The sequence below is a fragment of the Salvia hispanica genome, chromosome 6, assembly GCF_029641045.1.
Source record: "Salvia hispanica isolate PSC_SH4W2 chromosome 6, Shi_PSC_v1, whole genome shotgun sequence".
Taxonomy (NCBI): domain Eukaryota; kingdom Viridiplantae; phylum Streptophyta; class Magnoliopsida; order Lamiales; family Lamiaceae; genus Salvia; species Salvia hispanica.
In genome coordinates, this window is record NC_142697.1 from 9,975,810 (window position 1) to 10,041,042 (window position 65,233).

The 65,233-nt window shown below is 37.3% G+C and overlaps 2 protein-coding genes and 4 long non-coding RNA genes across 8 annotated transcripts; 2 read left to right on the plus strand and 4 right to left on the minus strand.

The window, feature by feature from the left end:
* Positions 1 to 16,918: 16,918 nt before the first annotated feature.
* LOC148923191 (uncharacterized) lies at positions 16,919 to 18,693 on the minus strand. The gene is made up of 3 exons (XR_016132615.1): positions 17,440 to 18,693; positions 17,262 to 17,329; positions 16,919 to 17,185 (listed from the first exon to the last, which is right to left on the minus strand). It is a non-coding gene; the product is annotated as an uncharacterized LOC148923191 (long non-coding RNA).
* Positions 18,694 to 27,012: 8,319 nt separating this feature from the next.
* On the minus strand, positions 27,013 to 28,787 carry LOC148923192 (uncharacterized). The gene is made up of 3 exons (XR_016132619.1): positions 27,534 to 28,787; positions 27,356 to 27,423; positions 27,013 to 27,279 (listed from the first exon to the last, which is right to left on the minus strand). It is a non-coding gene; the product is annotated as an uncharacterized LOC148923192 (long non-coding RNA).
* A 1,341-nt stretch (positions 28,788 to 30,128) lies between these two features.
* On the minus strand, positions 30,129 to 30,869 carry LOC148923193 (uncharacterized). Its single transcript, XR_016132480.1, has 2 exons — positions 30,807 to 30,869; positions 30,129 to 30,349 (listed from the first exon to the last, which is right to left on the minus strand). It is a non-coding gene; the product is annotated as an uncharacterized LOC148923193 (long non-coding RNA).
* A 454-nt stretch (positions 30,870 to 31,323) lies between these two features.
* On the plus strand, positions 31,324 to 33,223 carry LOC125192673 (uncharacterized). The gene is made up of 2 exons (XR_007171447.2): positions 31,324 to 32,817; positions 32,927 to 33,223. It is a non-coding gene; the product is annotated as an uncharacterized LOC125192673 (long non-coding RNA).
* A 6,290-nt stretch (positions 33,224 to 39,513) lies between these two features.
* LOC125204680 (nuclear transcription factor Y subunit A-2-like) lies at positions 39,514 to 44,113 on the plus strand. Of its 2 annotated transcripts, none has more exons than XM_089060312.1 (6): positions 39,514 to 39,653; positions 40,191 to 40,426; positions 42,917 to 42,993; positions 43,067 to 43,147; positions 43,225 to 43,341; positions 43,598 to 44,113. In XM_089060312.1, exons 2-6 carry the CDS (start codon positions 40,198 to 40,200, stop codon positions 43,775 to 43,777), a joined length of 684 nt encoding a protein of 227 aa, XP_088916438.1. In that variant the 5' UTR covers positions 39,514 to 39,653; positions 40,191 to 40,197; the 3' UTR covers positions 43,778 to 44,113. The 2 variants fall into 2 exon arrangements, with proteins under 2 accessions (XP_088916438.1, XP_088916439.1); XM_089060313.1 differs by having other exon boundaries at positions 39,535 to 39,653; positions 40,186 to 40,426.
* Positions 44,114 to 45,939: 1,826 nt separating this feature from the next.
* Positions 45,940 to 49,023, minus strand: LOC125207302 (TatD related DNase). 2 transcript variants are annotated; one of them, XM_048106583.2, is made up of 12 exons: positions 48,931 to 49,023; positions 48,759 to 48,779; positions 48,567 to 48,667; positions 48,179 to 48,236; positions 48,057 to 48,100; positions 47,861 to 47,941; positions 47,614 to 47,684; positions 47,321 to 47,431; positions 47,062 to 47,144; positions 46,762 to 46,978; positions 46,425 to 46,508; positions 45,940 to 46,299 (listed from the first exon to the last, which is right to left on the minus strand). In XM_048106583.2, the coding sequence occupies exons 3-12, from the start codon at positions 48,660 to 48,662 to the stop codon at positions 46,230 to 46,232; spliced, it is 915 nt and encodes a 304-aa protein (XP_047962540.1). In that variant the 5' UTR covers positions 48,663 to 48,667; positions 48,759 to 48,779; positions 48,931 to 49,023; the 3' UTR covers positions 45,940 to 46,229. The 2 variants fall into 2 exon arrangements, with proteins under 2 accessions (XP_047962540.1, XP_047962539.1); XM_048106582.2 differs by having other exon boundaries at positions 48,870 to 48,998.
* Between the last annotated feature and the right edge of the window lie 16,210 nt (positions 49,024 to 65,233).

A 65,233-nucleotide genomic window follows, 5' to 3' on the forward strand; every position in this document is an offset into this window, starting at 1 on the left:
GCTTTAGTGTGACTAGTTACGCCATATGATTCTCTATTTGGACTAATTAATCATATTCACACTGGCGCAGAAAAACTTATACGACCAGCAAATGAATTAACAACAAAAGTGCTGATTTCTTCGTTTGATACAATCGTACATCCTCACTTTGGTTAGAGCACTCCCAATGGAGTTCCCTAAAAACTCCCTTATTTCTCCCTAACTCCTGCCACATCAGCGCCACATCAGCACCAAAATTTATCCCCAGTTTTTAGCCAAGTGCTACATTGGTTTCTCCCTTATTTCTCCCTTATTTCTCCCTAACTCAACATTTCATTTTTACATCATTATTTTTTATATTATTTAATTTTCCCTACAAATGTATTTAATAAATAGACTAATAATGAACAATTCATCGTTGTATTAATCATTGGAAAATATAATACAACGAGAAAAAAAAAACTACAAATAAAAAACGCAAATAAACAAAGATTTAAAAAAAAAAAATCTAAGACGGAGGGGCCGGAGGGGCGTCGGGATCGAGCCCCAGCGTACTCTGCAGGTGTTGGATGCATTTCCAGAGGGCCGCCTTTTCTTCAGGGGTCCCGCCGCCGGTGAAGTACAGCGTGTACATCTGGGTCAGATTGGCGACATTGCTCGAATAAGTGGCTTTTTCTAAGTCGATGACGGATTCCGACGCGACTTCCGACGTTGCGCCCTTCCCCTTCCGCCTCCCCTTCGCCTTCTTCACTCCCTCCGGGCGCTCGTGCGGACCATCCCCACTCAAGTCGATGTGGGCCGCGCTCCCCTCGCTCTCCGAAACGCTAAGTCGCGAGCGCACCGATTTCCCGTGCAGCGCGTCGTGCATTCCCGTCCGGAATTTGGGGAGATCCTTCAGCTTATCGTAGATGTTCCAATACTTGAAGCCCTTCGTCGACAAGTACTGGCTACTATACATCCGGATGGCCTCATCTCGGACCATGTGCTCGTTCTGGCCACTCGTCATGTGAGTCATCAAGTTAGAATAAATACCGTTGAAGTGCCCGCAGTCCCTCATGAGGCGCTCCCAATGCCGACGGATCGCCTCGCTGCCATGGTCCTTCATTGAGGCAGTCTTGTGGCTCCTGTACTTCGCGGCAATCCGCTCCCAGAATATGATCTCAGTCTGGTAGTTGCTGCGCTCCGCGTCCTGTGACGTGTCCGCCCAGCAGTCGGCTATCAGCTCGGACTCTTGCAGAGTGTAAGTAGTCCTTACCCGCTTCGGCCTCTCATCGGAACCCGTATCAGTCGCAGCCGACGACGCCGGCGCCTTCCCCCTCCCGCTCCTAGAAGGCGGCTCGGTGGGCGTTTCTTCCACCTCGAAGTCCTCCGCGCTCAGTGTCGCGGCCTGAGATTCTTGGTCGCCTGGGGTTGATCCGGGGGTGTCGAACTGGGGCCGATACACATCGTCGGCTGGAAAGGGCATTCTGCCGGCAGAGTTGAAGTACGGAGAAAGTCTCCGCGCCGGAGGAGTCTGCAAAGGAGACGGACCCCCGTATGGAAGTTGGCCGGGAGGAGAACCCATCGCCAACAACGACTGCATCCACTGCTCGTTTGCTTCATCCGTGTTGGGAATTTGTGAACTCGACTCTTTCCCCTTACCCTTATCCTTACCCGATCGGGAACTTTTCTTCCAAAAGCTCATAATTTTGATGAAAATTGAAGATTGGGAGAAGAGATTGAAAATGGAGAGAATGAAGATTGTGGGTGATGAATGGAGGAAGTGGAGGAAATATTTATAGGGGTGGAATGTAAAATAGCCGTTGGGTTCAAAAAAAAAAAAAAAAAATTTTAATTATCGCCGATTATCGCCGAGCGTCGCCACAGTGGCCGGCGATCGCTCGGCGATAATCCGGCGTTAGAACGCCACTCGGCGAAGCAACGGCAACATTATCGCCGAATTATCGCCGACTTCGCCACAATGGCCGGCGATAATTCGGCGATAACCGGCGATTTATCGCCGAGAATTCGCCACCTCCATTGGGAATGCTCTTAGATTAATTTAAAAATAAGATCAGTGAGCGAATCAATAAAATTATTAGTTTACTGTATAACTGATTGGCCAATTGAACCACTGATTCACCTGTAATATTGCAATAAATATACTCTCCTCGTCTCAGAATAGAAATAGATTATTTATGAGTTATACAAATTTTAATGCATAATTGGTAAAGTAAGAGAATATAAAAAAAATAGGAATACTTGAAATTGTATAGTGGATGATGGAGCTCATGAATGATAAAGTAAAAGCAAATCAGAGAAAAGTTTCCATATGTGGATATGGACTATTACTAGGGCTGATAATTTTTTATCCGACATGATAATATCCATTGTCTATTATAGTTCTTGTTTAGTCTTGATAGCATGGTGGTACCCGACTTGTGGGACTTCCAGTTTATTTATTCTTGTTCTACCTTTGGATCCTAGTCATTTTTTGGCTTGGATCGTGTTTTGGAACGATATGTCTTGATTTTTTCATGGGTAGGGGGTTTTCCTAAACCCCCGCCCACACCGAATGTTTTTTATTAAAACAAAAAAATGATAATCTGACACGATTCCCCATGAAAATATGAGTTCGGGTCAAGTTTTATTGGGTCCGTGTCCATATTAGGTTGACCCATTAAGAATACGATAATTTCGGGTTGAGTTCAGGTTGGATGCGAATAACCCATTAAAAAAATAGTACTCCTATTTCCATTATTTTTTTTTTGTTTTTTTAAGAAAATAATGTTTTACTTTAGTTATTTAATTTCTTGCAAATAAAGTTTAAATTGTGTAATATCAGGTTTTAATCATATAATATCAGGTTTGGGTTAGGCCTTATTGGGTTGAGTCGTTATCAGGTTGATCTAATAACGACTCAATCTGCACGATTTACCAAACTAACTATATCTATGTGACGGACGAAAAAAGAAGTAATATGACTTGTTTCTATGAGACAGAGAGTATTTTATAAAATACATAATAACATATAATTAATACTAATAATATCATAAATCACAATCTTCAAAGATTAAGGTGAATCATATGTAATTGAAGCAATTTGAGGAATCCATAAAATGAATGTACCATAAGGAAATGTAAGTAATAAAAAAAATTAGAAAATTAAAAAATTTCCATAATTATTTTATTATTTTAGCTTGTAAATATGATAGATAAATTAAAAATTGTACGCCCTCCGTCTCAGCCTAAGTGAGACGTTTTCCTTTTTGGTATGTCCCAACCTACGTGAGACATTTCCTTTTTTGCCAACAAGCAACTCACTCATCTCTCCTACTTTTTCCTCTTATCTCTCCTACTTTTTCCTCTCTCTTAGTTTATTCTTTTTTTCTCTTTCTTACTTTTTCTTCTCTTTTACTTTATTTTCACTTTTTCTTTCTTACTTTATCATCTCTTTTTACTTTTTTTCTTTTTTTCTCTCTCTTATTTTACTCTCTCTCTTGCTTTATTATTAATAATTTAATTCACTAAGCATCACTACCTAAATTCATGTGCCAAAATATAAACGTCTCGAACAGGCCAGGATGGAGGGAGTAGGTTACTAAAACATAATTGGACGAAATTGCATGTGTTTACCACGTAAAAAGAAATTAAATTGCCGCATACTATTGGAAAATGAGTTTTGACTTCAGCTAGCATACAAAATTTTTGATGTTAAATGGATATTTTGATACAAGAAAGTATGAATTAATGAATTGTGTACGCAGTATGCATAATAAAAAGTGCATCACTCTGTACCTTTGTGGCGTCATTCATTCACCTTGTATCAGTTCCACCCCTTCTCCGGTTTTCTACTATGTTAGCATCGACGAAAAATTATAATCTATCCGACCTTATTAAGTTGAGTCCTACTATACTCCTTTCGTCCATAAAAAATAGAGCATATTTGATATTTTTAGTTGCCCACAAAAATAAAGCACATTTAAAAAGAAAAGTTTTCAACAACTTCTCTCTTACTTTTTCCTTTTCTCCTACTAATAATATGGACCCCGTATTCCACTAACGCTACTTTTCACTTATTATTTTTTTTCTTCTCTCTTACTAATAATATGGACCTCACATTCCACTAACACTACTACTCTCTTATTACTTTTTTCTCTTCTCTCTTGCTAATAATATGGACCTCATATTCCACTAACACTACTACTCTCTTATTACTTTTTTCTCTTCTCTCTTGCTAATAATATGGACCTCACATTCCACTAACACTACTACTCTCTTATTACTTTTTTCTCTTCTCTCTTAATAATAATATGGACCTCACATTCCATTAACACTACTTCCCTCTTACTTTACAAATTCCACATTAAAATCCGTGTCATTCATAATATGTTCTATTTTTCGTGGATGGAGGAAGTATTATTTTTTGGGACGTCCCTAGCAAAGTTGAGTCATTTTTTTTAACAAAAGACAAAACATTTTATCACTTTTTCACTTAATCATATAATTTACTGTCTTTTATTTGTCCTACTTTTTTCCTCTCTCGTATTTTATTTATCATCATTGAAATCATTTAACACAATTTCTTAATCTCCATGTCCAAAAGAATCAACCCAACCTAGTAGGGACGGCGGGAATATCATTTGTCCACATTTTTGGCAAGAAATGTTCGCTTTGCAACTGAAGCATTAAAAGTTACAATTCATTATGTGTGTAAAGTTAAATGGTTTATATTCCACATTTATATTGGCTGTGAAATTGATAAAAATGGTTCATATTCTAAAATTTGAAGTCGTTGCAGTTAAATGGTTTATATTCCATATTTACAATGTTAATGTGAAACTGAAACTAATAGAGATGGTTCATATTCTTAAATTGAAGCCATTTTACATCGACATTTGTGGAGTGCAATAAAATGGTACTGTAGTGTATGCCGTTAACCACAATTTCCTATAAATATGACACAATCACTTTGAGAAAGCACTGAAGGTTCCAAGTTCTATTTGGTGTAGTTGTTGTGTGAAGAAGTCATTGAAAGGTTCCAAGTTCCATTTGCAAACACAAACCCCACAAGCACACTTCTCTCATATAGCGAAAGGTACAAAAAATCACACACAATCATAATTACGAACTACTCATCAATCAACAATGAGGAAGGTAGAACAAACTGTGTTGTAAGAGAAGAGAAATCATAAATGTGGGGATGGAGAGCTGAGGGAAAGTAAATTGGGACAACTATTGCTGTGTACTAATTTGATCTTTATGCTTGTAACATTGTTGAGTTAGCCCCAAGCTCAGAGCCCAACTAACCATTTTGATGCATAATTAATTTTGTTGTGCTTAAGAATTAGTATATGTGTAATTAATAACAGCCCAACCAAATTTCAAAGCTCAAAAGATTCACATTTCATTTCGTCTATACAATTGCTATATGATAATTTAATATTCTTTACAATTTTTCTAACACAACCAATGATATTTATAGACTAATTATACTAACAAAACATTCATATCCGATTCGCCAAAATTTCAATCAGTAATTAAAGGTAGACAGACAACTTTTCCTAGCACTTTAATCACTTATTTTATTATAAATCAGATTGATTTTATATCAAATATAACAAAAAAAAAAAAATCAAATGTACACTAGTTAGGAATCGACAGAGATTACTTTTTTTTCACTTAGAGTGTCCACAAATCACTTCTTTTTTTTCAGTCACAAAAATTTTGGCCTCAGCCACAAAATTAATCCTCACTACCTCATGCATAAGATAAAATTTTAGCTACACAATCATCAATACAACGCTATAGAGATGGAATTAGTAATTGGTAAGAAAGTTAATCTACGTTTAATTTTTCAAAATTTTGAAGTGGAATGATCAATTATATAATATTAAAGATTTTAATTTGTAACAATGAGGTCGAATTAAACTTGTGATATTATAATAAAGTTTTTCAAAATATGTGAACTACTGCTATAACATTATATATTATGGATTAATTACTAAGTGAACTTCATAATTAGTGTGTTATATTTTTTTTATATATATAATTAATAATATACTTTTATGTCATGTCAATATTTCTTGTTTTTTAAAAACCTATGTATCACTACAAAAAAAGCGGTCATTTGCAGGAACAAAACAGTACTCGCAAACTTTTGAGCAAAATAGTGATCATGAACGAGAACAACGACCATTTTTCAAAAAAGGGAATAAAACAAGAGATTTTGCGAGCACAATTTGTGAGCAAACGGGCTCGCAAACACGACAACTAGTATTTTCTTCCATTTTGCGAGCACTTGAGTGTCCTCGAAATTAGATTTTTGCCACAAGAAAATTTAATTATTTTCTGCCAACAGTTTGCGAGAAAAACACGCCATGGTTGCTATTTGGCTAGTAAATTTCGAGTACATATGCATATTCATACACATAACACATGTAGGCCATTTTAACAGAAATACAATGCCCAATTTTATTTTTTAGGAAAACTTTGATATTCATGCCAAATTAAATTTCTATATTCAAATAATGCTTCTCCAATCATTTACACCAAACTCAAATTCATTTTTGAGTATATGTCATACTAAAAAGTAGTTTTACTCCAACCATTTCCACCAAAGTAAAAATTTACATCATTTTTATGTTTTTATCGCACAAAATTTTTGTAGTAACACCATATTTGGTGTTGTTTTTAAAAAAATACCAAAAATAAGTTTGAGTTTGGTGTATGATTAATGAAAATTTCTACACTAAAACTCATTTTTAGTGTGCGGTTGTAGATGGTCTTTATGCAAATTCCTATAATCATGTTAAACGATGCACTATGTGAATTTTGAGGTCAATTATTCAAAATATGATAGCTACAAAAATAAACGAAATTCTTGTCAATAAAGTTGATACATAATCTTTACTGAATTAAAGCATTAACTATGGAAGGACCTCTTAGAGACTGATCTTTTTTTGATATTGAAAATTGATTTATAGATATTAATTAATTTAAAATAAATTTCATACTAATCATTTTGCAATACTTTGAAAAAAATTGAATTTTAACTTAATATTTATATATTTAAGTAAAAAATATTTTCTTACTAAATATTGTATAATTGATTCGAATCAAGTTCAAAATCATGTTACGATGTGACATAAAATTTCTATATGACTTCTTTCTTATTGCTACATATAATACAATAAATAAAAAAATTAATTTTTAATTAAATTCAATTAAATTTAAAAACTTAAGGATATTATGTACATGTACAATTTATGTACATTTATCTTTTCTCTTTTTGTTATTCCATATTAGTATTTTATCCCACTTATTCTAAAGCGTCGGTCTATCTCTCTACAATGGAAGGGCCTATCAAGGGGCCTATCTCACTTTCCATTTCATTTCCACATCATCAATGTTTATATACTTAAATTTTAATTGTTTCACTCAACTAAAATAAGATAAAAGGGTGAATAAGAATAAATTCAAGACAAATAAAGTTTAGAAAACATACTTAATTAAAAAAAATAACATTCAAAAAATAATACAGAAAATAACCAACATATGAAACACATACAAAAACCTAGAAAGTAATGACTCAGGCGTCGTTGTTGTCATTGGAAGCCAGACCCAATTGTTTCTTTATCATGGTGATAGTTTTCCAGATTTCCGTCTTAACCCGATCGTCTGGTTCATCTCGGTACAACTTGTAGAACTTGTGCAGCTGAGCGCAGCCGGCAACTCTTGTATCACCATCCCCGCCAATGTCAATCGATTGGGAGGTGCTCCTCCGTGTATTCCCCTTCCCCTTCGCCACTGTCTTCTCCAATTTCACTCCGATCGGGCGCCGAGGAGTGGGTTAACTTGTGCAGCTGAGCGTAGCCAGAAACTCTTGTATCACCATCCCCGTCAATGTCAATCGACTGGGAGGCGCTCCCCTGTGTCTTCCCCTTCCCCTTCGCCGCTATCTTCTCTGATTTCGCTCCGATCGGGCGTTGAGGAGTGGGTTGACTTACCTCAACCGATCAGTCAAGTCAGTTAGCGCAGGTCCACCGCTGCTCAACTCTTGGATCCGACGAGCTTCATCCTCCTCGAGCCTTGTGCCATTGCCGCCTCAATTGTCGCCTGGAATTTGGTTTGATCCTTCATTTCATGTAGGCTTCCCAGTGATTGAATCCCATGCTATTGACGATGCTCGTGAACTAGGCTTGCGATAACTCCCCCACGTCGTCGTAGTTCATACCGCTCCCCACCGTTCTGCAGTTGTTTCGGTAGATACCATGAAACTTACCGATGTAGTACATAACACGCTCAAAATGCTTGCGAAGCTAAGGCGCCCTGTGACTCGATCTCCCATCGGACTTTACCCCAGGCTCATTGTATAGTTGCGCGATACGGGTCCAAAAACCAACCTTCCGTTGATTTTTGCTTACAATCGGATCCTAGTCGATATCTATCCAACACTTTGCCAGATCAAGCATCTTAGCTGGAGAATATTTTTTCGGCGGCCCCCTAGCCTTCTGAGGCGGCACAGACTGCTTCGCGGTCTTCGCCTTCTCCTGCCCCTTCACTTTCCACATCATACTCTTCCGTGCCGAAGCTCAGATCTCTTACTAGAATAGTTGTGGATCCGTGAGAACCGGGTGTAGAACTCAACATTCTAGCTGGTAGACCGCGTCCCCATAATTTGGGTCAATTCCTCTTCCAATGCTCCATTGGAATGCCTATGGGTTTAGTGTTCTACCAGCACCAACAAACCCATTCCCAGAGAATTGAGGGAAGTTGGCGTATTGGTTCCCGGTAAAGTACGGGAGACCAACATTTCCTACAAAAGGAGTGAACCGCCGGTGAATTGATTCCCGCCAGCGAATATGTTTCCACCGGGAACTTGGTTGAATGAGGGATATTGGGGACTGGGTGGAGTTTGGTTGACGTAGGGATTTCGCTGACCGGGGGGAGTTTGGGTTTCCGGCAGAATTCGGGTTCGCCTGTTTATGGGCTTCCATCGCCGGAATACTGTGGAGAGTTTCCAGAATCTATTTTGTAGAGAGAGGAAAAGAAATGTAGAGTGAGAAAAGGGGCGAATGTGAATAATGGGGTATGGAGGTATATATAGAGGGTTAAAAATAAATTTACAGATAAAATAAAAATTCGATTATAGGGCCTATGATCGGCCCAATCTCTACAATGGAGGGCTAATCAAAGGCCCTATGGGATCAGCCAAAGCCGATACAACGGCTCTTTGGGGTGATGGTGGAATGGTCGATGATCGGCCCCTCTTCCATAGTAAGGGGCCGATGGGGGGGGCGTGTTGGACATAATTTATCATCATATATTCAAGATTACATAATTGAATATAAATAAAGCAAGATCTTCGAACATCATGTATTTCACGTAGTAACCATAAACATAATGGATCGAAAACTTACCTTTATGATCCATAGCGGAAGCGATTGGGGAAGACGAAGAACTTCCTCGGACTTTCTTTGGTGTAGTAGCGCAACTCCAACTCCAAGGATTTGTTTCTCTCTCTTTCCCTCGTTTATGTGTTCTCTGTAATGTGTGTGATTTGATGGGATCACCACACTTGTATTTATAGGCAGAGAGAGGACAAACCCTAATTATCAAACCCTAAAAGCCCTTTCCATCAAAGAGGCCCAAAATAATTAATATATAGTTTACTTATTGATCAAGAATATAATTGATCAGAATCAATTGATATACACGTTTATTCAATCAATTGGAAACACTAATTGATTACAATCAATTATTTTAATATCAACTATTAAATTAATTGTAATCATGTCATATATATATACTCTCTAATTGAGTAGCCGAATGGAGGCTAATCAAAATGTATATATATATTCTCATTTATTGGTTAGTAATAGGAATTAAGATATTCCTTCTAATTCGACCAATTAATGCCTAGTTAAAATAGGCAATATACATTATGGCTAATTAATTGATTGAAGACCAATAATTAATTGATAGCTAAATAATTAGAGAAAATTGTGTCTAATACCAAGTTAATGTATTATATTAAAATCCAATTCTATTTAGGATTCTACACATGTCACATATGTGAGACATAAAACTTACATTCTCCCACTTGGCGAACATGTGGGACACAAAGTTTTCGATTCTCCCACTTGTCACACTTGACAGAGCCACAGTAAAATAGACATAATAAACATAAGGCGCGCATAATATTGGACTTTATAAATACTTTCATCACTGGTAAACATAAGTATTATATTAGAGAGATTACTAATGCGGGTCATGGCGGGCGTATATCATTCAATCGATATAGTTCCTTCCATGTACCACATCACCAATATCCACTCTAATATAATCTATAAGTGACACCGCGTCCGTAATTGTCTTATTTCAAGACCTCCTGCATTAATACTAAAAACGTATATATGCATATCAAATAATAATTATATACAGGAAAAGTGGAAACAGCTTTATTGAATTCAAAATATCCATAACTTAAGTGTCTGAACCAACATAGAAACAAAAAGATTAGACGTTTCCAAACCCAAGACCCATTATGTTAACTTATTCCATAAATGTCTTAGGCGGTAACACCTTAGTCAATGGACCAGCAACCATAAGCTGTGTGCTTATATATTATATAGATATTCTTTGTTCCCAAACTTCATCTTTCACGACAAGAAACTTTAATTCCATGTGTTTAGCTCCTTGAATACTTGTCATACTTATAGAAAGATACGATTGCACTATCATCACAATATAATTTCAACGGCTTGGATATTGAGGAGACAATACCAAGGCCTGAAATAAAATTTTGCAATCACTAATGCTTCAAAGCAAACCATAAATTTAGCTTTAATGGAAATCCTATAATTTCTAGTTGATCAGATTTCCGTAATGTGAGCATAAAATCTTTTGTTCACTTTAAGTATCTCATTATTATCTTTGCAGTTCTCCAATGTTCAACACCAGGGTTACTTTGGTAACGGCCTAGCATTCCAACTGCAAAGCTGATGTCTGGTCTAGTACAGACTTGAGCATACATCAAACTTCCCACAATAGATGCATAAAGAATATTTTCCATATCCTTACGTTCCAATTCAGTTTTTGGACATTGATCCAAACTGAATTTGTCACCTTTATGAATTTGAACAACACTTGGTGAACAAGCACTCATGCCATATCTCTCTAAAAGATTCAATCTATGTAGCTTTTATGAGACAATCCAAGAGTCCACGTGATTGATCAAAAGATATTTCTATCATATGACATAGGATGTCTCACACATATCTTTTATGTTGAAATTTTTAGAGAGATAATTTTAGTGCATGTAGTAATCCAATGTCACTATTAGCAAGCAATATATCATCAACATACAAAACCAAAAATATGAACTTGCTCCCACTAACCTTGAGGTATATACACCGATCAACAGTGTCATGGAATTTAAAATACCATTGTCGAGAAGCTTGTTTCAGTCCATAAATTGATGTCTTAAGTTTGCAGACTAAAAATTTTCATTCCATTTCTTAATGAAGTCTTCAGGTTGTTTCATGTAGACTTCTTCTTACAAATCGTCATTTAGAAAAACAGTTTTTCACATCCATTTGATGTAGTTCCAAGTCGAAATGGGCTACAAGTGCCAAAATGATTCTAAGTGAGTCCTTCTTTGATACTTGAGAGAAAGTCTCTTTATAATCAATGCTATCTTTTATGAGTATAACCTTTGGCAACAAGTCTGGCTTTAAATCGTTCGATTAAACCATTTATGTCGAATTTGGTCTTGAAGACCCATTTACACCCAATATACTTTTGTCTATCAGGTAATTCGACAAGGTCCCAGACTCTATTACAATCCATAGAGTTTAACTCTTTCATCATGCATCAATCCATTTATTAGAATTATTACACTTAATGGCTAGTGAATATGAAACTGGATCATTACGTATTCATATATCACATTCAGATTCTTGAAGATATGCCACATAGTCATCAGAAATGACCACATTCGTTCTCATTAAGAAAACATTAATGACACTTCTAGAGATGCTTCTTCCACACCTATGTTCAATGAACTTGGCATCATCATTAGTCATTCAAATGTTCAATATTGTTAGGCTATTCAACAATATTTGGCACACTTAATTCTTAAGGAAATGAGGGAAGAGGAAAATCTACCCTTATTTTACTAATGACCGCATTATGAGTGTTAAAACTCCCACTAATCTCACCATTCTCAAAGAATCATATATTTCCAGTTTCCATAATTCTCATGTTATCATTAGGATAATAAAACCTTTACCCTTTGGATTTATCTAGTAACCTATAAAGTAACCACTAACTGTCTAAAATTCAATTTCTTTTATTGCGAAGAGTATACTCTAGTTTCTGCTGAATAGCCCCAAATATGAAGGTGCTGCAAACTGGGTTTTCTACCTGTCCAAAGTTCATAAGAGAGTCTTTGGTACAACCTTACTAGAAACCCGGTTTAATACATAAATAACGGTTCTAAGAGTATAAAAATTCACACAACAATATGGGTAAGGTAGAATTATCATACTTTTAATCATTTCCATGAGAATTCAGTTTCGTCTCTTAGCAACATCATTCTGCTGAGGCGTACTTGGCATAGTATATTAAGCATAAATGCCATGCTTTTCTAAGTATTTGGCAAAAGGTCCATGTAATTGACTTATTTTAGTGGTCCGACCATAAAATTCACCACCTCTAGATCGAATAATTTTCACCTTTCTATTTAATTGCCTTTTAACCTCAGTCATAAAATGTTCAACTATGCATGAGATTTTTCTTGCAATAAATAAATTCATACCGCGAAAAAATAATCAATAAAGGTGATAAAATATTTTTCTCCACCAAAAGTCGAGACATCAAAAGGTCCACAAATACCTGTATGTATAATTTCAAGGAGCTCAGTGCTTCTTGTGGCATTTTTCTTATTGTGTTTGGTTTGTTTACCTTTAATACAATCCACACAAACGGTAATGCTTGTAAAGTCTAAATTCGAATGAATATTATCCTTTATAAGCCTCTAATTCTTTCACTAGAAATATGATCCAGTTCCTTTATGCCACAAGAATGATAAATTCGAATGAATATTATCTTTTAGATGCTCATTCGGTTGCAATGTGAGCATGAGATGCACTCATTCCATACTTCTTCATCTTACGCTCCTCCTAGACCAATACGTTTCCCAATTCTTTAAGAGTCCACTAATCTTTTATAGTGAATCAATTTGGAATGGTCCATATTGAGGAGGTAAGGAAGTTAGGGTGAATTGGACAAGAAAATCCTCATCCACCTATAATCCTAATTTCAGCTTAGAAGAGATGTTATTTATGTCCATCACATGCTCGTACATAGTCCGAGAACCATTATATTGCATGCTCATGAGATCCTTCATAAGTTTTCCTGCAATAGACTTATATGCAGTTGTGAAGCGATCCTCAACATTCTGCAAACATTCTTTTGCAATGTCAGTCGTCGAGAGACTTTATCTGCAACGAACATTCTAATGAACTGTAAACTTAGTCCTGCTAGATTTTCCCTAGCATTATGGGTAATCAGCCAACTACTTTGATCATAAAATAATTGGCTTATCATTCAACAGTGTTAGGTCTAAGTCCATTACTTCAAGAGTGAACTTAAGTTTCTTTTTCCATTCAAAGAAGTTAGTTCCAATAAATTGGGGAATGTTTGAGGTAAACATACTAGTAGCAAAAATATATGTTTTTACATTATATGAGCAATTAAGAAATGAATGCTCACATATAAAAGCTTTGAATAATAACACGAACATTAAGAAATCATGCTTTTAATATCCATATCTCAGTTCAGTAATTGAGTAATAATAAATTGGCGTTACCTTTGGGTAATCGACACCAATTTAAATTATTAACTCCATTAGTGTTTATTATGTCGCAAAGACTATTTCCTTTGGGAATCTAGACCTTTTATGACAAACAAACTATTTAGATAATGAATAGCCACAACAAGCATGATGATTAATTGCATAAATAGATTTTCATATTAACTTGATTATAAACTCATCTTATTTTACCTCACTTTGGTGATTGCAAAATAAACATAATATAATCAAGAATGTACAGTGATTAATTGCTTAAGCAGGTTTTTACTTAATTTGATTATAAACTCCTATTATTTTACCTCACTTTGGTGATTGTAAAATAAACATAATATAATCAAGAACATATAGAGATTAATTGCTTAAACAAATTTTAATATGAGTTTGATTATAGACTCTCCTTATTTTGCCTCACTTTGGTGATTGCAAAATAAACATAATATAATCAAAATACATGTTAAAACGAGAATTGAATTATGTAATCATTCATTCCACCGTCTCGGTAGATTCATAATCATAAAAAATTTAATTGAAATCTCAATTCACCGATGCATATATTCAAATGCAATTCTCAAAAAATACATGCACAATTATGTATACAAAATTACAAATATAATTCATCAACAAACATGGTAAGCGTGCATATAACACAATTAATACATCCAAATCAATTTTATATACATAAACAAAATCAATTTGGAAATAATATATTTCAAATTTATGGCATCATTAAATTTGACATAATCCTAAGATATAACAATCTCTCGAATTATGACAGAGAATTTGAGATAATTAAACAAAAACATACGCACGCTTAAATATTCGGCAGAAACAACTTTCCATTAAAACCATCCAATCAATACATAAATTTTCAATTTGATTAGTGTGTATAATTAGACATATGTATTCATCATATTTGAATACGTAATAAACGAATTGAATCAACAAAAATTGAATCACTATTCATTAAATTTCTTTGACGAAAGAGCACTACCGAAAAACAAAGTAAAACGAGAACCAAGTATACACAGACATGATTCTCAAACAATTAAATTCAAAAATTATGGTTTTCAATTATACGAAAATACATGAGTTCTCAACCATGCTCTGATACCACATGTTGGACATAATTTATCATCATATATTCAAGATTACATAATTGAATATAAATAAAGCAAGATCTTCGAACATCATGTATTTCACGTAGTAACCATAAACATAATGGATCGAAAACTTACCTTTATGATCCATAGCGGAAGCGATTGGGGAAGACGAAGAACTTCCTCGGACTTTCTTTGGTGTAGTAGCGCAACTCCAACTCCAAGGATTTGTTTCTCTCTCTTTCCCTCGTTTATGTGTTCTCTGTAATGTGTGTGATTTGATGGGATCACCACACTTGTATTTATAGGCAGAGAGAGGACAAACCCTAATTATCAAACCCTAAAAGCCCTTTCCATCAAAGAGGCCCAAAATAATTAATATATAGTTTACTTATTGATCAAGAATATAATTGATCAGAATCAATTGATATACACGTTTATTCAATCAATTGGAAACACTAATTGATTACAATCAATTATTTTAATATCAACTATTAAATTAATTGTAATCATGTCATATATATATACTCTCTAATTGAGTAGCCGAATGGAGGCTAATCAAAATGTATATATATATTCTCATTTATTGGTTAGTAATAGGAATTAAGATATTCCTTCTAATTCGACCAATTAATGCCTAGTTAAAATAGGCAATATACATTATGGCTAATTAATTGATTGAAGACCAATAATTAATTGATAGCTAAATAATTAGAGAAAATTGTGTCTAATACCAAGTTAATGTATTATATTAAAATCCAATTCTATTTAGGATTCTACACATGTCACATATGTGAGACATAAAACTTACAGGGCGATCATATATTCAATTGATCGGCCCCCCAATAGTGAATGCTCTTAGGGCATATCAATACGAAAACGATGCACTATATGATTACATGTGTGTCATTTTTACAAAATACAATTGCTACTTAAATACACAAAACTCTTGTCAAGAAGAAACAATGCATAATCTACATATAATTAATGTCATTTCAAAACGAGAACATGATAAACTCATATTTTTATTATCTGCATGCATTAGCATACGCTCTCTCTTTCTCTCTCTCTTTGAATTCTTCATTTGTTGAAGTTTTGCACTCATCCAAAGTGGTGTCCAAGGTCTGCAATGGACATAAAACATGAGAGCAGGTTCATGCTCCATGGTATATGCTTGTAACGTGTGTAACGCCCAACTGTTACAATCCAACATTAACGGTAGAGTTGATTTTGCATTGATTTTGTAGTCTCACATGTAGTACGCTTGGCCTATAAATAGGGTGCATACTATTGCATTCTACACATTAAGAGAAATCACGACACACTTGAAATTTCTACATGCATTAGCATAAGCTCCATCCTCTCTATCTCTCTTCGTATTCTTCATTATCGAAACTATACCCTTACCTTCATCCAGTTCATCGGAGCTCTATTGCTAGCGATGATGCTACTTCACAGATGAAACCATTTTTCCTTTAGTGACGACACGTCAACCCGAGAGCACTACCAAGGTGTATCTCGTCTTGCTGAATGATGACTTCTCGACTCGACTTACTCATTCCTATGGTTTTATAGTTTCATTTATGTATTTTAATTAGTTTCAGTATTATTATCGTGTAATCTTCTTCCCTGATTATTTTTATCTTTCTTGGGTTGTAATACGTCTAACAAGTTCTTATCTCTATATCTTAACTAAATTGAGTCATTTCTATTTTTGGCAAGAACTAAAACTTCGGATTACTCTTATTTTATTTACTCTCCTATTTTATCTGTCACGACCACAACTCCCTAGTGCTAGTGAGCGTAGCTATTTCGCGACTAAACAATTTTCAATTGTAATACCCGCTCTTTGTTACCTTTTCTTTAAGACTAATGTCAACCTAGAGAAATGTTTGTTGTTTTCAAATCAGAAATATTAGTCGATGGTCTTGCTTGGTTGCTAATTTGAAGAGTGTCGATCAAACTAAAACAGATTTTCGTATATACGTGTGAAATACAATAAACGTCAAGAAATAAAAATGATTTACACATGTGTTGACAAAAAAAAAAAAAAAAAGAATTTAAGAATACAAATATACAAAGAGTTGGGCCTCGACTCTCGAACACGAGATTTCTTTCGGCCCAAAGACTTAGAGGGCAGCCCGAAGGCCCGTGCAGCCAGCCCGACTGCCTCGTCTCGATCCCAGGCCACATCCCCAATTTTTTTTTAAAAAAACCCTTTTCCTTTATCTGCCATTAAACCTGCAAGAACCTACAAAACTAATAAATATTTTAGATTACTTTTCCCAACATCAAACCAAACAAGGAAGGAGGCATCCTTTCTTTACCAAAGGAGGTCTAAATGATCCCAAAATGGGAGGTACACTCCTACACAGCCAATGCACCAAACCGAGAGCTGTATGTGAAAACAAAAATTCTTAAAACTTAGGAGTACAAGGCTGCAAACCTGTGTACTAAGTAATAAATGAATGAAGGGACAACTGAGATAAAACATTTAGAATTTACCTCTCATTGCTGCCAAGAATTTGAGACTTGCCTCTTTTGGAGTGGCAACCTATCCTTTGACCGATACCTTGCTGATCAGCTAGCCCAAAACGTGTCCCTCCAGCTGCGCCAAATCAGCCCAAACCGAACAGCCACCTGCTTCCCCTGCACATCAAACAAAGTAACCTAATGAAGGTAGTACTTATGTTTCAAGAAAGAGACAAAGGAAGTAAACTAAAGGTGCCATCTGCAGCATGAAAACAAAGAGCTTTGACAGCCATTTAAGGCCTCACGAGTACACCACACTTCGCCTATATAAACCACCATAAACCGCCCCTGACTCCCTCCCCAGAAACCACAAATTCACTCACAATCAAGGAGTGCAGCAAGGAATCGGGAGGAGCAAGAAGGCGAGGAGGGGCAGCGGCAACACGGAGAAGCAGCCGTAAAACGAGAATCGCAAAGGAGAGGTATTCCATAGCCCACCCTCACCAATGCATCATGATAGCCAATCATAGATAATCAAGAACTTAGAACTATAGGTGCTCAAAAATCCAATGTGAACTTAGCAATATCGACTGATAGAACCCATACTTTGAGTAAGAATACAAACCAACACAGTAGGCCTCATGTACAAGTTTTGATATCAAAGTTTTCCCCAATTAAATTACTACCCAAGATGGTTTCAACATCACACAGTAAGATACACTAAGACTTCATCTTTGAAACATAGTATTGTTACAAGGAAATAAATGAGAGGAAAAAAACTTAGCTTTGGAGCAAGGAGTGATGGGAGAGCTGCCGGACGGCGAGCTGCGATGACGGCGGTAGAGAATTCGCCGGAGGGAGCCAGGAGAACGCCGGAGGCAGGGAGAAAGAGAGGCGATGCCTCCTTCCTGTCGGCGACTCCGCTAATAAAGATGAGGCGACGGCGGGCTGGTCTTCAAGGCGGGCCAAGCCGCGTCTACCTCAGCCGGAGACGTCGGCGACGGCGCTGAATCGCCGAGAACGAGCAAAGGATGAGCGGAGAGGGGAATTTCAGAGGCGCGGCGTAGCAGCCGAAGGAGGGAGAGATTAGAAGGGAAGAAGGAGAGAGAGAGTTGGAGCAGCGGCGACGGCGGAGCTCGCCGCGCGATAACGGCGACACAGGCGCGCCGTCGATCCAGAGCTGGAGCCGGCGACGAAGGGGGGGGAGATGCGCCGTCGTTCCTCTCCAAAGCAAGGATTAGGAATTGGGGTTTTTGATTTTGATTTTGGGGATTTTGTGTTTTGAGAGAGAGAGGCCGATAGTTTTGAGGGAGGAAGAAATTGGGCCTCTTTCATTTGGGCCTCTCCTTTTCTTCTTTTGGGCCTCTATAAATTAAATGCATGGGCTAAGGTTTTGTTAATTAATGGACCAATTCTTTAAATAATCTAAGGAGTTGGGCTAATAATTAAAATAAAATGGGAGTTTGCTCTAGCCTAATTAAATCATGAGCCCACCTATGTTGCTAAATCAAATAATTGAGGTTAAGTAATGGTCCGCTAAATTTTTTTTCACGATGATAAATTTAATTCCCAGACTTTAGTATTAGCGCTCGAGTAATTTATGGTGCGAAATGATGAAAAGACCTCGAGTCTATTTTAGTACTCAGGGACTCTTTTTTATGAATTAAGGAAAAGGAATAAAATGATCACGCACTTAGGATGCATCCACGTTTAAGCTTAATTGATTTATCAAAGTCTAATTAAATATTATGCTATTTCCTAAAGGGGCGTCTACGAACGTCATCTAAGGCCAAGTTAAGGAAATTACGGAAAGAGCTTTAGCTTTTGAGGTGGGCATTTCTTTCAAAATGTGATTTCAGTATGAAAATGTGAATCTTTGCTCAAGTATGTTGTCATGCCATGTTTTGTTTTATGATTACCTATCTGCTTGGCTATGCCAAATCAAGTTAAATCGAATTCGGGTCCCAGTAGGGCCGCAAACCCTACTCGGACTAGTGTACACATAAGGGGACCGTGAGCTAACAAAAGGGGTTGGCCGGTCCAGTGACCGTCGTGGAATGTGGCCACATTCCCGGTTCACATCAGTTTCAGATATGGTATATCTATGTTATGTGATTGCGCAATCAAATCTTTACTAAAGGAAAAGTATTTTAGTGACTCGGGTCTTTTTAAGTAAAACCCCGTGATCACTCAACTCTGGCATTGACAATTAAAGATAAAACCATTTTTGGCAATGTGCCCACTGAGTATATCAAATACTCAGCCCTGCATGTTATTTTCAAATGTGCAGGTTGAACGTGTACGAGGAGGCGAAGGTGTTGGGACAAGACTTTTAAATAAGTAGTTAGGTAACCCAAAGTAGCATGTCTTCATACGTGCTATTTTGTCTTGGACTCTTCCGCTGCAAATCTAGAATTAAGTGCTAGAAAGCTATGAACTTAGTCTTGATACTCTGAACACGTTTTGACTATGAACCCATATGCCTTTGATACTATTGATTTAAGTGATTTCATCCTTTTATTGTTGTCCCTTGATTATTGAGAATTTTTAGTCGCGAAATAGCTACGCTCACTAGCACTAGGGAGTTGTGGTCGTGACAGAGTGGTATCAGAGCACCGTTCTTTCGCTCTGGACCCAAGAACCTTCTTTTCAAGCCTTAGTCGAGAATGATAGTACTAGACTAGGATAGTACTAAAATGGAAAGCTTAAAAGGACCCAACACCTCGACTCGTCACGTTCAACTGCAGCAATGAGGTAAGAAAGAAGTTTTTACCAGAAAAATTTTCAGTTATTCATGAAAGAACTTGAAAAAAAAAAATGATTTCTTTTTGAAGATATTGTGAAAATATTCAGGGTTTTCAAGGAAAAGCATGTAAATTCCATTTTTCCTACGAACCATGGAATTTCAAGTTTAAATTGTTAAGCATAAGGATGTCTTTGAGACAAATGCTAAAGTATTATCAGTTACACATGCTCGATTATGTGAAGTATGATGATAGATTAAGGAACTTTTTAGGAAGTTACGGAATGACTAACGCATGCGAACATAGAATGCCTAAGAAGTACGTTAGACTAAACGCTCTTGAACAGAGTTGTAAGTTGATGACTTCCTTACTGCTTTTCTAAGCGATAAAATGAACGAGTATATGCAAGTTAGGGCAAACCCCTAATTTTGTTTTAAGAATGAGGAAATATAGATGAATGTGTCTAAAAGTGGACCCCACACCTTTTCCTCTACCCTATCTCTTGACGAGACCACGATCCATGATGTTGTAATTGGAACAATTCCAAATGTACAAGAATGAACCTAACAATTTATAAATAACCCATCTATTCTTAGATGGTAACGATCAGACGAGATACGAGAAACTACCTACGGCACATGGGCGTCTGTTGAACGTTTTAAATGATGGGAACAACATGAAGTTCCCTTTGTCTTCATGAACTCAATCATAATCAAAATGAGCGTACCCTTGATCTAGTAAAGGAGGTGTATCCTTACACGAAAAGATATCGTACTTACGATCAAATTAAGTGATCCAGTCTTGCGTAGCAAGTCAAGGAGGCTACGTGATCTAGAAACAATGCTTATAGCACGCTGTGAAGCACGATGGAGAGTGCAATGTTTTACGAGAATGAACGTCCTGACTTATCGAGATCATTATGAAAATATGACCTTCAACGACAGCTATTAGTTGTAACACCAGGAATCCTAGCTTGGAATCTATGGTTTCCTGGAACGCTCTGATCATGTACAAGCTCCGAAAGAACAAACAAGAAAGTGTCACATAAGTGGAACAGATGATTATGATCAACAGTACTTACTTGGATTCCCATCGATTTCTTTCTATGAACCTCCTTAATGAAAATGCCCTCGTCTACTTTAGACCTTAGATTGACTTGGATTTATGCAACTAATGCCTCATTTTTTTTTTCTCCTACGAAAGTTGTGACTCTCTTTCAATTTGTTGGCTATAGTAGTTGAGCTCATTGTTCAGAAAATGTAAGGTGTTGACTTCATAAGCTCCGGTCATAAACCTTCGACTCTAAAGTTGCTTACGGCCATGCCCTCCAGAATAATCTCATTTTGAACATCCTGAACAAGGGTGTCCTGCCGTCTTTTTAAGACTTTTGATTGACTCACGTTTTTGCAAGTAATAAGTCACTATCATTTTATTTATTTATTTTTTTTTACGAAAATGGTGACTTACTTTCAAATCTTAAATTCGAAAGACTTATATGTTCTCAAGCATCTTTGTTGTTTGTTGTCCCCCGTATGACCCACCATTGATAAAATCAATATCCCAGATTCTTTAACTCTCACGGTATAACTTCACCCTTAAGTTGCTGATTTTTTCAGACATTTCTTCTCAGAGAATGGCACAATAAGTGGAACTTTTGTTCACCTCCTTATTTGGCAACCATATTGTGACTATTTCGTTCTTATATGAGTGAATTTTTCTTGTCCAGTTCCACTACATGCATTATTTCTAGCTCAAGATTTCTTTCTGAAACACTAAGTTAAGGCTAATGTATTGCATTTTCCTTGATGGTAGTTGACTTTTCCAAAAATATTTCTTTCACTTTGGTCGCTACCTGTGAATCCATTGATGTATTTCCATGATTTCCACATTATAATGTTGGTGAACCATGATCAACGTTAATCAATGGCAATTGTTTACATTTCTAAACCCTCTTGCGACTAATCATCTGAGATCTTGACATGTTGAAATCATCATCCTTGATGTCCGGATCTAGTCAATTTGAACGGACAATTTAACCATCTTATTTGACAAGCCTACTATGGAAATTGAGAGTTCATACAGTATCATCTTATTCTCATGACCTACCTCATGTTCTTTCAAGTTCCCATAAGAATTGAATTCACAAATTCGATGGGTTTAAGTATTTGAAACCATTTGAACCTTGAAGTTCTTTGAATGGATACGATAAGTTCAATTGAACTTAGTACTTGCCTTCAAAATCAATTGTCACGATTTGAGGTCGAAAATTCACAACAGTCGAGCAAGAGATGTTATTCTTATCCCTTTGGATATTCTATAGTCCTTTCAATAAAAGAAATTTGCAGTCATGCTTCTTCTAGGTGACATCAGTACCTATCCAAGTTAAGACTGTTTGATTAATCATCGAGTTCTTAGTACAAGGCAATCACGAAGGGCATAGTTGTTTGGACTTTTCGCACTTGTGTGCCGCCGGTCACGAGCTGCTATGGGATGGATCGTTACGCTATATACATAGAATGTAGGCCACAAAAAGAGAAATGTAAAGGAATCTTATATACGTACAGACCTAATGACTTTTCGTTGTGCAAGACTTATTTATCTAAGTGATTAATCGTTTGGGGCACAAATAACAAAGTGAACTAGGAGAGCCACGAGGAAATGGAGATCAAGATCATCGTTAGGTAACGAAATCTAGTGAAAATATGAACACTCTCATAGATTACGTTTTAATGAACGGATGTCTTCGACAAGAGGAAAATCATCTGAGATATGGCGCAATAAAACCAACGAATGAAGGAACGATCGGGAAAACGAAAACGTACTTCAAATGAGAATAAGAAGCAACAACTTGCCCCAAAACCATCGCAGAATGGCGGTAGAGAAGCCGATCTCAATAAGAAGGTTGAGTACCGACCTAAGGCCCATCCCCGCGCTAAGTGGTCAAGAAACCACCGTGGAAAGTGCATAGTTAGGACACATAGGTGCCTTAATTGTGGCAGAAGCGGACATTTCTCCAGGGAATGCTGTACAAGAATACTAGGACAGGAGGGAGGCAGGACTATTAAGGGCAGCGTCCGTAGTTGCGGGCACTTCAAGCTGAGCCAAGAAGAAAGACAGTCCTAATCACCATATCACCAGCGGCAGCTACGCCAGAGGTTTCCCACTCAGACTATAGTTACTGCACCGAGGCAGAAACAGCCTAAGATTGAGCAGGGAACCAAGAGCAAGACAATTTAGCAAGTATGGGAACTCTCCTCAACATACCTATTGTCATTCTTTCATGTCAGCACCTTGCGTGGATACTTTAGAATTGCCTACTGATGAAATCGAACATAAGATGAGGGTGTTCTCACCCATAGGAGGCCTTAAAGATACCTCACGAACTTGCTCGAACGTAGAATTCACTATGGGAAACCTTAAGTTAGTGGCTCACAATTTACATGTAATGTTGATGTGGAACGTCGACATCATATTGGGAATGGATTGGTTAGCCGAGAACTACGCTACCATTCTTTGTAAGGAAAGGCAGATCTCTGTGCAATACCCAGGGAAAGAACCCACAATCTTTCACGGAATATCCGTGAGGCGACGAAAGTCCATAGATTCTGCGCTACAAGCGGCCACTATGATAAGGAAAGGATGCTCTGCATACCTCGTTTATCTGAATGGAGAAGAGAAAGAGGACCGTAAGATTGAGGATGTAGAAGTGGTACGAGAATTCCCAGATGTCTTTTCGGACGCACTACCAGGATTGCCGCCAGACAGGCAATTAGAATTCACAATCGATCTCGAACCAGGATCGGCCTCGGTATCGAAGGCACCATACAGAATGGCGCCTAAAGAGTTAGAAGAACTCAAGATACAGCTACAGGAATTACTAGACCTCGGTTTCATCCGACCCAGTGTGTCACCATGGGGCGCACCAGTGCTCTTCGTGAAGAAGAAGGACGGAACACTGAGAATGTGTATCGACTACCGAGAGTTGAACAAGCTGACGCTCAAGAACAAGTATCCTCTACCAAGGATTGATGACCTTTTGACCAACTTCGAGGGGCGGGTGTATTCTCGAAGATGGACTTGAGATCAGACTATTACCAACTGAAAGTCCGACATGATGATGTACCCAAGACGGCGTTCCGCACTAGATGCGGCCATTACGAATTCACTGTAATGCCTTTTGGACTTACAAATGCCCTGGCAGTGTTCATGGACTTAATGAACCGCGTGTTCCATCCATACTTGGACAAGTTCGTCCTAGTCCTTATAGATGATGTACTAGTCTATTCGAAGAACGAGAAGGAACACGAGAAACGTCTGAGAACCACCTTAGAGACGTTGAGAGCCGAGAAACTCTATGCTAAGTTTGGAAAATGTGAGTTCTGGCTTAACAAGGTGAACTTCCTTGGACACATAGTAACGGCAGAAAGGACCCGAGTGGACCCTGCAAAGGTGGAAACAGTACAACGTTGGCAGTCACCAACAACGCCTAATGAGATTCGAAGTTCTTAGGTTTGGCTGGATATTATCGAAGGTTTATTGAAGGATTTTCTAAAATAGCCAGACCACTGACTCAACAGCTCAAGAAAGGAGCTAAGGTCAATTGGACGCCGGAGTGCGAAGCAAGCTTCCAACTATTAAAAGAAAAGTTGACCACCGCACCAGTCCTAGCCGTGCCAGCACCAGGAGCAGGCTATGTAGCGTACACCGATGCATCAAAGATTGGACTTGGATGCGTACTGATGCAGAATGGCAAGGTGATTGCGTACGCGTCACGCCAACTCAGGCCACATGAGCTAAATTACCCCACTCATGACCTTGAACTAGCAGCAGTGGTACATGCCTTAAAGATTTGGAGACATCACCTCTACGGAGTTCGATGTGAGATCTTCACGGACCACAAGGGCCTTAAGTACTTCTTCGAGCAGAAGGATTTAAACATGCGACAACGCAGATGGCTCGAATTAGTCAAGGATTATGACTGTGGTATAAATTACCACCCAGGCAAGGCCAATGTAGTGGCAGATGCCTTGAGCAGGAAGACTATGCCCCAAGTGGCCACCTTCCTCACACAGAATGAGGAGCTCATACGGGAATTTGCTAAGATGCGGCTGGAGGTAGTAAGAGCACCAGAGACGGTGGAAGGTAGGATCGCCCCTTTAGTGATTGAACCAGACTTAAGGGCCATAATTGTTGAGGCTCAAAGGAGTGATGAAGCATTAGAGAAAGTTCGTCTTAAAGTGAGGTCGGGAAAAGAGGTGAGTTATCATGAAGAAGCGGATGACGCCCTCACTTTTGAAGGGAGATTATGTGTACCCGATGACGAGGTTCTCAGAAATGAGATCATGAGCGAAGCGCATGAAACACCCTATACTGCCCACCCAGGAAGTACGAAAATGTATCAAGATATGAAGAAGCAGTTTCGGTGGGATGGCATGAAGAGGAGCATAGCGTCGTGTGTAGAAAGGTGCCTAGCATGTCAACAAGTGAAGGCTCTACATCAACGACCCTATGGGAAATTGCAACCCCTAGAAATCCCCGAGTGGGAATGGGAACACATTGCTATGGACTTCATGACAGGGTTGCCAAGGTCACAAAAGCGCGCACTTCGTGACAGGATTGTTATTTGGGTGATTATAGATCGCCTCACCAAAAGCGCGCACTTCGTGACAGGATTGTTATTTGGGTGATTATAGATCGCCTCACCAAAAGCGCGCACTTCGTACCAGTTCGTATTACTTACGAATCGAACAAGTTAGCTCAAATCTACGTGCAAGAGATCATACGATTACATGGAATACCGGTGACGATCACATCAGACCGTGATACGAAATTTACTTCTAGATTTGGATAAGCCTGCAGCAAGAGCTAGGCACCAGATTGAATTCAGTACGGCATTCCATCCACAGACTGATGGGCAGTCTGAGAGGACAATCCAGACCTTGGAAGATATGCTGAGAGCCGTAGTGCTCAACCGTGGAGGAAACTTGGAGCTAGTACTACCATTTATAGAGTTTGCTTACAACAACAGTTGTCAGCATCTATAAACATGGCCCCAAATGAAGCATTGTATGGAAAGAAATGTAGACCACCGCTTTACAGGAATGAAGTCGGAGAGAGAAAGATACTCGGACCGGATTCTGTAAAGGAAATGATAGAGATTGTCCGTCAGATCCGTGAGAGAATCAAGGAAGCTCAAGATAGGCAGAAGTCTTACGCGGATGCTCGCCGAACCAATCTGCAGTTCAAGGCGGGAGACAAAGTTTTTCTGAAAGTATCTCCGTCTAAAGGGATTACGAGATTCGGCGTCAAGGGCAAGCTAAGGCCACGTTTCATCGGACCCTACGAGATTCTAGAAGAAGTGGGTCCTGTGGCGTACGGATTGGCACTCCCACCGAGCTTCGGGAATGTACACAATGTCTTTCACGTATCACAATTGAGGAAATACGTGTTCGACCCGAAACACATAGTCCACCAAGAGGAAATGGTTTTGGAACCAGACTTAAGCTATGAAGAGAAGCCAGAGGAAATATTGGATAGGAAGGTCAAGGAACTGAGGAACAAATCTATTGTAACGGTGAAAGTTTTATGGAAACACCATGGTCACGAGGAAGCTACGTGGGAATTTGAAGACAAGATGAAGGAAAGGTACCCAGAGCTGTTTGAGTAACATAAGCAAAATTTCGGGACGAAATTTTTGCTAAGGTGGGTAGAATGTAATACCCGCTCTTTGTTACCTTTTCTTTAAGACTAATGTCAACCTAGAGAAATGTTTGTTGTTTTCAAATCAGAAATATTAGTCGATGGTCTTGCTTGGTTGCTAATTTGAAGAGTGTCGATCAAACTAAAACAGATTTTCGTATATACGTGTGAAATACAATAAACGTCAAGAAATAAAAATGATTTACACATGTGTTGACAAAAAAAAAAAAAAAAAGAATTTAAGAATACAAATATACAAAGAGTTGGGCCTCGACTCTCGAACACGAGATTTCTTTCGGCCCAAAGACTTAGAGGGCAGCCCGAAGGCCCGTGCAGCCAGCCCGACTGCCTCGTCTCGATCCCAGGCCACATCCCCAATTTTTTTTTAAAAAAACCCTTTTCCTTTATCTGCCATTAAACCTGCAAGAACCTACAAAACTAATAAATATTTTAGATTACTTTTCCCAACATCAAACCAAACAAGGAAGGAGGCATCCTTTCTTTACCAAAGGAGGTCTAAATGATCCCAAAATGGGAGGTACACTCCTACACAGCCAATGCACCAAACCGAGAGCTGTATGTGAAAACAAAAATTCTTAAAACTTAGGAGTACAAGGCTGCAAACCTGTGTACTAAGTAATAAATGAATGAAGGGACAACTGAGATAAAACATTTAGAATTTACCTCTCATTGCTGCCAAGAATTTGAGACTTGCCTCTTTTGGAGTGGCAACCTATCCTTTGACCGATACCTTGCTGATCAGCTAGCCCAAAACGTGTCCCTCCAGCTGCGCCAAATCAGCCCAAACCGAACAGCCACCTGCTTCCCCTGCACATCAAACAAAGTAACCTAATGAAGGTAGTACTTATGTTTCAAGAAAGAGACAAAGGAAGTAAACTAAAGGTGCCATCTGCAGCATGAAAACAAAGAGCTTTGACAGCCATTTAAGGCCTCACGAGTACACCACACTTCGCCTATATAAACCACCATAAACCGCCCCTGACTCCCTCCCCAGAAACCACAAATTCACTCACAATCAAGGAGTGCAGCAAGGAATCGGGAGGAGCAAGAAGGCGAGGAGGGGCAGCGGCAACACGGAGAAGCAGCCGTAAAACGAGAATCGCAAAGGAGAGGTATTCCATAGCCCACCCTCACCAATGCATCATGATAGCCAATCATAGATAATCAAGAACTTAGAACTATAGGTGCTCAAAAATCCAATGTGAACTTAGCAATATCGACTGATAGAACCCATACTTTGAGTAAGAATACAAACCAACACAGTAGGCCTCATGTACAAGTTTTGATATCAAAGTTTTCCCCAATTAAATTACTACCCAAGATGGTTTCAACATCACACAGTAAGATACACTAAGACTTCATCTTTGAAACATAGTATTGTTACAAGGAAATAAATGAGAGGAAAAAAACTTAGCTTTGGAGCAAGGAGTGATGGGAGAGCTGCCGGACGGCGAGCTGCGATGACGGCGGTAGAGAATTCGCCGGAGGGAGCCAGGAGAACGCCGGAGGCAGGGAGAAAGAGAGGCGATGCCTCCTTCCTGTCGGCGACTCCGCTAATAAAGATGAGGCGACGGCGGGCTGGTCTTCAAGGCGGGCCAAGCCGCGTCTACCTCAGCCGGAGACGTCGGCGACGGCGCTGAATCGCCGAGAACGAGCAAAGGATGAGCGGAGAGGGGAATTTCAGAGGCGCGGCGTAGCAGCCGAAGGAGGGAGAGATTAGAAGGGAAGAAGGAGAGAGAGAGTTGGAGCAGCGGCGACGGCGGAGCTCGCCGCGCGATAACGGCGACACAGGCGCGCCGTCGATCCAGAGCTGGAGCCGGCGACGAAGGGGGGGGAGATGCGCCGTCGTTCCTCTCCAAAGCAAGGATTAGGAATTGGGGTTTTTGATTTTGATTTTGGGGATTTTGTGTTTTGAGAGAGAGAGGCCGATAGTTTTGAGGGAGGAAGAAATTGGGCCTCTTTCATTTGGGCCTCTCCTTTTCTTCTTTTGGGCCTCTATAAATTAAATGCATGGGCTAAGGTTTTGTTAATTAATGGACCAATTCTTTAAATAATCTAAGGAGTTGGGCTAATAATTAAAATAAAATGGGAGTTTGCTCTAGCCTAATTAAATCATGAGCCCACCTATGTTGCTAAATCAAATAATTGAGGTTAAGTAATGGTCCGCTAAATTTTTTTTCACGATGATAAATTTAATTCCCAGACTTTAGTATTAGCGCTCGAGTAATTTATGGTGCGAAATGATGAAAAGACCTCGAGTCTATTTTAGTACTCAGGGACTCTTTTTTATGAATTAAGGAAAAGGAATAAAATGATCACGCACTTAGGATGCATCCACGTTTAAGCTTAATTGATTTATCAAAGTCTAATTAAATATTATGCTATTTCCTAAAGGGGCGTCTACGAACGTCATCTAAGGCCAAGTTAAGGAAATTACGGAAAGAGCTTTAGCTTTTGAGGTGGGCATTTCTTTCAAAATGTGATTTCAGTATGAAAATGTGAATCTTTGCTCAAGTATGTTGTCATGCCATGTTTTGTTTTATGATTACCTATCTGCTTGGCTATGCCAAATCAAGTTAAATCGAATTCGGGTCCCAGTAGGGCCGCAAACCCTACTCGGACTAGTGTACACATAAGGGGACCGTGAGCTAACAAAAGGGGTTGGCCGGTCCAGTGACCGTCGTGGAATGTGGCCACATTCCCGGTTCACATCAGTTTCAGATATGGTATATCTATGTTATGTGATTGCGCAATCAAATCTTTACTAAAGGAAAAGTATTTTAGTGACTCGGGTCTTTTTAAGTAAAACCCCGTGATCACTCAACTCTGGCATTGACAATTAAAGATAAAACCATTTTTGGCAATGTGCCCACTGAGTATATCAAATACTCAGCCCTGCATGTTATTTTCAAATGTGCAGGTTGAACGTGTACGAGGAGGCGAAGGTGTTGGGACAAGACTTTTAAATAAGTAGTTAGGTAACCCAAAGTAGCATGTCTTCATACGTGCTATTTTGTCTTGGACTCTTCCGCTGCAAATCTAGAATTAAGTGCTAGAAAGCTATGAACTTAGTCTTGATACTCTGAACACGTTTTGACTATGAACCCATATGCCTTTGATACTATTGATTTAAGTGATTTCATCCTTTTATTGTTGTCCCTTGATTATTGAGAATTTTTAGTCGCGAAATAGCTACGCTCACTAGCACTAGGGAGTTGTGGTCGTGACATCAATAATCAAGGGACAACATAAAAGGGGTAAAATCACTTAAAGCAATAGTCTCAAAGGCATATGGGTACATAGTCCAAATGAATTCAGCGTATCAAGACTAAGTTCATAACTTTCTAGAACATAACTTTAGATTGCAGCGGAAGAGTCCAAGACAAAATAGCACGTATGAAGACATGCTACTTTGGGCTACCTAACTACTTATTTAAAATTCTTGTCCCAACACCTTCGCTTCCTCGTCCACGTTCAATCTGCACATTTGAACATAACATGCAGGGCTGAGTATTTGATATACTCAGTGGGCACATTGCCAAAAACAGTTCTATTTTAAATTGTCAATGCCACAGTTGAGTGATCACGGGGTTTTACTTAAAAGACCCGAGTCACTAAATACTTTTCTTTTCATTAAGATTTGATTGCGCAATCATGTAACATAGATATACCATATCTGAAACTGATGTGAACCGGGAATGTGGCCACATTCCACGACGGTCACTGGACCGGCCAACTTTTTTGTTAGCTCACGGTCCCCTTATGTGTACACTAGTCCGAGTAGGGTTTGCGGCCCTACTGGAACCCGAATTCGATTTAACTTAAATTGGCATAGCCAAGCAGATAGGTAATCATAAAACAAAACATGGCATGACAATATACTTGAGCAAAAATTCACATTTTCATACTGAAATCACGTTTTGAAAGAATGCCCACCTCAAAGGCTATCTCTTAGCCGAACAAACTCCTTAGCTTGATTTTTAGATGACGCGCGAAGACGCCCCTTTAGTAACATGGAAATAATACTTAATTAGGCTTAAGAAGTCAATTAAGCTTAAACATGAATGCATCCTAAGTGCGTGCTCTTTTTTATTCCTTTTTCTTATTTTTCTAGAAAAAGTTCTAGAATCCTTGAACATTAATTAAATCAGTAGATTTAATTTATTGTGGAGGTTTTAAGAAATTATCGACTATCTTTGGGAGGATTATTTTTCATGTATCTCGTTTGAAAATAATTTATCCTCCCGGGATTTAATTAGCAACCCATTACTTAGTATTAATTATTTGATAGAGTAATTTAGGGGAGCTCATGATTTAATTAGCAAACTAGTCCATTTAATTTATTCACTTAGTCCAACTAAGAAAATGAATAAATTAGTCCAATCCTTTCTTTAAATACTTTCAGGCCCAAGCTTCTATTTTAATTCTTAGCCCATACCTTTATTTAATTGAAGAGGCCCAACTAAAAAGAAAAGACCCAACACTTAATTAAACTCAACCCCAAATTTAAAATAGAAAAATCCCTAGATTTCTTTTCTCTCTCTCTTCGCCTCATTCTCACCGCCGCTCGTCGCCATTCGCCGCTCTCATCCCCGGCGAAATTTCGGAGCTCCGTCGGTGGGAACTCCCTTCTCCAACGTGTCTCTCTCTCTCCGTCGAATTCGGAGAAGTCCTCGGCTGCCCGACGAGCAGGGCTGCCGCCTGCTGCGTCGCTCGGCGCCGGTCCAGCCATCTCCGCCTTTCCTCTCTTCTCCGGCGATTCGCCGTTGCCGTCTTCACCTCTGGAGCTTGGGCTCGCCATGGAGTCCCCGCAGCTGCCCTCCCGTTGCCGTCGCCGACGCTGCTCAGTCTGCTTCTCAGACCAGCGCCGACGCTGCCGCCTCGCAGCCTTCCGTCGTCGTCCAGATCGGGCAGCCCAAGCACAATTTTAAAAGCTAAGTTCTTCCACCCCTTTCATTTCTTAGTATTTTGTTTTAAAAAAACTTAGGCAGTAGCTATGTGTGATTAAAGACTTTGATTTTGGAGCTCAACTCACTGGAAAGGGCTTGCTGCCATTTTTGCTACACCAAGTCTTGCTCCTATGATTTAGATAACTTGGTTTTACTGATATGAGGTTTATTCCACTTGACTAAGCACTGTTATCAGCTATTTATGCTTACTCCATTCTTTGCTACTGCTGAAATTTCCCATAGCTACGATTCTATATTTTTGTGTTGGTACTTTTGTGGGTTTGCTACTGAAGTTGAGCATTAAGGCAGCCTATTGTACTCTTATTCCATTTGTTAAAGCTCTAAGAAAGCTACTGTTGAGACTTCTATGTTGAGGTGTTTCTACATGATGCTTGAGAAAAGATTGGGAATGGAGGAAAATACCTCTTGAGCTGGTTGCTGCTTGAGATCAGCTCCTAAGGCAGCAAGCTTTCTAACTCTCTCTAAATTTTTGCTGATTATTTTGAGATGTGTGGGAGGGAGTTCGAATGTGGTATGAAGGGGATCTTTATAGGAGAACTTGGGGTACTTTGCTGCATTAAAAGGGCTGACTCCTCATTTGTTTTCACTCCCAGCATATCTCTCTGTTTTGATCTTCAACACACCCTTTTACTTAAGAGGCTTGGTGTTATTTACAGTACGTGTTTGACCCATTAAACATTCTTGTCCTCACATGGCCTCATGGTACTTGGTTAATAACTCATTTGTTTGTAAGCTGCAGGAGCATGTAGGGTGCACCTAGGGGGATTTAAATGGCTGCCCAGCCTCTTTGTTTTCATGCTGCAGAAAATCTCTTACTTTCTTGATCTCCACTTCTTTTGATTAATGAAACTTGGTGTTTAGCTTAGGACAATAGGACTTCTCATTTACTTATTTTGGTTGATTGTGTGACTAGGAAAGGCTACTTCGCAGGGGCTGTTTTGGAGGAGCAAGATGGCAGATTTGACTTGCTATCTTTGGTGAGTCTTTGGTCCTCCATAGTTAAAGAGATGTTGTTTCCTTTCCTCTATTAAGAGCTTCATTAGTTCCTCTTGTTCTTTAGTAGCTAAATCTTGTTTTATCTTGCAGGTGAGGGAGAAGCTTGGCTGCCACGTTGCTGTCCAGAAATGGGCTTGCTGCCCTGGCCCCGACGGGCTGAGATTTGGGCTTGGGAAAAAGAAGAGGCCCAAAATGCAAGCAATAGCAATATAGTTTCTTAAGCTCTAGGCCCATACTTGTGTATTTTGTAATAGCATCCATAATTCCTTTTTCTTAAACTCATAAACCCACATACATTTAATTATGCAAGTGAAAATGTAGTTTGGGATGTATACAAACGCTTTAGTCGGGAATGATATCTTCGTATGCGTTCTCGACATTTGTTAAGTTTCATAAATATCTTAAATTGCTTTAGTTCGTTTAACTTTCACTTCAGAGTTTTGTTTCGCGAACTATCAACACTAAGTATCAGTAAGTAACGAGTTCTTAATTAATTCAACGAAGCAAGAGAGTGAAGATTCTCTAGTTCGACGTTAAACATCAACGGAAAGGATAATGAAAGAAGCGGGTATTACATTATCTCTCTTTATTTATCTTATTTTATTCTTTTCAATTTATTTTATTTTATCTGCCTTTAATCCATTTAATATAATTTTTTAAAATTTTATATCTAAAAGAAATGATTCAACTTCTTTTATAAAAAAAAAAAAAACTCAAATTAGTTAGGACCAATAGAGAAATTAAGCTAAATAAGGCGTACATACAATCATTTTTCCCTTTAGTCTTTTGGTAGTTGAGTGCATGGGCATATACTAAAGAAAGAAAAAGTTGCCTTATTCAGTTTGCCGATAACGTCTCTGATCCATCCATATCCTAACGACTATTTTTCTGTGGTACGATAATAATGTACAAAAACACATTTTATAATATGATTAAGAAAAGTAAAATACCCACTTAGTGCTGTTGGACACTTTTAGAAAAGGGATCCAATTATACATTGGTTGTAGTATTAGACATGATTCCACTACTAATTGGTGCAATTTAAAAACTACCATTTGCTAATTACACCACATTTCTATATCATAAAAACAAAAACAGGAAAAGAAAGGATTTTAGGAATGCAAATCCACTTCCAGATTTTGGGTGGATATCGCTTTATCTTGCTAATTGCTATATATAATTACCTAAAAATATCCTACCACTCTTGCTAGTTGTTACCACATAAAATATACGAGTTTATGATAATATATGTAATATTGCTAAGTAAATCATGATTAGCAGTTAAATTCTGGTTTGTCCTATATTTAAGTCAGTGGGACGATAAATCACTCAATTTCAGAATCCCACAATTATTCCATACGTAGTTTTTCAAATGAAACCTGGTATGTTATGAAAATCAGATTAATTATCCCATCTTCGTTTTTGGATAAACCGCATAACTATGTTACGTGTCACCGCCAATTTGTTGACGTAGATAAATCTCGCAGCACATCATCACGAGTTTTATCTGAAAAACAATGTACGGGAAAATTGCAAAACTTTAAAACTTCGTACTTTATCATTCAAGTTTTGAAAAGTATAGGACAAACCAAAATTATGATAATTTTTTATGATTTATTTGGTAATTTTCTCAAATATATAATGGAGTGCTATTACATGTTTCAGCTATTAATATTTTAATTATAAATAAATATTTTTAAATTTCCATCTTCATTCTTTAAACTGAATATCTGCATATAAAAGTGTTACTGATTTTTTTCCAACCTTTAAATAATAACAGTTAGAGTACGTTTTTATTAATTACCAAGGATATCAACCGGCGGGTCCAGTAATTATCTCCGTGCTAATTTGTAGGCACTTCAATGGATGAAACAACTGACCCAAAGATTTAAAGTTGTTCCATACCCAAAAATAGGAATTGATCCTGACCATGTGGTTAAGTGGACAAGTCCCATTCCACTCATCAACACCCTGGATTAGCAAGAATACCTTTTTTTTACACGGAAAATCGTCTAGAGTTTAGTGGATGATCGAATTTTGTGGTAGAATTATATGAAGATAATTCTACTACAAATACACGTGCCTAATGCATATGCGAACTGAACATTTATGAAAAAAATGTGTACCCAACTAATAGGTAATTAAGATAGTTAAGGATCTACATTTTAGAATGGAATTATAATTTAAGTGGCATTTCCATTTATGTTTTCAATGTTTTAAAAATACAATAATTTGTCTATTTGAGCTAATGGAGGATGTTAGATATCTAGCTATAACTCATCCATGATATCCTTGGAGATTTTGTAGATAATTTTTATTTTTTTTGTTACATGAGAGGGCAGGGCCATTAAGAAAATACTACAGTCTATTCAACTCGAACATATGCAATTTCCAGACGATCGCTCAATAACAAGTTTCGTATCCCAATTTTTGTAGATAATTTTTGTTGAGCTCAGTAGTAACCCCGCATTTAAGTTAACTTGCATTTTGAATAAGTCTAATTAATTTGGTATCATATTTTTACAGACAATTAAATGTTTATCATCAGCTTTTTTTTATGTTTATCATTAGATCTATTCGCCTACATATTCTTTATTTTTCTCCAAAATGAAAAATCAAATTAATATAATAATTATAATCTATTTGACAATCAAACAACATCGTTTTGAAAATTATATTTAAAAAAATAAAAATTAAATTTTCACATCATCAGTGGTCGTCCTCACATATCAGTCCCATTTCTATTTCACTCCCTGCATTGTTATTTCCAAATTGTTGTCACAAAATCGACCGAGCATCAACAATAACAACCCTTGTATCATTCACAACACTAAATAAATTGATCAGTAAATTTGTTCTAATATTTTCCTTCTTGTTTGATGGAAGGAGATGAGTGTGTTACGTTTTAACTAGTGTGTCGTTATACTAGTTTTATTTATGCCCGGATATATATGTTTATATAAGCATCATGATGAGCCAGAAAATTGTGAACAACAAAATAATTGTAATCAAAACTTATGATAATTCGGAAATATATTGGTGGGTTATTTCCATTGGTTATCTCCATTTCCTTTTGTGTTGCTCTAAAAATCAATTTCAATAACCTTAAAAAATAAATTTCAGAGAAGGAAAGGGACGAATATGTGAGGAAGATGATGATGTGGAATTTCAAATTAAAATCATGTTTCGATTCCCACATAAATTCTAATCTGCCATATTAGTTTTGATATTTCGTTTCGGGAAAAACTAGAAAAGTTTAAGGGTCGTGTATTTGTATTAAAAAAATCTATAAAATATTAAAAGTTTGTGTATTTTTGAACCAATAGACTTGCAAATTACTCAATTTGCATCGTATTGTGTAAGAATTTCCACTTTCATAATTTTACTTCAGCTTAATATGAAAAATAATGACATCATTTGCAATTGATTGACCTTGAGATCATGGATGATGAAACCATTAATATTAAAGATTAAAATTTAACACCTCATCATTCAAAATATATGTTGTGTAATCCACATGAATCTAGTTAATGCATGGGCGCTGATCTGTATTACAAACGATAACCCATAAATATTAAAACCTTTAATTTACAAATCCACTTGGCATGCCACTTCTGTGTAGTTGGGCGTTTGACACGTGTCGCGCATGATTAACCTATATCGTTAGTGGCTGATTACTTTGCAAATATATTCAACATGAACATCCAAATGAGAGATAATAAAGGTTACGTAAAAAGCAAAAAAATGCAAAAAACAAAAGATCAAAACATGGAAATATAGAATTATTTGGGGGTGAAAAAAGGAGTTGGACCACCAGAGCTTGCTTACCACCTTTTGTCTATAAATGTATGTGTGCAAGAAATAAAATTATTTATTGTTACTATTATTTACTTTGTGGGCCTTTACCGAATAGTATTAGTTTAGAAATACATTAATTATCTTTCGCTGCAACTTTTTTGCTAAATTTAAAACTATTTAATAATAAGATCAAAAGAGATCATATAATTCGATGAAATTGAATTCAATAAATTTCATCGAATTCAATAAATTAAACTTAATGGATACAAAACTTAAATGTTCCATCATAAAAAGTACTAAAACGCTTTATGAACAAGATAGTGCGAGAAAAGGGTCCAAAATATATTGGTATGAATTGCACCAAAGACAATCTAAAAATGAATGATTAATTTCAGTGCAGATAATTGACTAAATAGTTAGTTAGCTTTAGGCAGCAGAAAATGTAATCTTACGTCACAACATAATGTGGATGACTTTTTACATCAAGTGGCTTTACAAATTATTTATACCAATATGCAGGCTTTGGTAAGAAAAGTAAGAGTGATATTTATGTGCCTGAATTTGAATTATTTAATGACTTTTTTATAAAAAATTCTCATTGAATTATGAATTTATTTTGTTCATAGTCTCTAGATTTTAAAAATATCTACAGTTTTTCATGAACTAAGGGCTTATTTCAAAATCATTCTTTTTAGCATTTTTCACTCAAAAATTTCCTTCTAGGATGTTGGGTAATTACATCTTTTCATATTTTTAATCTTTTCAATCTGACATTCTTTCAATGATGTACTAAATCTGATACTTATTCTTTTAAAAACATCTCCTTCTTCTCTTTGTCATCCTTATTTTGTTTCATATTTTATAAAATTGGATTTTATTTATAAAATTAAATTTAAAATTTAGATTTTTAAATATTAATAAATTATTTTAATTAATATTATTAATTTATATATTCTTTCTTGATTCACAGCTATATATATAGAAATAAAACTATGCGGCTAGCTCACACAAAACTCTTTTATAATAGGATACATAAATTAGTAATTTTAATTAAAAATAATTTATTGGTACTTAAAAATCTAAATTCTAAATTTAATTTTAGAAAAATAAATCTAATATTGAAATAAAGAAACAAAGTGAAGGATGACAAAGAGAAGAAGAAGATAATTTTAAAATAATATCAGATTTAGTACATCATTGAAATAATATCATATTGAAAAAGCATTTTTAGGTGTAAAAATGGCAAAAAAGGACCGATTTTAAAATAAACCCTTAGTTCATGGACTACTGTAGATATTTTTAAAGTCCATAGACTATTGGCGAGATAAACCCATAGTTTAGGGACCATTTTTGTAGTTCACTCTTTGATAAATGGAGATATTGTTTCCTCCGTTCTCACTCTACTTAATACATTTTCCATCATACATAATATAATTTTCTTATTTAGATATCTCAGGCTACTTGACATATTTCCAAAAAATATAAAATCACCATCGATCTCTTCTTTTTACTCTCTTGAATGGTATAATTGTCATTAGGTTAAAAAACAATAGAGAAATAGCTATATAGAAGTGTTTACCGTAATTGCTCGATAATCTTATTCAATTATATGTCACCCTTTTAATAGAGTACTACAAAGTATGTACACATGGTAAACTTGAGATATTGAATAAAATCAATTCTATTCTAGGATATAATCAACTTATTTTTGGCCTCCAAGTTTATGATTTGATTCTAATATTTTTTTTTTTCTTTTTTTAACGCTCTTCCTCAAGTTGATTAGTTTAATATTTAAAAATCAACTAACAAAACACACTTGTAAGACTTCTTGAGTTGACCGCCTTTGTGAGGATGTCTGCCAATTGATCTTCTGACGAACAAATGAAAATTCCACAACTCCATTTTCACTATTCTTATTGATGAAATATCTATCGACCTCTATGTGTTTAGTTCTAGCATATTGTATACTGGTTCTTACATATGTTGATGGAGGTCGTATTGTCACAAAAAAATTGACTCACAATACCCAAAACTTGACGGGTATCGAATGGGCTGTACCCAAAATCCGACAACTAAATTTGCAACCTTAACCTTAATATTTTGGTGGACTTTGACACGCTTGACAAAAACTTCTTCCGACCTGAACATAAAAGAAGTTTGTTTTCTTGTTGAATTGCGAACTAAAACACAAACTGAAAGATTCTTTTGTACACTATTTTAGTATAAAACAGTCATAAAATCTATATACAAATAAAGATGCTCAAAGACTCGAGCTTATCTATAATCTATTAATTTAGATAGTAGATTTGTATAGGAACCTTTTAGGTCTAGCTAGGGTGGTGAATAGTGATCATTGGACGTCTAAATATTTCATTATATATGTTCCATACTTGGTTGAATATTGATGGTTAGAGATAGAAAGGAATATAATGGTAAAAGATATTAGTATTGTATAAAAGAGCCATCCCATTAAAATGGGGACCAATCTCTTTCACAACATTAGATCCCATTTCGATATTTAAAGGCCCTCCACATGTAATCCACTTAATATGCCTAAGTAAACAGTTGGCCGTTGCAAGATTGTCAACATCCCCTTATTCATTTTAACTATTGAATTGAAAATATATAAAGGTGAACAATAAATTAAAATAAATTAACCAATTTTAATTGAAGTACTAGAAATATCAACCAATGATTTTCTCATCCCAGTTTTCTCTAGGTGTTAGTTATTAAATGTGGATATAACCTCCAAGGTGGCTTATTTATTTTTCATTTTATAAATAATTTATCCTGATCTGCAGCTAAATAAAGAAAGATCTAGAGTTATATAAAGAAAGAGGTAGAGTTAAATAATAATTCATATAAAAAAAGTAAAGTTGATTAAAGATGCATATTATCTGCATTCGTGTGCATTTGTCACTATACATATATACTCCCTCCTCTCTCGCTCTCCCTCTCCCTCTCTCCCTCTCTTCTCTCTCTCTCGTGTTGATTTCGTGGTTGTTTTCTTCTCAAATCGGTATGTTTCTCTCTAGCTATCACTTTCTCTCTTCTCCTTACTTGAAAACGAAATATTTCATGCTTTCTTCTCCTTTTTTTATCTCGATTTTAGTGAATAAATAGATGCTACATAAACAAACATCATGAGATTATGAGCTCTAAATCGATCCATATGTTTTTATTTGATTGTACTAATTAATAATTACAGTAGTGAAAAAACAGCTTATACTATATATTTTAAGTCAAATATATGTGCATCGATGATATCAATATTGGTATGGAATTAATAGGTAAACAAAGCCGGCTAACACTTGCAATATCCAAAAATAAATTGGATAAGGTGTCCACTTTTGTTGTGCTCCTTTTCTAATTATCACTATTTTACTTTATTTTATCTTCAATTATTGTCATTGTTTTCCGAAATTGCATAGTTAATTCATCTTCCAAGAATTTTAAAATCCCCGTAGTTAATTTCATTATACTAGTGATTTCCACACACAAAAGAGAAAAAGAAAGTAAAGACATTTTTAGGGTTTGTTGAAATTGGTTAGTGCAGGTGAAAAATGACTTTGCACACTATATTCTTCAAAGATGGGAGTGCTCAATATCCCATGAATGGGGCGGCGCAGTCAGCCGTGCACCGGTGGAGTGGATTCGGATGTCAGACGCCGCCGCCGGTCGGGGTTTTCGGTGAAGGGTTTATCCCATCAAAGGCCGCCTCTCTAGAACTTTCCAACGGCCAATTTGGTGATCATGGCAAACTCAATACCACTCACTTCACTCTTTTCTCCGGTAATTTTGCTTCTCGCGGATCTATTACCTCTTTCTATATTTTTTGGATAGATAAATAAATATAAATTTAATGACTGCACCACATAGGAATTTAAAATAGAGACTTTTAGCCTCAAATGTAACCTCTCTACTTCTTGATCAACTCTTTCTATTTCTAAATATGTGTGTGGTTCAATGTTTGATGGCAATTAAATGGATTCAGAGTCAGAGAAGTTTTAAGTGATCCCTACCACTACAAAAATGTCCGCAATCTTTGACTATTTTAATTATATGTTAACATAAATTATTTTTTTGATGAATATTATTTTAGTCTGAAATACATGAAATATTTTGAAAGGGTTACCATTTCATTTTATGATGAGTTACTTTATTATGAAAGGATTAACTACAAGGCTCAACTCAATTGCAGGAGAGATAACCCTTTCAAATGTAATGGTAACTCATCATCTAGTTTTGATACTCCACAGTCTCCCACTAGCTACTCTGATCTCACCAATTTCGGTTTGTCTTTTTTATTCTTCGATTATGTTTTTTGTTTCACTTTGCTATATATCTATATACACGAATAATAGTACTCCCTCCGTCCCTGAAAATTTGTCACTTATTTCTATTTTCGTCCGTCCCTAAAAATTTCTCAACTTTCACTTTTATCATTTTTGGTAGTGGACCATACGTTCCACTAACTCATTCTCACTCACATTTTATTATAAAACTAATATATAAAAGTAAGACCCACAAATCACTAACTTTTTCAATTCACTTTTTATCACATTTCTTAAAACCCACCCGTGTCGGGTCAAGTAGTGATAAATTATGGTGAACGGAGAGAGTAAGTTATAATATTGTTCCACTTTGAATATATATGATGGGACCCTTAATTAATTTCAATCTCACACTACACATTTTTTAGTTAAAAGAAGCTAATTTGTAGTAGTACTATCTCTAAATGTATCACCTATTTTTTTAAAACGTGGTATCCCAACTTAAACTAAAGGATATAGATAAAAACGTCTTAGAAAATAAAAAAGATTACTGTTTAGCGAATCATTAGAGCCTCAGCAATAGATACTGTAGATTTACGACCATTACTCATACTATATGTATAATCAATTATATTCTACGTAATGTCCTTAAACCCATGTAGATTCAAATTTGTCAACAATTCACTATTCCACCCCATCGCAACTCCGTCTCCTAAAAGTTTCTATTAAGATATATTTTGGTGATATTTGGTAGAGGATATAAGGACAGTAGTATTTTATTTTAAATTCAATTTGTGATTGAAGAAGTGATTCATTAGATTTTATCAATACCCTTCCTCAAATATTTCAATGTGTATCTGCGAGATGTTAGAATATTTTTCTGATCGGTTGGACTAGTAGCCCAAATTTAAATTTCATATATATTGTTGGGGTAGTCATTTTTTTTATTTTGGTCAAGATTTTTGGCCACATTCATCGACCCTATCTAATACCATTTTATAATTCAATAGGGTACCATTCTAAAACCAATTGGTCATATGAGGAGTGACCCATTAGAGTTCCAGTTCTTTCTTTATACCGATGTGTAATATTGTTATACTCTCTCCGTCCTACTGCAAGTGATCAACTATCCAATTTAGGTTGTCCCAATGCAACTGATTGATTTTTTTTCGGCAAAATGCAACACATTTTAACTTAAAAAATGTTTGCCTTAAATTCCGTGCCCAAAAATATTGATCACTTGCAACGAAATGAAGAAAGTATTTATTTATGTTTCAATTGCCAACAAAGTTTTCAAAAAAAATTGTCTAATATATGAACATTATAATATACTCCCTATTTATCATTATTTCAGTTATTTTGCAAGTCGACGGTTTGACCTGTTCTGATTTGTACTTTCTCCGTTCCTTCACAGTTGAGTAATTTTTCCATCTCAAGAAGTTCTTTCATAGTTGAGTCATTTCCATATATAAAATTAACTCATTTTTTCTTTCCTCCTCCATTCTATCTCTTACTTTATTTTTGTTAACTTTATTCATTTTATAGTACTTTTTTTCTTTCTCTTACTTTGTCTACTTTATTACCTACCCACTTAACATACTAAACATTCATTTCTTAAACTCCATGCCAAAAAGAAGTTCCTCAACTATGAAGAAGCGGAGGGAGTCATATTTTAATTGTGGGCATTTCAGCGAGTGGAAGAAAGTAAGATTGACAGATAAGACATAGTTGTAAGATCTGATAATGGCGTATAATCCAAATTACAATTTGCAAGTCATAAATATATATAGTTAGTAACTCTAGTAATTTATGATATTAGAAATTGTACACATTACAAATTATTTATATACTAAATCCTCCATAGTAAATATTGCACATTAAAGGAAACGTTTGTGTTTCTAACGATTATACTAAGTCAAAGTAGTTCTCTGGAAATGATCAATGTTTTGAGTTACAGTGAGCTATTCAATAATACATACTATTAATTACTGAAAGTAATCATGTATAGGTGAGTGTGAAAATGGGAAAAGTCGAGTGCAGGCTGGCGCCGTGGATTATCTAGAGCTTGGATTCGGACAGTCAGTGGTACACTTTTAATAATACTTACTAAAATAATTCTTATTAACAAAGATTAATTAAAATCTGCATTTTCCATCAGATTTGTGCTGCTAAATATCCATATCCATATCCAGCTGATGAATGCTACGGCGTCTACTCATCCTATAATGGGCCTGTTGCGGTAATTGTGTTTGATCATTAATTATAAAATAAAATAATTGTGTCGATAAATGTAGCAGTAGTAAAGATTTATTTCAGGGGCGAATGATACTGGCGATGAACGGAGGCCCAATCTTGGTGAACGCAAAGCAGTACAACGCAATCATGAGGCGCAGGAAGAAGCGTGCCCACGCTCTCAATGTCAACATCCGTAAGGTACGGTTCGGTTCGGTTTGTAAAAAATTACGTACTTCTTTCGTTCCATAGAAGTAGGCTGATTGGGAATTGCACAGATTTTAATATTTAATTGGTACAATAAGAGAGAAAGAAAAAAATGCAGTGGAGGGTGAGATTCATAAATGATAATGTAAAAGAGACATTTCTATACATATATTTAGATTAGGAAATTCAGTCTATTTCTATAGGACCGATTGGAGTATTTTCTATTACGTAATGTGTGTGTTACGTGCAGCCGTATCTGCACCTTTCGCGTCACCTCCACGCAAAGCGGCGGCCGAGGGGCATTGGGGGCCGCTTCCTCAACACCAAGAGCTCGGGCAGCAGCCCCGGATCAGATATGAGCAGCGATCACGAGGTGGGAAATGATTCGGCGGCGCTCCACCTCTTTCAGGCCTTCCACCTCAAGGTCTGATGTGATGACGATGGTGAAGTCATCACCTGGGCAATTCATCCTTGGCTATCTCAACATTGTTTAATTCATCTTTAATTATGTACTTAAGTAATTAGGGCTGTGCATTTTCTCATTAGTTGAGAAATGAGAATGCCAATTGCTCCTAATTGATCTTCTTTAGTGTTGCAAAAATAACAGACTCGTCGAGTCGAGTCTTAGTCCAGTCTTTTATGGTGTTGCTTGTAGTATAAGTGTGTGCTTTGCTGAATCTCTGTAACATATATGCTTGATCTATTTTATTATTCTATGTAATGTAATTATTCAATCTCCTTAGGTTGGAATTATTGTGTGCGGACATACTCCATATAGTACAAGTTCTGGTTATTTATATCTCAAACTGCCCTACATTTTTTAACTATGTATGTAGGGGCAGTTTTCTTACAACACGTTCTGTATTGGTTAGTGTCAACCATTTAGTATTCAGGAAACTAGACAAAAGGTTATCTGCACAACAATCCAGAGATATGTTATAAAAAAACAATTTAATCTCTCGAGTTATTTGCTTCAAATTCCTTTTTCCCATAAAAATATGCGCATTTTTCATTTTCATTCGTCTATTAAAAATGGGTATCCATTTATGGAAAGCTATCCCAATTTATTAGACACATACATCAAGTTATTTACAACTTATACTTTTATCAAAATACTAATAATAATATGAGTCTCACTATCGATTAACATTACTTTAACCACCATTCTCATCCTCTCTATTACTTTACTAATTTTATTTTAATTCACGTGCCATATGATTTGCCCATATTTTTATAGGATAGATGGAGTATTCCATTTTAGGTTGTCCCATGCTATTTGCTTCATTTTCTTTTGTTCTCTCCCTTTTATTCTATCTTTCTCCCTCTTACTTTATTCTATTTCTTACTTTATTCTCTCTTCATTTAATCTTTAAATATCAATTTTTAAATTTCGTGCCTAAAAAAAATGCATCAACTAGCTTGGAATGAAGGGATTACCTTACTCGGCCATGTTTGTTTGGCACGGATTGTGCCATGGGAAAGTAGTCTAAATCCTAATTATTAAATTCCGGTGTTTGGTTTGATAATAAGAAAATCAGGAAAGTAATCTGATTCCTAATTTTTAAATTACTATGTTTGATATGATTTTTTATAAAATAGGGAAAGTAATCATATTCCTAATATCAAGGAAATTTGATGTAAAATCCGGGATTCTTTTTCCTCCCTCTAACCCAAGTATTCTTTTTCCCTAAATCAAAATTGTAGAACTACGTATTCTTCTTATTCTTCTTCGACGGTTTTTCATTCTTAAACTTTTCTTCCTCAATATGGTTCTCAAGGAAAATTATTCTCATGCAAATTTAGTATTCAATGTACAAACTTAGTGTTTCTAACGCCATTTCGATGATTATTATATACATATACACAAATTTAGTATTCAATGTACAAACTTTTTTCTAAAACTTCTTTAATTATTTTTCTTATGTGTTCATAATCTGGTATTAATATTGTAGAAACTAAGTTTTCCCAAAGTCAATTGAACTCGCAATCGATATCTTTAGTTGATTTCAAATTAGCGTATAATATCTTTTGTTTCTTGTTGGGGCTCTCCATACATTGTTGTTTATATAATTTCTCACTTAGTTGTTTCAATTTTTTCCAATTCAAATGAAACAAAAAGTGCAGATTTTGGAGTTTTGCAGAGATTAGGGTTCTAAAAAGATACGATTGCTTCTCCAACTGCATCAGTTATTTCTGATTAGTAATATAATAGTACAACTAAAAGTAGTTTATTTAATAATTTTTATCAATTTATTAGATTATTCCAAAGAAATAAAAATTTATAGTTTTGAAATCTCCAAACACAGTATTTTAATTCCTCGGGATTCATATTTCTAGTAATCGTATTCCTAGGAATGATAAATTTTAAAAACTATAATCCAAGAAATCATATTCCTAAAAATCATAATCCAGGAAATCATTTTCCTTGACAACTTTACTTTCCCATCAAACAAATACGGCCTTTCTGGTATTCTATTTTCTATTTACTTTAACCTTTAAACATTAATTTCTTAATTTCCCAAAAGAAATGTCTCAAATATGACATGGGAATATTCTTTTTTCCAGACTCTTAAAAATTAAAACCAGCTATCGTTAAGTGCAAAAAGTATCTCTCTGGATATAAAATTGCATCCACATCCACCTCAAATTCCAATTTTCTTCACGAGAAAATCAAATTGATTATTTCGTGTTTGGCGGGAAAAAAATGAAAAGGAAAAAACTTATCTTATGTCTGCATAGATTAACAGAACAAGGAGTACATATTTGTGAACATCGGGTTCCAGTTGCCCTTCTCTACACTGCATATGAGATAAAGCTGCATTCCTTCATTTCGCTGATTGAACACCTGTTGGTTCATTTTCGTCGAGAACCAATGATAATCTTCAAGAAATATTCTGACCAGAGGCAAGAATAGCATCCGCGGCCGAATCCAAATCTTGTGGAAAGAAAACCCTGTACAAGGAAGCGATTATTGTTTGCTTATTTATTTTCTGAAGTTACTCTACAGTTGTTTAGTCTGAACATGTGGCATCGAAGAGCATACTACATCGAAGGTTTATGCATCGGGAGAAAAGTACCTGCAGGTGTTGTGGTACATTGTTTTTCCAAGCTGACCAATATCTGCAATACCTTTACAACCAGCCACCACCTCAAGCACTTGCCTGCATGTCATTCAATATGTTGTGTGAAACTCTAATTCGAACAAGAGAGTATACAAGGAAATTAAGCGCATGCGTCTGACATTTGATTAGGTATTTTTTGTTATGAAGAACACAATCACGAAAAAATGACACAAGTCTATATGAGCAGGAGTCATTACAAAGATGCTGGAAATAATCACTAGAATTTAGAACCACAAAAGCAAATCAAAAAAGGGGTATATACAGTTATATTGGGAACTGATTGTGTTCTTACCGCACTAAGCAAGGTTCATTGCGACCTTTGACTATGCACTCTGGGTCATACTTCTCCTTCTTCTTGGACTGCCAAGAAGATTGTACATATTTAATACCAGCATGTGTATTCTTGATTTCACAGTATGGCGAATCAGTTTCAATCATCAGTCGGTCAAGAGGAATTCCTTTCACAATTTCAAGATTCTCGGCTGTTCTCAGGGAGCAACCGTTGAGGCCTACAAAGAGTAAGGAGAAGATTGGAAAGGAAAACCAAAGTAATAAAAGGAATTTCCTCATATCTAGAGCATAATCTATTCACCTATGAATAGATTATCGAATGAAAGTAGACGATCACGATCTTCAGCACTACCGGTAAAAGAGTGAGCAACCCCAGAGAAGAATCTTCCAGAACAATGACAAGGAAAAAAGAGAAGTGATTAAAGCTGTAGCCCTGAAAGAGTATTAGGAAAACAAAGAGGACACGATGTATTTATATGTAAAAGTCTTGGAAGTTTGAGGTTTGGAAGGGGAGCTACATGAATAATCAGCATGAATGAAAAAACATGCAAGGGGAATACCTATGTTTGTTTCGCTCAAGAATATTGCAGAAATCCTCAGCAGCTGCTCGCATGTGGAGAAACATTGGCAACTTCATAGCATGTGCCAACTCAAATTGCTTCTCGAAGTACCTTATTTTAAAAAGCAAGTAGCATAATGAAAGACATGGCAAGTAGTCAATAGAGGTCCCGAAATGACTTCTGCCTCTTTTATCTGATGCAGTTCTTCAAGACGGAGACTAAAGAAGAAAATGGGGAAAATATATATGGAAGAAAGTAAAATGGAAAAACACGTTTTTCAAGCAATCACATACTTTTGTTGAATTTCGGCTGGGCAGAACTGAAGCCTATCATAATCCAATCCACATTCTCCAACTGCCACCACCTTGTTGGAAACATTGATATTGACACAACTTTTTATCAGTTACAAATAACAGGCATAAGCCACCTCACCAGTAAAGAAAAATGCTTCACGTGGAAGTGTGGAACACTTCAAAGGTCTCTATAAGGTCCAAAAATCATTTTTCATCCAAAGAAAGAAGGAAGGGAATAAATCACTACCTTTCCCTTATCAACTCCCTCTCTAGCCAGCGACAAAAGAGCCTGAAAATGTCTCTCTGAATCACCACTATCATCAAATTCCTGGTCCACAACACCAAAGTAAATGATGGAAATATCTCCAGTTAGTTATAACACATAATCAGAGATTACATCAAATTAGGTTCTTCATCAATATAATTTAGGAATGAAAGCTCACTTTACATCTTGTTGGATGTACACCGACTGTGCAGAAAAGTCTTGCTTCAATAATAAAATATCAACATTATTAGCACTTAGCGAAGAATTGTAGTTACAAGTAAATGGAAAGCATAAAACTACCATCAGTTTCAGCAATAGCAAGAGCTTCTTTCGACTCCTCAAGGGATCCCCCTGTCACCTGCAATATTCAACATAATAGGAATCATGTTCCTCATAAAACCACAAAAGAAATATCGAATCGATTTCGAATCCAGTTTTTAAGTCACATGTTATACTGGCTTGTGCACCTTCGAAGAGGTAATGCAAAGACCGAATGTATCGATTTCGATCCATCATTATTTAACCAAAAGCAGTCTTCTTTCCCAATTAATCATAAATCAGTTACAAACATGAATACAAATGAAGGAGCAGAGTTTTCAATTTATCTACTATTAGTAAATCCTTTTGCAAAATGCATCTATGATCTATCTATTTAACTATCCGAAACAGCGCAGAAAAAGTTACTTACAATAATCCGATCGACTCCGGCGCTCCAAGCCCTACTAAGAACAGCGGCGATATCAGCTGCGTGATATTGTTTCCCGTTGTAAATTCCTCTAAACATTCCATCTGGCGATTTGAAGAGTAAATTTAGACTTCAATACATGATTACAACATCCCAAACAGAGGAATCCACATTTTAATTTTTCAGAGTAATAACCTGTGAAGTTGACGGCAATGTCTGCAATAGAAATGAAAAGATAGAATCACAAACTACATTGATAGCATTCGCCAAAGAAATTAAAGTGAAATTGAGGAATGAATTATTTGCCTATCATTCGTAAACTCCCGCTGCTCGCCATACCCAATTCTTTGGAGAGAAACGAGTTTACCTGCTAGTATAGAGTGCAGACTGGATAGGAAGGGCACTTCGAACAAAGTCCCTTGCAGATTTATCGAAAATAAAGGAATGCGACATATAAATCTTAAGGGATTCTCAATAAAATGTTTGCGACATATAAAATGTTGAAAAAGTTATTGGAATGTAGGATCTATTTTTTTATATTGGTTTTATAATAAAATGTGAGTGAATTGAGTTAGTGGAATGTGGGACCTACTTACTATTTATGGTAAAAATAAAGTGTGACTCTTAATTAGGGACGGATCGGAATGGAAAAGTGTGACTCTTAATCGGGAACAAAGGGAGTAGTTCAAAGCGGCTGGATGTGCTAATGGTTTTTAGGGCTGAACCAGACTGGGCTGCCTGCCATTCGCGGATCAAACGGTAGAACTGGCCTGTCCGGTCCACTTTTTGAAACACTTTAGGAAATTGTATTGTTTACATATTATTTTACTCCCTCCGACCCTGAAAATTTGTCACTTATTTCCTCTTTTGTCTGTCCCTAAAAATTTGTCACTTTTACTTTTACCATTTATAGTAGTCGACCTCATATTCCACTAACTCATTCTCACTCACATTTTATTATAAAACTAATATAAAAAAGTAGGAACCACATGCCACCAACTTTTTCAACCCACTTTCTATTACATTTCTTAAAACTCGTGCCGGGTCAAAAGGTGACAAATTATGGGGGACAAAGGGAGTACATATTTATCCCCAAGTTAAATTTCTTCTACCTTATATGTCGTCATCTTAACCTAGAATGTGTACTCTCTCCGTCCCACTCTAAATGAATTATTTTTCTTTTATTTGATGACTCACTCTAAATGACACATTTATAAAAATAGAATCATCACTCTCGCTACTTTTTCCCTCTTACTTACTTTATTCTCTTTACTTAACTCACGAAACAATACTACATAAAATCTCATACCAGAATAGTCATGTTCCACTTAGAGTGGGACAAAGGGAGTACTAATTGGGTTCTTGTCTTCATTTTCACCCCTGCTTATTCTTCTCTCGTTCCCGTCCTCTTTATCTAAAGCCCGCCTTTGTGGAAGTTCTTGCAGAACGTGGTTGAGGTCGGAGTGACGGGTAATTATCACGTTGATCATAGTTGATACGCCCTGCAAATCACAGGTTCAGAATTTTAAACACATTGCATAATGTATACATGTGACTAACCGAGGTTGATAGCTATAAAATGATTCTGCAATTTTTTGAGTGTTTAACTGATTTTTTAATGGTATTATTTATCGGATTCAGTTTCGGGCTTCATCTCCTACATCCACAGTTGGGTGTTACTTATGGTGGCTTGCCTTTAATTCTTTGTTTGGCAACCCTTGTTAAGCTTAATAGCAAGTCATGGTTTTCGGTTTGGCCGACTCCTACCGCAGTATATTCATCTTGTATTGTTTGCATCCACCACTTTGAGTTAGACCTTGTTTTAAATCGATGCATTAATTACACGATAGTTTCTTATACTGATTTTGATTTTCTTCTCCTCTGTTATGTAGAAATCCAAAAATCATGAATGAAAGCTATTTTTTACTAAACTCTTTTGAACCCTAGAACACAAGGTAAGTTAACTATATTTGAATCTATGTTATGTTTAGCATGTGATTTCGCTTCATATGTAATTCTCCAAACATGTACACACTTGATCCGGCATATATAGCAGTGCTCTCGGGCATGGCTCTATAGCATGGCATAGTTGGTCCGTGCATGAGGAAGAAATACTTATTTGCACTATGAAAGACCTTGTTGTACGCGGATGGAATGACAACGGTTTTCGGTCAAAATATACTTCTCTAATTGAAGAGGCCATGAAACGAGATTTCCAAAATTCTAACTTGAAGGCAGCCCTCATATCAATTCCAAGCTAACACAATGGAACAAATTCCCTTGGTTAAATTCTCGAACGCAATGGAATGGGGTTTAATGTGCATGGATATTACAAAATTGGCAGTTATAATGATCAATGGGAGCAGATTGTGAAGGTTGTTTCCTCACCTTTATTATTATTGTAATTTTTTCTTGCAGTTGAAATCTGATTATGATTTGTTATCTTGTACTCCCTCCATCCCATAGTAGATGGCACGGGATTTTAGGAGATGTTATTTTGTGTGTTAAGTGGTGAGAGAAAATATAATTTTATAACTGATGTGAGAAGAAAATTTTTTCAAAAGAGGAAATATGACATCTTTTGCGGAACAAACTAAAAAGGAAAGTATGACATCTATTATGGGACAGAGGGAGTATTAAATAATATAAATGTGCTAAGTTTAACTGTGCTTCTACAGCAAGGCAGTAATGCTTGCTTCATGAGATACAAGTGGTGTAGAAGATAGTTTTTGGCAAAGACTGTGCCAACAGTAGTGTGGTTGAGGACACAAATGATTGCTAGTGTGGTTGAGGAGACGCTCTTGATGAGTAGAATCAGAACTAGGTCGACAAAAATAGTGTGGGTCAGTCTATGAAAAATGCAGGGGCTAAAGAGTACTCTACTGCCAACCCAAGCCCTCAACAAGTGCATCTGAGGACACCGGAAGAAGTTAGCACATGACTAAGCACGCATGCCTCAAACGAAGCCAAAAAAAAAAAAAAAAAAAACTTCGAAGAAGTGCATGATATCCCGTGATTCTATCGGATTGATTGAAATGCTTGAGAAGATGCAAAATGATATTAATCAACGCCTAGACAAGTTGACTAGCCGTGTAGGGTATGCGTTTGATGTTAGCAAATCCCAAAAGACAGTATTCGAGTTATGGGGTACCATTCCAGGCTTATCTATGGTGCAGCAGATCGACATTGTCGAGATTATCTTTGAGAAACGGGAGTGCATTGTTTTGTTTATGTGTCTGTCTAAGAACAGTCGGCTCTTGAAAATCACAGTGCAGTATGAGCTTTCATTATGTGTCTGGACACCGAAGTTTAACTTTGAATTATGCTTTACTTTCCGGTCTATAGTACTTAGGTGATCTTTTGTGATGTAATGAACTTTATATTTTTCATCAACATTGGTGGATTTGGTTTGGTTTTGTTATTTACTAAGACATGGACATGGACTAACACGACCATCTAGCTTAAGGTTATTTTATAATCTATGTTTCGCTGCATCAACTTTATGAATTTTATTGCATTTAATTATTAAATTTGTTGCTTACTTTTCTTTTCCTTTCCTTTTTTAGCATTCTCGTCAATCACGTTCTATATATATAACACAAAATGAGTCTCGTTACTTATATATAAAAAAAGATAATCAACATATTGAACACTTGCATAACTAAAGATAATTAACATTGTTGAACACATGTTAATTAGTTCCATAAAATAAATGCAACGAGACCTAGGGAGCTCCTGCATCCGCAACTTCATTCACATTCCGACTGACTGAAACATCATCATCATCGCTACTATCTCTTGCAAAATGAAACCATCCATGTGTGAAACAGTGATTGCCATCTATTGTTTCAAAGCGGCCGACCATATAGCCCCATGGTGGTTTTCGATTGAACAAATCCCTGGAAGTGGTCTATCAAGTTGGACGATAAAATGTTCAGAGATTTGCTCCACATTGCAAACAATATGTAATGAATAAATGGTCAAATACATCAGAATAAAAGGACAACCCAAACTCATGAGTTCTTATAAGAATATATGAAATGTCCTGGGAAAAAATAGACGAGTGAAATTAAGCGAAGGAGCGGTAGCGGCACATGCGTTACCTTGGGCCATTTGGTTGTAGGTAGGTAATACTTCAAAAAAAGAAATATAAACCCAATGTAAGCAATAAAATTCAAGGGTGGGTATATAATGATAGCTTTCACATGTTGCTGGATAAATTTATTGAACTGAAGCATATATGAGATATACCAATAAGGTTTTCTTTTTCACCCACCTCTTGGTATATTCATTAAATTGTCAAATTAAATAAAACATAAAAATAAACATGCATTTTTATTGCTCTCTCGATTACATGCAACACGGCGGGAAATTAACAACATCCTAGTTGTCCTCATGAAGGTTTTCATGAGCTAAACACGATCAAAAACATTTCTTAACCACCTATACCACAACTACTGGAAGACATTAGAAGAAGTAGATCTCCATACACATAATAACATGGAACAAAATGGTAGATAGCCGAATAAAAGAGGTGACATCGAGAGGACATTAAGCAATTACTTTGTATGTTTCATCTGCCATCCGACGGGGCTCGCCGATGAGGAACATGAGCTACCACCTGGATAGGCATTCGGTACAGGCGGTTGCCCATCATTCTTGAGTGGTTTCGGGTTAAAAATCTTACGCTCTAACTCACCATTAGGGCGGGGCCATATAGTAGTGGGGTCGGATGTTCGTGTTAGTCGACTAGCAATACCCAGCGCGAGTAATTTCATCGAATAGCTTCCTATGAAACTTGGGTCCTTTGGCCTCATATGCAATGCCCTATGGCATCAGTTCAGTAGAAGTAGCTGAAATTGTTCATCAGATAAGACAATCACATCATCCAGTTTTTCTTCTTTAATCTCATTTGGGCCAAACATAACCAATAATCGGTTGAATTTTGGTTCATCTTCATAGTAGTAAGTAGCCGCAAGCTTCTTTTTCTATCACCAAAGAAAACCTTGCATGACACAATCATCTTTAATCGATACAACATCTGATAAATTGAAATATTGAATACCTTGAAGATCGAAGCCCATGTCTCGTAGCTTGCGATCACCACATTATCCTCCATGACCCACTATGTGCCATCCTCCTTCACCAAAGCTTTACAAGACAAGTATCTCTGAATTGCAATCGTTCGTACAAAGCATCCCATTGCAATTGTATGTTGAGGTTGTACTCAATATCAAAAGCAACAATGATGACGAACGACGTAGTGATTACCATGTCCTCTAAATCGTTCACATGCTTGAGACGAATGATTGAATTTAGTAAATGTTGGTCAATGTTGGGAGCCCAATTGGATTTGTAGAAGTAGGTGTTCTGTAGTAGAATATTGAGCGCCATATTTTTTCTTTGCTAAAGTGTTTTGCTACTCAGCCTGAAGACTAAGTCATGGCACCACCAATTTATAGAAAATATTCAATCTAACTATGAGAGCAATATGTCCATTATATTGATTGATTGAAAGCCTCAACATTAGAACTTTGTATATTTCTTTACGTGATCAATTGAGTGCTCAGATCTATCCTAGTACAATGAGATCACAACTAAACATGAAGGTTTCCGTTTAGGGGTAAAAAGTTGTGTTGATTTAGGTTGAAGCATATTTTTGTGTAGCATTGTGTGACAAAATCCTTTTTTAGATTTGATGAATCCAATGTTGTGAAAAAATTTAATCATTTTATATCCATTTGTGTGATCAAATCCTTCTTAGATTCGATATGTATCATCCCTCTTCAGTAGTTGATAGGGATGTCAATCGGGCCAACCCCTTTCAGTGTGCGAGTTAATCGGGTGCACGCTAATAAACTGAGATTTTATCGTGTAAAAAATATGTGGGTTTCGGTCTAGCCTAGTGGGCTAATCGAGTTTAAAGCAAATAATTGAAATTATTACTAAATAAAACTAACTACTTCCTACTATAAATTGACTTGATGTTGTCCATTGACTGAACAGTAAAGAAGTCTAAGAAAAAATGCTTTAAAAAATTTCATATGTACAAAAATTATTCCAATATGCTCCACAACAACAGTTGGACAACTTTTATTCAATTAAGTTAATTTGTTTATTAATAAATTTAGATTTTCGTTTTGTTATGTACAAACTCCATCCCACATCGGGAGTCTGAGGGAAGTTAGAAGGTGTATATAATTCTCGTCCAACCCCAATTAGTTTGAGGCCTTTTGGTATTGACCCAAAAACAAATCCGTGCGGGCTTGACCCAAAGCGGACAATATCAAACTAATGTTTGCTGGCTCTGACAATCCTGACAAGTGGTATCAGAGCCAGGTTAGGTGGCTATGGGTCGGGCCGCGACCCATGTTTGTGTCGACTGCGTCTGTCCCGATGTGATCTGGTTTGAGGGGGAGGTTTGTTTTGTACAAACTCCATCCCACATCGGGAGTCTGAGGGAAGTTGGAAGGTGTATATAATTCCTGTCCAGCCTCCATTAGTTTGAGGCCTTTTGGTAGTGACCCAAAAATAAATCCGTGCGGGCTAGACCCAAAGCGGAAAATATCAAACTAATGTTTGCTGACGCTGACAATCCTGACACGTTTGAATGTAAAATTGAATTCTAACATACTACATGATATCTACACCAATAATTATAAATTACATACACCAAAAGTAGAAAACAAAAAAAATACTCCTAATAGAAATCGAATAATTTTATCACCGCCACATTGCGTCTGCGCACAATGGAGTTTTACTATACATACGAATAAAATTAGAGAAACTTTGGAAATGATTCATCATAGTATAATGCCTACTCTAAAACTCTACCACCATAGATACTAAGGAAATGATTCATTAGAATACCAAAATATTTCATAAACGGGAGTAATGACACAAAAATGTGACAATAACATTACAATTAAGCCACAAAGTATTTGGCGAACTACATCAGTATTTACAATCAATTTGCGAACTACATCAATTTAAATCACACAAAGTGTTTGGCGAATACTTCAACCATGAGTGAATCCCTTATATCCTCGGACGGATGCATGCCCTCCTGTATACGTAGAAAAAGTATAAGAGCGAATTACAAGTTCAAGTGTTGTTATTTATTCCAAAATTACTTACATTCAGCTGTTAGGTTTGGTATACTGAAAAGCATGTTTCGAGCAAGTTTCACTCGAATAGAATCTTGCTTGTATACGTAAAACTCTACAATCCACTTTTAACCCGATTCAGTATTATTCGAGCAGTCTCGCACGAATAGAATCACTATTATTATTACATTGTGTTTGCTTGTGCATTTATAAGATGTTTTACAAACATTTAAATGCATAAGAAGTAAACAAAGTCTAAGTCTTTTGCTTAGTAGACCGGTTGTGGGCGTCGTCCACTTTAAGGTAACACGGTCAGATCTATGCAATACTTTGCAAAAGAAAAAGAAGAATTTCACAACCTAGATAGGCTTTGGCTACCTATCGTGAAAGGTTGCAATGTCAGTCCACATATTTCTAAGCCTTACTGAAATAAGATGACATTGATGTGGTATAGCACTGAACGGATCTAACAGCAAGACATGTCTTTATGCTATCTACTGAAAGACTAGGTCTTGATAAAATACTATTTCTTAATCTACATATGTTAGCATTGAGCATACGGTATTGGTTATGCACTACTTTGACTTATCAAATGGTGCGGATTTTTCGCAACCCAATGATCATGATATATTGGGTAGTGGTGATTAATATCTAGCGGTGCTAGGATTGCTATTATGTTGAATCGTGCACGAGGTGAGTCTCGTTTGATAATATCCTCAAGAGGAGCTTGAACAAGGTTTTATTATTCGGAAAACTGGTCAGTTAGAGTTTTATTACTCTATGAATAATAAATAAATGTTTCTTGCTAAGTCCACTCTTGGAATTAATAAGATGTTAATTAATTAAGTCCATAGCAGACATTAATTAATTAATGAACATTTATATCGTAAGCGCGGGAAATAAATAATAGACAAAGTGGAAACCCGGATTACTTGTAATTTCGGATTTGGATGGGGAGAGTTCAATATTACTTCTATAGTGGTTGCTCGTAATATTCCAATATAAGTTTGTATTAAATTGTGGGTTCAATTTAATTAGTAAAAAGCTAATTGGGGGAGCCCATATCTAAAACCTTCCATAGATTCCTGTCTGGGCCCAAAAGGAACTTAATATAAATAGGAGAATAAAGGAGATAGAAATCATTCATTATTATTACTCATATTTTTCGTCTCCCTCTACCTAGAAGAGTTCGAATTTCTCTCCTAATTGGAGAAGGATTTCTTTTGTCTTCTTTATTCGAGTCCTAGTAATTTGATAAGATCAGTCCACCCTGATATCGAGATACAGTTCGGGAACCAGAGAGAAGATCTGTGGTCTAGTATTGAAGATCATCACGTGGAGAAGGCGTGAGCAATCAACGATTCTTTGGAGAATCAAATCAGTAACTCTAAACCGTAGAAATCATGTTTAGGATTTATTTTCTATGAGCATGAATTATTTGCGTTCTAGCATGCAATTATCTGTTTAACATGTGAATTGATTAATCGCATAATCGGTCAAATAGATCTTACGTCTGATTTATTTGTTTTGTACAAGTCTTCCGCTGTGCAAGGGGCACCAAACCCCAGCAATTGGTATCAGAGCCAATTTTTGGCTCTGATTATGTGTATTAATTTCATGTTATGTGAATTGCTTGATCGCATGAGTTCTTCGTTTATGTGTTTTTTTTTTGTTGAACGAAGAAGCCCAAAGTTCCGTGAATGTTGGAGACGTGACTTTTGGAATCTAATTCCTAATATTAGTAATTAAAACATAATAATTATGTGGTAATGATTACTTTGACTCCAATTTTTTTTCTGGATACACACGTAAATTCAATTGTTTTGAATGGATACGTGAGTTCGTCATGGCTGCGTTGAGGAAAACCGCGATCACGGCGAAGCAGCAGCTAGCGACGGAATTAGCGGGCAACGTAGCACGCTGGGCCGGCTGCGTCGGCAGCCCATGCCTACAGGCTGGGCAGTTTGTGCGACGCGGCACAGCAGGTGCAGTCACGATAGCCCGAACAAAGCAGCCGCAGAAACGACTCCGGCAGCGATGGCGGTCTTGAGTGGGAGTCCTTCGGGGCAATTCCCGGGCTTGAAAGACAGCGCCCTTCGTGAGCCGGGGTTGGAGCAGGCTGGGAGTTATCGCGGGTCAACGGTGCAGCAGCCGCTGCAAAAGCTGTGACGTTGGGCAGTCCGAGCGCCGGAGAAGAAGCAGCGACCCAGCAGCGGTGTCTCTGTGCAGCAGCGGCGTTAAGTGGCAGCAGCGACGGCGGGCTGTTGTGACAGCAGCTGCGGTGAACATGCAGCGCCTGCGGAGCAGTGGGAGCTCCGCGCGCAGCGAGTTGCAGCGCTGCGAAGGCGACGTCGCAGTAGCGAAGTCAACGCAGTAGCAGCAGGCGCCGGAGAGGATGCAGCAGCGCCGGAGTTCCGGGCAGCAGCGGTTGCGATGCCCAGCAGGCTGTCGGAGGTGACACAGGAGCAGCGTCGCAAACGAAGCAGCAGCGTCCCTCCGTGAGCAGCCGCGCGATGTCGCGATTTCTTGTCCCGTGACTTCGGTTTCCAAATTTGATCAAGGTTTCCAAGTCCTTGGATTCAATTTCGGAAATAATTCAAGATTAATTTAGAATTAAGATTTGAATATATCTTGTGGATTTTATATATTATATAAGATTTGATTTTGTATCAAATTATGGATTAATTATAGATTTTATCCTTATTTTATGGATTTGTAGGGATTTAATTCCTAGACGAAAATCCTAGTTAAATTTGGATAATGACAATCTAATATTTATCTATATCCTATGGATTAATGTGGATTTATCCCTAGACGAATCATAGTTGGATTTAGATAATGATAATATTATTTTATTCTTATCCTATGAGTTTATATGAATTTATTCAACAATAAATTCTAGATGGATTTGGATAGTAATAATATAATATTTTATTCTTATCTTATAGATTTATATGGATTTGTTCCTAGGTAAATCTTAGATAGATTTGAATAATTCTAATATTGTAAACGCCCCGTTTTTCGAACCCTAATTTTTGTGACGTGGAAAATTTTGCATTAAATGATTTTAATGCTATGATTATGTGGAATTAAATGATGAGTGATTTAATTGCAATATTCTTGTGACCTAATTGCGATATGGGATTAAGTTTGAGTTGAATAGTCAAACTTGTTGAATATGTGACGTGGCTATTGAATAGTCAACATGGTGGAAAATATGACGTGGCCGTGGAATGGTCAAAGTCGTTGGAAAATGTGAAGTGGAGGTGAAATTCGAAAATGTGAATATTTGGATGCGGGGAAAATAATATTGTGGTGAATCTCATTTTCCTAAGGGATGAGTGAGATTTAAATAGGAGCATTATTTAAGTATGTGGAATTTTCGACCCCTCCTATTTATTGGAAAGAAATCCTATTTTTCTCGGATTTAATTATTGCTTGGGATAATTATCCAAATTAAATCCAAAGTCCGGATATTCCTATTTATTCCATGAAATTTTCGAAATCCCCACTAGTTCATGGAGATTTTTGAAATCTCCTATTTTATGGGAGAAGGGATTATTTTATTCTATTATTTGATCCCTTATTTATTCTCTTCCATAAATAAATTCAAATATCCTAGCATATCTTGCCAAATCTAAGAAGATCTTGCCATATCCTAATTAAATTAGGATTTAAATTAAATTCCTTTTAAGGAATTGAAAATCACGCCACTTTCCATATATCTTGGGGAGATTTATTATTATTTTCTTGCTCCGTGATATTTTATTCTACTCCGTGAAATATTCAAATTAAACCATAGGCTAATCAAATAGCCTAAAAATTCGAATTTCCTATTATTACTCTTCAAATTTTCGGCCTCTACAACTAACAAATCTTTCCAAATCTTTCCAAATCTTTCCAAATCTTTATTTATTCGAATTTCCTATTATTGCTCCGTGATATTTAATTCACGTTGCTCTCTTCTCTCTCCCACTCTCTCAAATTTTTTCTTTTACTTCCTCCATTAATTCTTCATCATTTGGAGAAGAATTTAAGCTGCAATTCAAGATTTTGTTGAAGAATCAAGATCCTACTTGTTTCCTACCGATTGTTCTTTTGAAAAAAGTACTTTTATTTTGATCTGCTCTTCCTCTACCGATCACTCGGTGTTTTTGAGTCCACATGCATTTAGATCGAGTGAAGGGGAAATTTAATCGGGGAAATTTTGGATGCATGTGATAAGTGTGTGTGTGTGACCGAGTGTGTGTGTGTGTGTGCCCGCCTCGGTAGGCGTGCACATGCGTTGTGTGTGTGTGCGTGTGTTGTGTGTGGAAACACTCATGCGTGACACGATTTGATGATAAATCTAGAGTTGTTGTGTGAATGAAAACGATATGATAATCGTACTTTGATTTTGATTGGAATTTTGAAAATAATCGATGGGAAAGGGAAACGTGAGAACATGCATGATTTTGATCCATGATTGAGACTTATTTGAAATATATGAACTAAAGGTGATAGTTCGCGTTCCCGGTGTGATAACAAGAAGAAGTGCGTTTTTGAACTTGAAGGAAATCGAGGTGGGCTTTATTCTAAACTCTCTCTTATGTTGCAAATATATGAAAGTGGAGCAATAAGGGTGGATTAAACTGTTATGCCATGCCTTGAATTATTTTGGATATTGTGTGTGCCTGATGCCTAGATTGTGAGTACGCGCCATTAGGCTAAAGGGCTATAAATACGAATTCGGGTCTGAGTAGGGTCGCAAACCCTATCAGGCTATTGTACACTGGAGATCGGGAGCCGTCCTTGCTAGTCGGCCGATCTCGTGGGCGAAAGTGTGGCCACACTTCGTCGCACCATATGAAATGATGATTGATGAGAAAATGGGAGGTATTGTTTGACTGGCTAGTCCATGAAATATTTTGTGATACTCGATGCTTATCTTTAAATAAATGCAAAACCTCGAGTTCACTATGGTAAGGGTGGCATAACTATAAAATGATTTGGCATGAGTCCACTGAGTATGTTTAAAATACTCAGCCCTACATGTGTTTTCCCTATGTGCAGGTTGAGCGGAGACGGGCGGTCGGTGGTGTTGAGACAATTGAATCGAATAATATGGATGGTTGGGATTTTGAGTGTAGTCGTGTCCTCATACATGGCTTCGCTTTCTCTTGGAATGCTTCCGCTGAATATTTTGAAACTTATTATCTTTGGTTGTTGTGAACTTATTTCTTTGATTTGGAATGATGGGAATTATTTCGTTTTGTTGGAATTATGCTAAACCTTTGACTTTGGAGCATAGTCTATTAAATCTTGATTCTCGTAAGTTAGCCGTTTACTTCTTGCCTTGACAGTTCATTAAACAGTTGGTCAAATCTCTTTAAATGAAACCCTAGTCTACATTCTTGTCGCCTTAAGTTCGCCTAGTTAACAGACGCCGTATTTATTATACCCTAGAAATGTCGGGCTGTTACAGTTGGTATCAGAGCCTCAGTTCTTTCCGCTCTGGACCCAAGAGTCTTGTTGTATTAAAATCTGAAATGTGTGGGAATTGATTAAATAATAATCATCGGAGACTCAACACCACGACTCGTGTCCGCTCAACCATGAAGAATGAGGTAACATGTATCTTTGAATATTGATTTGAATTATGAAATGTTGGAAGTTGAAGCGAATGGGAGTTGTTGTGATATTTGGAAATTTGTGTTGGAGTATAAAATGATGATTATGCATGCATGCGAAATTGCAAAGTGTGATTATACAAAACAAATGATGAATGTTGTTATGCAAGTGATTATATGTTAAGACCGTTATGAGTTGAACGAATAAAACTCTATGGAAATTCTATATGAATTGTGATTGCGTGATTGTTCGATGAACAACGTTATGAGTTGAACTTGAGCATGCTATGTTTAGTGGTAAATCGTGTTGTGATTCGAAAATTTGTATGGAGATATCGAACTTGGAGGCACAAAAACGCCAAATGCGAGGCGAACAACTTGCGAGAACGAAATTTGCGAACTACCAAAACGCAAAAAATATATATATATCTACGAACCATTTGTCTCGGAAATAAAATTCCGTTCATTCTTGATATGATATTATCTTCACACCTCCATCGTTCGACCCATATATATATATATATATATATCGTACAGCATCATTTGAAACCTCATACACTATTGATATTTTCTTCGATCCTTGTTCTGATGCTGAGATTTCTTTTGTAGATGCCTAACCAGTATTACGCACCGATGCGCGACCGTTACGCGAAGAACAAGGTTTTCCCTGTCGAGACCTACCGAGAGTTTGAGTGGGATGGAAAGTCCTTTCTCCTAACCTACGTCACTGAATTCTACGATCGCTGGATGGATGCATACGCGTATGGAGGAGTTACCCATCACGCGGGGATCTCGAGATTGATCCACAGCCTGCCTTCCCCATGGAGTGAATGGACTGCTCAAGCTGCGATACCGTTTACATGGTTTAGTCCGCCCGAGTACAAGCCTCGAGGCGATATGATCGGCTTGATTGGAGTGCTACTCCCAGCCATGGCAGCTGCAAGGGACGGACCGCCGCTTAGTCCCCCAGCGCACAAGTATCCGTCGAGTCAGGCCCGTCGATGGAGATATCGTCGAGATAAGGAGCCGCATGTTGATCGTGTCCCTACTAAACCAAGGCTTAGGACTAGTACGTCTAACCCGTTGGTCATAAATGGGAATGTGGAGGACATGCGTGCGATAACCCCTCCGCCCCCGGATGTTGGTGGACCAAGCGAGGACGAGGAGCCTTTCGAGGAAGGACACGACCTGGACATGGGAAATGTTGATGAGGATGAGGACCCCGAGGAGGATATGAATGATATCGACTAGGAGTGTTGGTCGTGGAAAACATTGTTTTGCTTCCCCCCATATTTTGATGATTTTTGCTAAACTCTTGCCGTATTTTTTTTTATGCTCTTTTGGAAATTTCCGTTGATACTAAGACCTCATTGAGGCAACGTTTTTTTTATGCTATGGGGAGAATTTTTACGTTTCATTCCGTGCTCACTACCTTATAATGTGATGAATTTCCATATTGTTATTCCCATGCCATTGAGAAAATTGTCTATCACTATGTTATCATGCCATCATATCATCACACCACTATCTTTGAATACCTTATTGCGCCCTATACTTGCCACTTGAATTGCATAAGTGCCTCTTGATTACAGTTACCTTGTTGATAAGGACCAATGATTCTTTTGATACCCTATGGTGCAACCGATTTTGTGATGCTTTGACACTACTTGTGAAATCCACCTATGTGACGAACTTTTTGCTTGGCCATATGCACCAAAACAATTGTCCTATGCACCTTGTTATACCACGCGACTGTTGGTAGAATATTGAGAATAATCCGCGTATTGATAAATCAGAATGCCGCCGAGACGCCATAACCGTCAACCCACACCTCCGCCTTCGAGCGAGGACAGTGTGACGCAGTCAATTCAGACACCGCCGCCTCCCCCACCCCCGGTTAATCGGGAAATAGTGAAGCTGTTCTTGGAACAGAAACCACCTGTTTTTGATGGACTTGGAGAACCGGCCAAGGCCGAAGCATGGATCCGCGCGATAGAGCGTATCTTCGCAATCTTGGGATGCAATGATAGGGAACGGATGAGTTGTGTTACTCACCAACTAACCGAGGCAGCCGACTTTTGGTGGGATACTAGAACGAAAACCTTGACGCGAGATCAAGTAGAAGCAATGACGTGGGAAGATTTCAAGACCGAATTGTACAACAAATATGTGCCGAAGAGCTACCGGAAAGCAAAGGCATCCGAGTTCCATAATCTGACTCAAGGACGCATGACTGTGACCGAGTACGATCGAGCGCTCAACAGCATGACCCGATACGCCCCTGATCAAGTCGACACTGACGAGAAGCTGTCGGACAAGTTCCATGAGGGACTAAGGTCCGAGATAAAGATGTCGTTGGCCAGTCGAGGGAGACTCACCTACGCTAAAGCTTTGGCACTCGCGTTGGATATTGAAGCCGCACTGCCTAGAGAGAGAACAAAGGAGAACTCTACACCGTCTCTGCCCCCATCACATCACTCCCAGGAGAAGAGAAAGTGGGAGGATTCTAGGAATTGCTATGATGGGAAACGACACCAGTCGAATCAGCATCGATCCAAGCACGGAGGAGGGCAACATACGTCTAGTCAGAGAGGAGACCATCGACCCAGGGCACCGCAGTGCAATGTGTGCTCTAAGTACCATTTCGGAGAATGCCGATATCAAAACGTCGTCAAGTACTACACCTGCGGAGGAAACGGCCACTTCTCTAGGGAGTGTGCAAATAACAAGGTAGGATCGGGATCAAGGCAGAATGATCAAGGATCCCACCAGCAATCGAGGGCACCGCAAAATGAAGCAAGAGGAAATCGCGACCCATCGTTGCGGCAGCAACAACCTCACCGCCCAAGACTTCCTCCACAAGCTAGAGCGTTCGCGCTGGACCAAAAGAAGCCGAAGAAAGAGCAAGATGATCGTGAGAAGGGAAACTTGACAGGTATGGGCGAAATTCTCAACACCCCTGTTGTTGTGTTGTTTGATACGGGCGCATCGCACTCGTTTATATCTGAGCTATGTGTGCACACTTTGGGCTTGCCTACTAGCGAATCTGAACATAGAATGATGGTGTCCTCACCAGTAGGAGGAATGATAGAAATATCTAGAACATGCTCGAACATAGAAATCGTTATGGGAGAACTTAAGTTGGTCGCTTACGACTTGCAAGTTATGGCGATGAGAGATACCGACGTAATCCTAGGAATGGATTGGTTGGCCGCGAATTTCGCGACGATTCGATGTAAGGAGAGGCAAATATCCCTACAAGCTCCGGGAAAGGAACCTATCGTGTATCATGGAATCTCGAGGAACCGACGAACCACGATAATCTCTGCACTGCAAGCTACCACGATGATGAGAAAAGGGTGACCTGCCTATCTCGTCTATCTTCACGGCGATGAGAATGATGAAAGAAAAGTGGAAGACGTCGCTGTTGTGCAGGAATTCCCAGACGTTTTTGCCGAAGTGTTACCTGGACCGCCGCCGGATCGACAATTGGAGTTTACGATCGATCTCGAGCCGGGAGCTGCACCCGTATCCAAAGCATCGTATCGAATGGCGCCTAAGGAGTTGGAGGAACTCAAGATACAACTCCAAGAGCTCATGGACCTAGGTTTTGTTAGGCCTAGCGTCTCGCCGTGGGGCGCACCAGTTCTATTCGTAAAGCAGAAGAATGGATCGATGGGGATGTGCATCGACTATAGGGAGCTAAACAAGTTGACTCTTAAGAACAAGTATCCACTGCCAAGGATAGATGACTTGTTTGATCAGCTTCGAGGAGCCGGAGTGTTTTCAAAGATGGACTTGAGGTCCGGATATCATCAACTAAGAGTTCGAAGGGAGGACATACCGAAGACTGCGTTTCGCACAAGATATGGACAATACGAATTTGTTGTGATGTCGTTCGGATTAACGAATGCCCAGCGGTATTCATGGACTTGATGAATCGAATATTCCACCC

What these genes read in the sequence shown, in the direction of transcription:
- LOC125204680 (XM_089060312.1), top strand. Translation starts at nt 40,198, where the DNA reads ATGACTTTGCACACTATATTCTTCAAAGATGGGAGTGCTCAATATCCC. An exon ending in TCACTTCACTCTTTTCTCCG is followed by an intron (nt 40,427 to 42,916) that starts GTAATTTTGCTT and finishes AATCATGTATAG; the next exon opens with GTGAGTGTGAAAATGGGAAA. An exon ending in TCAATGTCAACATCCGTAAG is followed by an intron (nt 43,342 to 43,597) that starts GTACGGTTCGGT and finishes TGTTACGTGCAG; the next exon opens with CCGTATCTGCACCTTTCGCG.
- LOC125207302 (XM_048106582.2), bottom strand. Translation starts at nt 48,900, where the DNA reads ATGGCGAGCAGCGGGAGTTTACGAATGATAG. An exon ending in CCAGCCGAAATTCAACAAAA is followed by an intron (nt 47,432 to 47,613) that starts GTATGTGATTGC and finishes TTTTAAAATAAG; the next exon opens with GTACTTCGAGAAGCAATTTG. An exon ending in ATGTACCACAACACCTGCAG is followed by an intron (nt 46,300 to 46,424) that starts GTACTTTTCTCC and finishes TTCCTTGTACAG; the next exon opens with GGTTTTCTTTCCACAAGATT.